Genomic DNA, 72,089 nt, shown 5'->3' on the forward strand with positions numbered 1-72,089 from the left:
AAAGCACCACGTATCAGATTTACCACCTGGTTAAAAAAATATTTTATATTACTACCACCATAATTCCCTAATTGTAGAAATAACTACCACTGACTAACCCTGTTACTGTTTCTTTTTGAGGGGCCCACAACAACGGCTAGTTGTCACCGTTCAACCACCTTGCAGCCCACCCGTCCCCTCAACTGCCACCCCCTCCCCCCTGCCGGCGCAACCCCACTCCCTCCCTTTCCCCCACCTACGCAGACAACCCCCCTCCCTTTTCCCGTTGTTGCTGCCCCGACCCCGACCCCCACCCCGTACCGGAAACCACTCCCTTTCCCTTTCCCCCACCAAAAATCGCCTCCCTCCCTATTCCCCACACCGAAATCGACCCTCTCCCCTTCCCTTACCTTTCGGCCATCCCCAATTCTAAACCACCAGCCCCAAACCACCCTAAACGAGGGTTTCGATTTCGGTGGTTTGGGGCGGGTGGTTTATGATTTCGAATTCGATTTCGATTTCGAATTTTAGGGTTTCAATTGGCCGATGGTTTGGGGCTGGTGGTCGGGGCAACAGGAAGGGGAAAGGGGTTCATTGGCTGCGTAGGGGTGGGGGAAAGGTCGGGGCACCGCCGATGAAGAATTTGGTGGAATTTCGCGGCGGAGGTGACAGTTTAGCAGCGGGTGGGTGGTGCACCGACCACGAGGTTAGGGGTGGTTGGCAGGAGGGGAAATGGAGGAGGTGGGGTTCGCCGGTTTCGGGGAAACAGTTGGCCGCCAGCAAGGGGAGGGGGGAGGGTGGCTGACGCTGGGAAGGGGAGGGGAGGTGTTTGAGAATTATTTTTTTTTTTTAAATTTTTTTTATATAATTTAAATTATTATTTAATGAAATATAGGGCCCACTTAACGGAACCTTAACGGATTCTGTTAAGTGGTAGCAATATATACAGTTAGGGAATTTGTGTGGTAATAATTTAAAATATTTTTTTAAACAGGTAGTAAATGTGACAGGGGTGTTTTCGCTGGTAGCAAATGTCAATTTTTCCTATAAAGAATTTGATTACCTTAGAAATTAAATACATCAATACATGCAGTATGTTTGCTAATTTTGTTTTTCGTGGTGTACAACCAATAAACACTACTTTACATACTCTCTATTTATTTAAATCATCAATACTTTTATCTTTTATTTTATTTCATTTTGTTCTATTTGACATGATAATTAGCATTGCAGCAGGACCTAAATTTTACTTGTATATATGTATCAAAATATAACTATATTGCTTGACATGTCTGATAATTGAGACGAACTACTATAAGATGGGTGATGAATTTTAGTGAGTTCCTAAAAGGACAATTTTCGTGGAATAAAACAGAAAAACATAAAGAACATTTAAAGGACACTTTGAGATTTATGAGGAAAACTTCCATGGCCCTACTAGAAATTAAACCTCAAACCCTCTACAGATCTTCCTTAACCAATCTCTTCGTTATAATAGGTCAAGTCACTCCCGGTTACAACCTATTACAATCGGACCTTAACCTATCCTAACCATTTTAAATCCCATATTAAAGTTGTTCCCAACAGTACTCCTAGAGTATTTCTCTCTCTTCTTCACACGGTCTTTCATTTAGGAAGCCATAGCTTTACTTTTTAAATAAGGCGGAATCCGACTTAAGGTTAGGGAGATGGGAAGACAACTAAAAGCTCTCTTATTGTTAGATAGATTCTCTTGAATTTTCCCTAAAGGCAATTACAAAACAATGATTTAAAAACTAATATAGATTTGTTAGAGATATGAATATCTCTAACAAGATTCAAAAGCATCACATATAATCCGAAACTAATATGATAAAGCTTTTACTTGACAAACTTATTACGCTTAAGTGCTTTTATGGTTTTCAAGCATTAAAGTCACACTTTTCCTTGAAATAAAAAGCTCGTATTTTTAATAAAAACTCATGACTTCAAAGTAGGGTTTAGAAACAAAATGATAGATACCAAAAACCATTTGTATAACTTATATTCATCATTTTGACCAAACCAAGCAAGTTAATCTTTTAAAAGATCGAAAATCCTATGTAAAATTGTTAAGAAAGATAAGTTTACAAAAGATGAATATAATAAAATCAGCTTGTCATGTGTGTAGCTGGCCACATATAAGAATTGGTGTAATAAAATAGATTTTATTCAACTAAATCCCTACTTAATCTTTTCCAAACAAAACAAATTTTATCTTATTTGATTCCACTTATATTATCGAATGTCCAGCTTTATCACGTTTTTAATAAGTTACATATTAAAGGAATCAATCTTATATATACATGAATGCATGCTAAAGTAATTACTACCTCCGTTTCAAGTTTTTTGCAACTTTGCAATATTTTATATCTCACAAATAATGCTCAAAGTTGCAAAAAACATGAAACGGAGGTAGTGCATAATATTAATCTCTATAAAGTCTTTCAAGGATAACTTCATTATTGAATTCTCAAACTCTGCATTGAGCATTGAATTCGATCTTGAGGCTTAGTTCCAATAATGAAACCACATACTAGACTTAAATGATAATTTGTTGTTACATCTTTCAGCTCCTTGCTGGAACCCGTGGTCCATGTTCTTCTAGAACTTGTTGTGATCTTCTAAGTTCGTTGACGAGATTACGCAATTTAAACCTATCTTATAAGCTTGTTGGCATGCTTCTGTTTGGGAGCTTTAGTGTGTTCCTGTTAGTATAGGGAGCACTTCTGAATTTCCTTTCAGCTTCTTGATCGAGATTTTCCTTCTGGAACTCTTCTTCTAATATACTTACAAGACAACGTTCCACTTTAGTAAGCTCTATTCCAAGCTACTCTTCAGCTCCCTGGATTTGCTTATACCTGCAAACAATCTAACACTAGAGAAACCATTAGTTGAAGTTTGCTTAGCTTGTCATTATCAAAGCCTTACAACGTCAACAATTTAAACATCAAAACTTAATGATTTGAAATGAATAATAAGGTAATAAAAGATAATATTTTGTTGCTAAATGGGTTGCAATGCATCAAACGAAGGGAGGGGATTGAGATGCCGAACGGACGTTCGAAAGGGTTTATACTCCTCCAAGAGACCTTTCAAAAGCTGCAAAGCCATTCGATTGTCAGAGACCTTATCTCCTACATTCTTCAAACTATCGGCAAGGGTTTTGAGACGAGTGCAATAAGGCTTGACACCGTCAAATTGTTCAAGCTTTGTGTTTGTGAATTGAGCATCCAATTGTAATGCTCTAGCCGACTTGTTGTTTCGGAAGAAATTTTCCAAATGTTTCCAAGGATCAATCGCTTTATCATCCGAATCGATAATGGAATTGAGTAATTAAGTCATTGGAGATCGTCCCATAAATCAATTGACAAAAAATATCAAGTCGTTGCCAGAAAGCTTGTTCGACTGCCGTAGGTTCGATTGGTTTGGTCTGTACCGCGAACCCTCGTAATCAAGCACAATAGGAATACACGCCTTGATGTTTGGGAGTATGGTAGCCGGATGAAGCTTTGAAAAATCGGCCATGGAAATTGATGGAGGCCAAAACTAAGGAAAGAAGAATAAGATAGAAGAGCAGAAGAGATTAGGGTTTAAGAAAGAAACCTAGACTTGTGATACCACGAGGGAATATGATAAATGTTTGCTGTCACTTCTCATTCATCAATAGATTATATATACACCAAAGGCTTTTAGAAAAGATATACACTAAATATATGCACGATAATTACACAAGATTACTTATATAATCTACAAATTTACAAGATTTATTTTGAAGAAGCTAGTAATATAAGATAATTTTGTGAGAGAAGTTTGTAATACTTGAGAGGAAATGACTTCTCGATCTATTTTAAAATTCACTATATTTTTGCAAACTAATACTCCCTCCATCTCATAATACTTGACATGTTACTATAAATAGAATTGAACCAATAATATTATATATATATATATATATATATATATATATATATATATATATATATATATATATATATATTCTCTTTCCTCACTTACCCCACTCTCACCCTACTTTATTGTTTTCTTACAATATAAAAATACAATAGAAAATCTTTTATACAATAAACAAATATATTAATTGAACCCACCTATAGTTTTCTTAAACTATGTATCTATCCCAACATCCCAAGTATTTTGGAAAGTAGCAATACGCACCACGTATTTTTATACCAAACAACTAATGGAATAAAAAAATATTTAACTTACAATATATCGTGAACAATATGAGGTGAAACAATAGGACATGCGTGCCTTGCAGATTGTTTATATTCGATTACAAAGAATGATATTTCTTGTGTATATTTCAGTTACATAAGTTACAATAGCCAAAATTCAAAAGAAAAAAAAAATCGAAAAAGAAAATACATTTCGTATACGTTGCTTAGAAAGGCAACAAATTAAAGAGACAATAATACATAAATTAATTATCAAAACAATAACAAATTGAAATTAATTAATTTAAAAGAAAAATAGGGAAATCTATTTATATCACACATTAATTTTGCCAATTTGGTTTAGTAGGTTATCTAATAATTGGGAACAAATGTGCCCACATAACCGAACCCAGCAATGAAAAACGCCATGGATTGCAAGAATAAGTAGATGAAGTAGTGGTTTCTCCCAAATGCAACATCATAGCATCCGCAGAAAAATAGGTAGGCTCCTACCATAAGCTCCAACATATTGATTCTGCAACCAAATTTTGTCAATGGGTTAACAAGTGTAAGTTTACAAAAATCCGAGTTTTTAGGCATTTTAGTATTTTTTTATTTTTTTGAATGCATTACTTGGATTTATATATTTCAATATGAAACTTTGACCACTAACATCATTAATTAGCTATTCGTATAAATAAAAAAATAATAAATAAAAAAAATTATATTTTTAAAGTAGACATTGTTATATGAGAACATCTATATATTTTATTAAGTAAAAAATTAAGTCAAATATGTAAAACTCTAAGTGATGTATTTAAATAAACGGAGGGAGTATTGTTCCATTTTAAATATTTTGGTTACAATAACATTGTTCATAATGTGTTGCCATTAATTGAGGAACTTTAAAGTTTTGTAAAAATGTGTCAAGTTTTTAAAATTAGCTCCAAAGTCATGTAAGTTTATCAATAACATTTAAGTTTTGTAATCAATTTATTTAATAATAATAAATAAATAAATAAGAGAACTTACTTTTCTCCAATTCTGCTGCGAGGTTTCTTGAATGATTTAGTACTATTTAATTTGTTTTTTAGTGCATCTCCTAATTTCTCTGTAACAACCCATTCGTTGACTCTCCCAGCTTCTAGTAGGCCGATAAATGTTGCTTTAGTTCGATGCAATGACATAACATTCTCAAATAGAATCCAAAACACTACAAGATGAAGAGATCTGCATAATAGTCAAAGAAAATGCATTACATTAACCATTCTTATGAAAAAGTGCTTCCACAGTTAAAATTTTTAAAAATATATAATTAGATTAACTCCCGTGCGATGCATGGATATAATAAAACAATTTATAATTATGTAAATTTTAAAGACATATCAATTATAATAGGTAAAATCTTTGTATTACATACGATATTATTAACATAAACCAAATTACAAAATTAAAATAATATAAACAAAAGAAAATTCACGTCTACAATTAAATTTAGCGAACTTTGTAATTATATGGAATAATCACACATATAAAAAGGTTGATATTTGTTTACCTCAAGATTTTTAAAAGATTTTTAAAAGAAAAGGTAATGAAAATTTGAAAACTATAAAGTTTATTGTACTGTATTAACCTACTTTGCAATCAATATTTAGATTTTTTTTTAAAAAAAAAATATGAAAGGAAAAAAAAAGTTTAGGCGGGAAAAAAATGAAAGAGAAGTTGACAAGTGTACAATTTGAAAAAAGTAATGATGTCAGCGGTTGTTACTTTAGTAATATTTATAGATTGTGTCTAACTAAAAGAAAAAATAACTCTAAAAAACATTAAAAAATTTCCCACTTTTTGTTTCGGGATATTTCTTAAATTTCTTTCCAGTTTATTCATTATTTTGTACTCCATAAATATTTATTTTCCTTTTTACACCTTCTGTTGCACAGTCGAATTAACTCATTCAGCACCCTCTCACAAGTCAGAACAACATTGTATTTCCTAATACAGTAATGCACCCTCTTTCTTCTCAATTCCCTGAGATAAGTGTTGTTACATCCATTGAGAGGAACTTTAGAGAAACAGGCAGTATTGAGTAATCTAGTAAAAGATCATGTACATGTTAAAATTGACAGGGCTTATTTATTTATTTATTTGGCCCAACATTCAATTATAATATTAACATTTAAATTATAATAAGATAAAGTAAAATACTTTCTCTGTTTTATTAATATTACATCACTTGCTTTTTAAAAAAAATTCACAAATAATGCACTATTTCCCTGTTTACAGTATAAATACCCTACATATCCATACTTTTTCACACTTAGACCCCGTTCTCTTCACCTTATTTTTGCTGAACTGAAATTATTTTTACTGAAACAAAATTATATTTGCTAAACTTAAATTATTTTTACTGAACTTAAATTAATTTTACTGAACTGAAATTATTTTTGCTGAACTTAAATTATTTTTACTGATTTTCTATTATAATTCTTCTTTAAAAAAATTGAATTTTACTGAACTGAACTTATTTTTACTGAACTGAAATTATTTTTACTTAATATTATTTTTTTAAGGTGAAGAGAACAGGGCCTTATTTTTTAGTTTATGTTTATATCACATGAACAATTTTGTATTTTTATCTTTCTCTCTTTCTTTTTCCCACTATCAAAATTATTGTGCTAAACCTATATGGTGCAATAATAAAAAAAATAATAAAATAAATAAACAGAGAAATTAAAGTACATGAAATGGATATTCAATAGGAAAATTAGAAGGGAAGTCAAACCTTGGGGTCCCAACAGCATTGAGGAGAGTAATAGTGGTAGGAATATAAACAGCTGCCCACTTTGGCACTTCAACTTCCGGGACCAAAACTGTTGCTGGTAATACAATGCAATAGAAAATGAAGGTAACAATGTGCGCTACTATTTTCCTAACAAAGAAGAAGCTGTATATCACATGAACCTTCTTCCATAGTGACACTTTCTGCAATAATGTCAAGATACATCTCAAAATCATCACTAAATTTGGAAATATTAAAGACATTGAACTTAATTTGGATGGAGTATTTAGAATGACTAACCTTATTTGTTATGATTTCTTGTACCATTTTTCTAAATAGATTAGCAGGGCCACACGACCATCTATGTTGTTGATACCGATATGCTTTGAAGGTACTTGGAAGTTCATTTTTCACCTGGACAGAGTAAATGAACCATGATTATAGATCTCCTCACTCGTCTTGAATACTTACAACAGTTGTGTTTGCATGTAATTTGACGATGTATAGAATGTGAATAGTACGTGAAATTGAAACAATGGAGAGCTAATTAATACCATCTCCCCCTTGGTACTTGCTAAGAAATTGTGGGGGTAATTTAGGACAAATATTTTGAAAAATTCCAAATCCTCTCAAACAAATAGGTAACATTTTGAAAAATTTTGGATTAATTCTCATCCTCACCTCCAAAGCTCCCACAAACTAAATGCTTTGTACTACCAATAATTAGAACACGAACATGAAACCTTTTCCCTAGCTATTATGACTAATTTCAACATCATCTTCTAAAATGTTCCTCACTAGGTGTCACTTGTCCATCCTTCATAATTATCACAAAACAATAATGAACATATTCCTTCATAATCACACTGATGATTACTTACTACAATAAACCTACAAACACTATTACTCTTTCATTCTCCACCACAATTACAATATAATACTTCATATTGGACAAATTCCATTAAGTTAGAATTGACTAGTATGATTACTTTGCATGATAAACTACAAACCAATGTAAGAGAGAGAAATTCAGTCTCTAATAGCTTGAGTTTTCTATAACTCTACTAATGATGGTTAACATTAAATTGTGATAAGATGATGTAATCTTGGTACCAAAATATTTTTTCATTAGCATCAACAAAATATTATTTATATCAATAGATTCCTGTGCATTATTAGAGTCACCAGTGACTCAAATTATTATAGGCTAACAGTTTAGGATAATGTTATACATGAAGTATCCCAGTTTCTCATAGTGAGAAACAAAATTTGTTTCTCACATGCCATTTTTATAAATAAATCAACAATTGATTCAACTTTATTCAATTGTGGAGCCCACAATAATGAAAAAGTTGTTGATTTATTTACGAAAATACTCCCATGAGAAACAAATTTCGTTTCTCAATATGAGAAACAGGAAATTTCCCGTTATACATAGTCCTTAGGGATACAAATGAGCATTTAATATCTTTTTTTTGGTATAAATTTAGGAATATATGACAAAATCATGCACAAATCAGTATAATTAATAAATATAATTCATTAATACTCTCCTCTTTTAACTTATTATACATAACCCATAAAGCTACATATAGAATTTTCTAATCATTTATATGCAAGACACACGTTAAAAAAATGGGTTAATGTAAAGTAACGAGAGGATAGAAATGAGTAATACCTTAAGGTCACCTACATAAACAAATTTCCAACCCTTAAGACTGGCCCGCACAGCCAAGTCCATATCCTCCACCGTTGTTCGATCTTTCCACCCACCAGCTTCATTGATTGCTGATATCCTCCATACCCCAGCTGTCCCTGCAACAATTACAACACTCATCATTATTTATTATTACCATTTAATTTTTTTTATTTTTCAACCTATTTTTTTCGCCGTCTCTACAATTTCTTCCCTTTTATGACTTCACTTTTTGATAATATATACAATATACCGCCATTTAAATTCATATAGGAAGAACTTTTAAAGACAGAGTACAATATTATTATAAAAAAAGTAGGAAAATAGACTGAAGTTGAATAAAGAAAAAAAAATTCAATATACCATTGAATCCGAAGAAAGCATGGGTGGAGGACCCAACTTCTTGCTCCACTGTAAAATGGTAGTCTAAGGACATTTCTTGCATCCTCGTCATCAAGCATTCATCCGCATTCACTACATTTCAATTTAATTAATTAAAAATAAAGCACAATCAACAAACACAATAAAATAAACGTTTGCATGCATGTTCATTTTAGCTACTAGTATATTTTTCAATCTTTCAACAACTTTTATACGTAGCCATTAGCAAGCCATTTTAAGGGGGTTAATTTGTTTGTGTTATAGGGCTTACTATGTCATTATTACAGGTGTAATTTCATTAATATTATAGGGGTTACTTGGTCAGTATTATAGAGGTTACTCGGTCACTATTAAAGGAGTTACTCGGTCATTATTATAGGGATTAGTTTGTTTATGTAATTACAAACAGTCACATGGTGTGACAATTCAAATCCAAAATGCGCTGTAATTTTTTAACTAGACAAATTAACAAAAATACTATAATGAATTTTATTATAAAGTTTTATTTCTTTATATTGTTATCTTAATAATGTATGTATTTTTATCCTTAAAATAGTCCTTATTGTTATAAATAAACAGTAGCTAGAGTTTTCATTGTTTATATTATTAGTATTGTACCATGCAACCATGTGTATTTCATTGAAGGCATGCTGCAAGACTTCTAGTAATCAATAATAACTACTCTAATAACTACTTGTCGCCAAAAGATATAAAAATATACGAAGTATATACAACAAAAAATTCACAAAATAAATCATACTTGAAGACGAATAATTCAGACCAACCAATAAATGAAAGTAGGAATGTTATTGGAGGAGTGTTTGGATAATGAATATTTTGAATACCACTATGTATACCTTTTGACATCTATTAGTTAGTATACTACGGAGTACCTTCTACTATTTGCATGGTTATGAGCTTACGAAGTTAAATTCAATTTTATAAAGGACTGTATTAAAAAAATATTATTTTAAGAACTCTTATTAACAATGTGGTACTTAGGAAATAATAGTGTATGATCATTAGAATCTTACATTTTTATATTCTGATCAATTTATTAACGTTTAATTTACAAAATAAATAAATAAATAAATAAATAAATAAAAATTGTAGGGATAAACTTTTGAACAATTCAATTTCTAATTTTTATAATTTGTAAAAGTTATAAAAACTTGATTAATGAAAGGCATATATATGTCATTATAGTAGAATATATTCTAACTTCATCATCTTCAATGGTTCAATTATAAGGACTTGCTTGCAATTTAAATAAAGTTCCTAGCTACATGCTTACCATTGGAGAATAAAAAATTGAGCAACATGCTAGCAATTGTAGCCCAACCAAGCTACATGCTTGATTGAAAAAGAGACAAATAATCTCCATTCATATTGGAACATATGTATAATTATCTATTTTTTTTTAAAATTTTATTTTTTTGCAAACTACAATATGTTGTGGCTTACCATTGAAACAAGTTGTTGCTTAAAAAGTGTTGTAGTCTAGAAATTTATGTGGAAAAGCAAGCTACAAAGCATTGTAGCTTGCCATTGGAGATGCTCCAAGGTACTCCACTACTCCCTTTGTTAGTTATTTTCTCTATTATAACTACTCAAGAAGTTCATGTAAAACTCACTTAGCTTTATTCTTTGAGCTCTAACATTTTATTGGTTATACGTATTACAATTTTCATTAAAATCTGAAAAATTTCAGCTAATTTTATTAAAACAGGATACGTGTCATACAGCAGTAACCCAAACTATTACTATGACATTCACCGACACAACAAAATGCAAATAGTATATTTTGACTATATAAAATATAGTTATAAAAGGAGTCATGCCCAGTTGAAGGGTATAAACGTCTTTTCATATGCTAGTTGAGTGATACATGCGTCTTTTTATGTATTAGTTGAGTAGTAAATGCGTAATTTGCTAAATGCAAGTTGCAAGCAATAATAGGACAACTGTACAAAAGTACTAAATAAATGACCACACTTTAAAAATATATTTAAAGAAATTACCACCAGATTAACAAAATTCGTTAATCTGACAGATAAACTTGTATTTGCCTTTATAAAAGTCGGTGAATTCTAGAGCAAACACATATGATACTTCGACTTGTCTTATTAAAGATTTTATAGTAACAAAAAGAGGAATTCTCTACCTCTAATAATAATTAGAGTCATGATAATAAGATTTGATCATGATAATACTATCTAAAGTGTAATTTAAATCAACGCGTTTAATCAGACTTTTATTCTCACTTTTTTCTTATTAATCTTTATTTATTCAATATGATAGAGTATAAAACATATTCCTAGGTCTCAACCATCAGTTTAACCTTTTCGTTGAGATGGTGCTTTAACATGATATCAAAAGCCAATGTGTGACACAAAGGTCACGAGTTCGAATCTCATCAATCCCTCCTTTCAAATTGAAATATTCCACATTTTAAGCCTAAAGTTGGTCCACTAACACAATATTTACTAGCAAGATACATGAAAATAGAGGAGTATGGTATAAGGAGATTCCAATCTGTATTATTATACAGTGAAATAATCGGACCAGTTTTCTATCAGAGTGCATGCCTTTTTTTTTCTCAACCACAAAGGAAGTTAGCAATGGAAGAAAAAGAGAAAAGTCATAAAGATCACCCACATTGCAACACATAATCTCTTCCAAATAAATAAAATCCCAAAAATAAAAACAAAATCTAAGCACCGACAGTCTTACAAAATTCTCAACTCATTGCACTGTCACATCTTATAAAGTATCATCATCAGCCCACCCTTAGTTGGTCACTAAAGTAGTTGGCTAGTCTGTATTAATCACCAAGATCATAAAAGTATACACTAATAAATCTTTATTAGATTATCATGTGATTAATTACGTGTACTAATTATATCATCATCATAACATTTTATTGTACGTATGACAATTAATTAAACACTTCATCATGTTTATTGAACAAACTAAGCTAGGTTTTGAAATACTGTAAGTAGTTTATTTATTTATAAATTAAGAAAAAGGATCATACTGAACCAGTTACGCAAGAAATCCTTACTCTAAACCATAAAAGAATTTGGCGCAAATGTATATAGCAATGTGGTTAATTAAAGTATTAATTAAAAATCCTAATAAAGTATGGGCATGCTAATAATGCGATAGTTCATAACAATCGAAAATAGCAAACTTCCAAACGGATTAAAAATCCTTAAATATAATAATGATTTAATTAAATTAAAGAATTGAATTAATTGATGATGAGATCATACCAAACTTCCAACGAGCTTGAACAAGACCAATTTCAGGGTTATGAACAAGAAAAGGGATAGTTCGCGGGTTGAAAATCAGCATCGAAAATAGCAACAAAGTCACACTCCTTAACATAATTATGTTTCATTCCTTCCTTAAGTGCTCCTGCTTTGTAACCTTTTCTGTTGTCTCTTATCTCATATTTTATGTTTATTCCTTTGCTTCCCCATCTTTGGCATTCCATTTCCACCATATTCTGTTTAACGTAATATTTTATATTAAAATATTGCAAATAATATAAAACAAATACAGGACAAACCTTATTACGTACATCATACAATATAATATATGCTAGCTAATTCTACACTTAAAAATTAATAATGTATGTTACACTACATATACAGTTAGTACTTAATGACCTTAGTGATTGGATCAGTTGAATCGTCTAGCACTTGGATTATGATACGATCTGATGGCCATGAAAGCCCACATGCTGCTCCAATTGATAACTGATATACCTATAATAGGAAAAAAAAAAATACGCATTATGCATTTCGACAATATTTGAATTTAAATTAGTCGGCTTCTAACAGACTATAGACACGGGTATAAAAAGATTAAGATTAACTAACCTCTTTCTCGTTATACATAGGAATTTGAACAAGAACCATAGGGTAATTAGAGTTGCCTAGCTCCAAATCATCCTTCAATGGTTCCCAATTATACCTTTTCTCGGGTTTTCGCCCGAAGATTTTGATCAGTACAATAACAAACCCCATATAAACTCGTTCCACGAACAACATCAGTGACATTCCTAAACAAACCGTTACTAATAACTTAAGTAACGGAATTAAGAGTGGATATTTAGCTTGATCCCAAATCAAACCAATTTGGCTAGTAATATCATCTACGTTTCCACGCTGATACGCCGAAATTCGATCCATTATTCAACCAAATTGGCTATCAATAAAGGATGAAAGCTAAACTAAGCTAACAATCTTCCAACTTATGGAAACTTATATTGTTAGTATGACATATATATGGCATATATACACTTTTGTAATGACTTTGCGAAAAGGGCACGTATTTTAGCTAAGCATAGTAAGTATATTTGTTTGGCTTGCGAGTTACGACTATCAAAATTGATGGGATTATGTCAGAGGAAGAAATAAAAGCAGAAAAATCGCTCGAGTGCTGCAGCATTCGAGCTGTAGATCATCAGTAATTGATGAGAAAAGGGTGAATTTTTGGAGCTGCTAATTGAAGCAAAGGCAAGAAAATGAGAAAGAATGAGTTTCTTTTTTTTTTTGAGAGGATGAAAAACAGAGACAAAGAGAGGTGTGTGTTGAGCAAAGGCAATGAATGGCCTGACCTTTGGTGCTCAAGTACACAAATAACCCCTACTTGTGTAGATTCAAGACTAACACAAATTTATTCATAGTAGTACAACCATGCATATATATACGAGGGAATTGAAATAATTTTTATTTTCTTTATATAAATAATAAAGTACTATGAATTAAGGAGATTATTAAAAATATAACGCTTAAGTGTACGGCTGAGCACATCACGTGGCCGCTTATAAATAAATAAAGTAACCCTTATAGTAATATTCTAGTATCCCTATAAAACTGACTGGGTAACCCCTATAACACACACGAAGTAACCCTTATAACACTGATTGAGTAAACTCTATAACACTCACGAAATAACTCTATAATGGTTTAACACACTGATACACGATGTGACCAGCCATATAAAATTTGGTGTTAAACTTATACAGTTGTGCAATATAGTAATGAAAATGACTTTAAATCTACTTCTGAGAAGGCAGCATTTTGGAAAGCAGATTTAGGTGGTTGTTGGGCAAGATTTTCCGGCTTGTTCTTTCAAAGTGTAGAATACCGACCATATTTAGTGTTTTTTTTTTTTTAGTTTAGTTAATTACTTTTTCCAGTATTTTTAATTTGTTTATTGCAATGTTTTTTTATGGTCAATTACAGTGGTGGATTCAGGATTTCCGAGATGATGAGTCACCATCAATTATTAATTGCTGGTTCTGCTTCCTTTCATTTTTTTTATTTAACCGAGTCGGTCCATTTTTTTATAATTTTGTCATCATCCAATTGTTTTCGACTAAGCCCATTACCATTCATGGGTGTAAAACATCACAAAGAATCAATTAAAGAAGATCCCCCAAACCAAAAACTTTCACAAATCTTGTTCATAATTAATTTCAATTCAAAAATTACATAAAATATTATATATATATATATATATATATATATATATATATATATATATATATATATATATATATTATACTGAATGTGCATTGTTTTTTAATTAAATGTGCAAATAAATTTATCACAAAATATATCGTGCATAAAGTTTGAATATAATGAGCATTATTATTTCATTTTTCCAGGATATCATATATATACCACGTCATTCTTACTCCAACACCTTAAAAGAAGTACCAATTTGGCAATGATATGTTCAGATTTTTTTTTTTTATAACCATGCATATATAGTTAAATATGCATAATGTTTACATAGAATATGCATAATATTTTAACAATATGTGCAAACATTCTTATTGACTAGAAAGCATGAAAAACAAAGAGAACATATTTTAATTTGAGTAGAACCTGCATATTCGATATACAAACAGGCATAATTTTATTAAATTCATCAAACATGTCTACAGCTAACCAATTTGCGCTCAAATCAACTCTTGAATCTCATATAACTGACTAAATTTGTGCAACCAAATGTTATAATCTTCAATTTTCAACCGATTAAGCTGAATTATATTGATAAAAAACAGAGACATCATAATTTTTAGAGAGAGAAAAGAAGAAGAATGTCAGATAAAAGTGCACAAGGAGTGAGAATTTGATAACGAAATTGATCAGGCTGAATTAAATAGAAGGCTATTGAATTAGTGGGAGCAAGGAAATTGGCAGGGATTGATTAATTAGAAAAGTGCAAAAATTTGAGAATGAATTCGGTAATTGTCAGTAGTTGTGTTGGCGAGGAAGATGGAGTAAAGTTACTTGTTTTTCTGTTTTTAATATCAGCAACTATATTGCTTTTTATGAATGGCTAAGATTCTCACCCTTCTCATTTTAAGATCCTTCTTATTGGATCCAAAACCCTATATATATATATATATATATATATATATATATATATATATATATATATATATATATATATATATATATATAAAGGTGAGGAAAATGGAGTAAAGTTACTTGATTTTAATATATATATTATTGAGATTATGTGAGAATTAAAATGAATAGTAGGAAGTAGGAACTAATCTCAGCAATTAATTGCACTCCATCTAATGGCTCACATTGCACCCGCTCTCACTAATGTCATTCTCGTAATTTCGCTGTTTTCAAACTTTTTCCAGTTTTTTTAATTTTTAAGGCAATTTCATTTACTTTTACTAAATTTCATTTACTTTTAAGAAATAAAACTGAAAACTATTTTATAAAGTTAAAATATTACAAAAATGTCATTAATGACACGGGAAGCATGTGAGCCGTCCGATTAACATGATCTAAGGGTCTAGATTAGTTCCTAGCTCTTATTTTAGCCTTGGTTCTCATTATAACTTGGTTATATATATATATATATATATATATATATATATATATATATATATATATATATATATATATATATATATATATATATATATATATATATATATATATTTCACCAAATTGATTTCAAGCTAAAAATAGGACACAAAAATCCATACTACAACCAAATAGTACTTAAAAATTCAATCTTACAAGTTGAAAGTATTACAAATAACATGTTATAAACAAATAGTACTATAAAACTATTACATTAACTTTATGATTTTTTACTTAATTGGTATGCTTTGTGGGGAAATATTAAAATTGGTTGCACAAATATAGGATATAAATAGAAGCAAGAATTATTATATATATATATAAAAAAAAAAGTGAGATAAATGCAATAGCACCATCAAAGAGACCTGTTATCTAATAACTGGTCTCTTTAAAATTTTTAAAATGAAAAAACATTGACGCAACACAAAGCTCTTATCTTGTAACAATAGCAGCATCAAATAGACCGCCTATCTATAATAAGCGGTCTCTTTGATTTTTTTTTTAATCAATTTTTTTTTTCTTTTTACTGTTGAGTCATGTGACTCAGTGTGCACCTAAATACATCCGCCAATGGTCAATTACATAAGCTTTAGCCTTAAACACTAGCTTCCGTGCGGAGTTTTAAGAGGTATATATACGATATAATAATGGTATATGTGAGTAGTGGATGACATGTTGAAAAATCAAAGTATGAAAATGTAAGATGTGAGAAATAATAAGGTATTGATTAGAGCATGCACATTGGTGGGAAAATAGGCTCCTCATTTGACAAAGAATGAAAATGGGGGCCTTCCCACCAATCACTAGTAGAAAATTGCAATTTTCCATCGATTCAAAACCCCCCTATGCCACCGATTTTGAACCGCTGGGCATTTGGGGGGTGGCAATACTCCCTTGAAAAGGTGACAAAAACAAGTTAACCGGTGGCAATAAACCTTCCCGCATTATTTTTTTTTTGGGTATTAAATATAAATGCCACCGATTAACCAGTGGCAATATACATGTAATTTTTTTTTTGTTTTGTTTTTTTTTCACTTGAAATATAATCGAACAAAATGTAAGAAACGCAACATCATAATCAACCGAAATATAATCAGAAATATAATTATCATTAAATTGTTATTGTAAAATACAAAAAAAAAAAAAAATTACACCATAAAAATTAAAAAAAAAAATTTACAACATCAAAATCCAAAAAAAAAAAAATTACAACATCTAAATCAATATTCCAAAATCAACATCTTGATTCTTCTATGTGGAGTCATAAACTAATACCTACATCAATTAAAACACCAAAATTAATAAAACTCACAAACTCAAAAATTAAAAAATGCATGCATGTACCCAGAAAACTCAAAATAATAATAATAATAATAAAATGAAAATAAACCCAGAAATCCCCGAAAAAAATAAAAAAAATAAAAAAACCAGAAAACTCAAAATAAAAAATAAAAAAAACCCAAAAAACGCATGCATATACCCAGAAAAATTGAGAAAAATCTATTAATTAAACCTAGAAAATTCGAGAAAAATTGAATTAAAATCCAAAATCGATTAATTAAACCCACAAAAATCGAGAAGAATCGAATTAAAATCCAAAAATCGATTAATTAAACCCAGAAAAATCGATTAAAATCGATTAAAACCCAAAATCGATTAATTAAACCCAAAATTACATCCAGAAAAATCAAATAAAATCGAATTAAACCCATAAATTAAACCCTAACCTCCAATATTTTTGGATTAAAATCGAATTAAACCCTAACCTCGATTAAAGTCGGTGTTGTTGGTGTCGGTCTTCATGGTGTTATTGTTGCGGTGGTGGTCTTGGTGGTCTTGGTGGTGGTAAATGAAAGAGAAGGAGGAGACAAGAAGGAGATTGAAGGAGAAGAGAGAGAAGGAGTAGAACGAAGGAGAAGAACAGGAGAGAGAATGAGACGAGAACAGAGAAGAGAGAGAAGGAGGAGAGTGGAGAGAGGAGAGCGGCTGAGGAGAGAGAGAGTTAGGGTAAGGGGTTTATAAGGGGGGGGGGGCGGTTTTGAACCGGTGGGATTAATATTTTCCCCACCGGTTCGGTTTGAACTGGTGGCAATACCCTTCCCTCATTTTTCCCCCCCTTTTTTCCCCACCGATTTTTAAAAATTGATGGGCATTACTCAGTGCCAATCTTCTTTTTTCACCTAGTGAATGTTACTCCTTTCTTCCCATTTACTAGATGTATTTGGGGAGGTTAATCTGATTGGAAGCCTCCTAAAATTACTGTGGTCCTAATTTTCCCTAAAAGAAGAGCTGACGCATGGGATAGAAATGTTCACAACGTCTTACAAAGAGACTTGGCTACTAGTAAAACTAAATGGGAAGCCCCAAATGGAAAGCGGTTATTAAAATCCTCTTCGAAATCCCTATAACAACCCGCCAAAAAAAAAAAAATCAGACATCAAATGGCAAGCGGTTTGGAGTTGAACCACTCCCAAAAATGTAATTGGAAGCGGTTCAAACAGTAAACCGCTTGCCATTTGCTAAAAAAACCCTAGCAATCCTCACAAGTCCATGTTTTTCACGCCTCCTTATCCTTCTCTCTCCTCCCTTACCTCATTTCTCACGCCCTCCTTCTCTCTCCTCTCTCCATTCTCACGCCCTCCTTCTCTCTCCATCTGATCTCCTTCCCTCTCTCCTCTCCTCTCCTCTCCATCTAATCTCCTTATCACCGACCACAGCTACACCGAGAGCGGCAACACCCACAGCAACACAGCGAGCACCCCCATCGAGCACCACCGAGCAACACCAACAATACCACCGAGCACCCACCAACGTTTTTAGATCTAATTTTAATTAATAAGGTAAGAATTTAGATCTAATTCATCCTAATTTCGCAACACCACCGAGCACTTTGTTGCTTTTAATTTAAGATATGAAATTAAGTTAATTGTTGTTGTTTATTTTTTCAATTTGTTGTTTGAATTAGTGCAACATAATCAAGCTAAGACCGTGACAGATCGCCATAATTCATCCTATTTATTTTTTTTCTTTCAAATTTAAGATTTTAATTATTGGTATTTTTTTCTTCTAAAGTTTGTGCGTGTTTGGCATAGATTTAAAATTTCAGATTTATATATTTTTTTAACTTAATTTCATATCTCATTTTAATTGTATGCGCAGGTGGTTTAGTTGGTGGTGCGCGTGGGTGGTGGCTGCTGGTGAACGAGAGCAGCAACAAGTTTAACTGATTTTTTTTTAGAACAGTGTAATGACCGAGAGGTGGATTCTAGGTCGTTGAAATTAAAATTCCTCCAATCAAACTAATTTATAACCAAACCTACACCTAGTAATAGGGCAAGTTCGGGTCGAACCACTAGGAATGGGGGGAAGTTAGCTATTGCCTAAGTCAAGCTATTTCGAAGCATAAAAGGTAGTGTAGGTTATCTAAGTTCAACTAAAAAACAAAGTAAATCAATATATCAAGACACTAGGGTTTTAGGATCCACATATTCTTGCAATGGACACACACTGATCGGGTTGGAGATTGATTAATTCAAGTATTGCGAGGGAAGATAGACAATGCAATCAAAAGAGCTCAACAAGCTATCTCCTATAGGTCTAACTAGCGCCAACTACGAGAGACTCTACTAGGAACGTCACAAACCAAGCTCGATCGGTACATGTGAGCTACAAATCAATGGTCCGTATCAATGTAGGCACACAATGGAATCTAGTATGACAATTAAAGTTAGCTACTCTTTAACTAATCACACACATGCACAAAATCAATCAACCAATTTAATAACAATGCTAAACAATCAAAAACTCCCAATTAGCTATGATCCATCACTCAAACATGCTTCACCACATCCCTAGCTAGTAAACTACTCACAATCCATGAAAGAAATCAAAATCAAAACTAAGCTAATCAACAAATTCATCATCATCATTTCAATCCAACAAATTCAATCAACTAATCAACAAACTTGAACAATCAACAAACAATTGAAATCAAAAGCTAAAGATTGCATTAAAGTAAAAGAAATCCTTACAAACTTTGGTGAAATCAAAGGAAAATGTGCTTAGAATCATCAATCATCAACCATGAATTTCTCTCTCTAAAAATCTCTACTCTAAAACTCTAATTAATTCTCTCTCTAAAAAAAATGAATTCTCTCATGAAAAATCTCTCTAAACTTCTCTCTCTAAAAATAGAAGAAAAATTATATATAGTAGAACTAACAAAGAGAAATTAGTTAGATCGTCCAAAAATAGACCCGTACAGGCGCAACCTTCTTCAAGGGGATGCGCGGCCGAGCAAAAATGGATACGGAACAGGGGGAGCAACAGGCGCGGCAGCGCCAAGGCCACCCGCGCCCGCGCCATCATCGCGCGCTCCTACGCCATCATCGCGCGCGCCCGCTCCTGGGAACAGGGCAGCTTCTTCCCCTTCATCTTGATGCTCCTCGTGCACTCCACTTGGTGTGCTTGATGAACACGAAGCATGGCAGAACCTAAAACACCTCGATGGTGGGTTCAACACCAGAATTGGTGCCCCCACGGCTTGAATGCACGGCCTAAGGTCAATTAGAACTTGCATATCTCCATACTTGGGCTTCAAATGGAAGACACTAGGCATCCTAATCAATGCAAACTCGGGAAGAAACCTTGGGAAACCTTGGACAACGATTTTAACCTGAAAATGGAAGAAAACAAACAAATAAAAGGGAAAAAGACAAGAAAAACCAAGAAATGCATGAAAATGGGAAATAAAATAAGGAAAGTGCAAAACTAAGGAAAAAGGAAATAAAAGAGCTATAAAAGCAATCTAAAATCACCCTAAAAGAGAACAAATGAGTGCCATAAATGACACTCATCATGTAACTGATTTTCTTATTAATTTTTTTTAATATTTTTTTTTGATGAAAATGTAATATTACAACAATTAATTAATGAAAATATTAATGCTTATACATATGTTTTGTTTGTGTATCAATTTAAGTGAAAAAGAAAACCAGTTTTTTTTTTTTTTTTTTTTTTAAACTTTATAGCCATAATGGGAAGCGATTTAAATTGGCAATAAATCGCATTACCTCTAAATGGGAAGCGGTTTGAACCGCTTGCCATTTAAATTGGCAATGGGAAGCCCCCCAAGCCCTTGCGGATCAAAACCGCTTCCCATTAGGGGTTTGAACCGCTTGTCATTTACTTTTTTCTAGTAGTGGGCTCAACATATTTGGTAACATTGAAGTCGGTCTACCGATGACATTTGAAAATCTACCGGCAATTTTTTTTTTAAAATAAGAGATTAATTATGCTGTTTCATGTTTAATTTCATCTATGTTTCATAAATGAATATATGTTTAGTTTTTTTAGTATTTTTTTTTAAAGTATTTAGTTGTTGTAATAACTAAGAAAATCATTAAGATTTACGTATGTAAAAATTATCACTGAAACAAGCATGACTTTTAACATTGTTGAGTAAATTAGTGTATTTATGCCAAAGAGATTAAACTAGTGTAATTAAACATAACGCCTTATAAAGATAATACAAATCATAAAACTAATATATAAAGCTAAACTTTTAGCCAGGGTGCGAGACAACGACACTTAACATTCTAATTTTTCGCCAAGTGTCGTGCCACATTAGATAGATTTAGATAGGCTTCATAGGATAAAATTATATTAAAATTTTATTTTCAATCAAGTTTGGATAGAATGTTACGATAAAATTGTTAGTTTAGAGATAATTTTCAATAAAATAACAATATTTTATATGTACAAATTGAATTATAATTTTATTCAAAAAAAAATATTAGATCATATTATATTTCTCAATAATTATCATATATATTTATTTTTTATATTATAATATTTTTTGGAGCAAAGGAAGTAGAACGTAAAACATCCATTTATAACATATTCTAATCAATTAAAATAATATACATCACAACCTAATATAATTTTATTACTATGTAGACCTTTCAATCAGGGTCGGGTCATGAGTCATTTGGGATCGGGTCACTTCAAGTTACGGGTCAAGAAATGTTTAACCTTGGCCAAAAGTTTTGGATTAGGGTCAATCCAATAGGCTTTGAACAACTTTTTATTTTATATAATTTTTCCTAATTTTTTTTAATTTTTTTTTTTATGTATTTAATCGAACATATTCACCTACATTATTATTAGTCATTATATGACTAGTAGATAGAAAATCGTCATAAAAATATATCAATTTCTAACTAATTTTTTTATCAATGATATACTTTAAAACTTGACATATAGATTAAAAAATTTATCTTAAAATTCAATAAACAACCCGAGCATCGCACGCGGCACAAAACTAGTAATGAATTAATCCAATTACTTAGAAGGTAATCATTTAATTTCAATTACCATATTTTGATTTAATTAATATTTTCTAAAATTAATGTGATAAACCAAAATATTTTATTAATATTAGTGGGGAGAGAGAAATTATGGAGAACCCCATGAATGTAAATGCTCTTAGAGTGAGAATTATATGGCTAATAATAGTATTAGTGTAACATCCGATCGTTTCGGTGCATCACTTTCTTATTGGCCATTTTCATTTTCTTAAGTACATCATATTTTTGTGCACATCTTTATTTAATTTCTAATTGTTTCTCTCCTCACAAACATAAATCTATTTTCTTAGGAATATCTGTGGACACGAAATTTTGTTAATTTTTAGATGTGTAATATATTTAAATTAGGAGATAATATAAAAAAAATATAAGATATTATCATCAGAATCTCGTAAATTATTTGATAGTTATCTTGTTTTCTACTTTACGATTCCCTATATAAAGAGATCATCGTTTCTAAGTTTAATTAGGCTCAGATAGAATAAGTCACAAAGACTCCATTTACTCCCTACTGCCAAACATTATAGGTAAAACAAGAATACGTCGATAAGACCCGATAAATCTAGCCCTTTGGAGAGAGGAATTAAGAGATCTACAAGAGTTTTCACCCACAAACTATCATTGAAATCATTGTTTCCGTATATTTTTCTACCTCTTTATTTGTATATTGCAGGTTTGAAATTTTATGGTTTTCATTGATAGTTTATAGGTGACAACTCTCGTAAATCTCTGGATTCCTTTCTAAAGGGCTTGATTTACCAAGATTTTATCGACTTATTCCAGTTTTACCTACAATGTTTGGTAGTAGGGAGGAGATGAGGTCTTTGTGACTTATTCCATCTGAGCCTCCTTAAACCCTGAAAACGACCCTCTTCATATAGAGAGTCATAGAAAAGGAAAAAAAATAGATAGCTAGCTATAAAATATTCTACGAGATATTGAAGATAATATCTTATATTTTTTTTTATATTATCTCCTAATTTACATATAACTAACACCTAATAATAAACAAAATTTCGGTGTCAACAATATCATTTATAATTTTTTACATCCCTTAGTTTTTACTCCGATCCAATATCTATTATTATTTTTATTTTTTTCGCAACAAATTCTACTTACACAATATTTTAATTCATTCAACTATTCTCCTAAAACTCAATGATGATCAAAGCGATGCACGTAAAAATAAATAAAGGGAGTAGAATGTTTCCTAAAAAGGAAAGTGTAAACTTAAAAAAAAAAAAAAGTGACACTGTGTCACTTTGAATCGATCCCAGGATCACCTGAAACCGGAAGAGGAAATCTAACCACTTGAACTATTTCTCAGAAAAGTGTGTCCCTTAAAAACAACAAAAGGTGTAAGTAGTAAAATTAAAAACTTTAATTTGACAATAATTACAACAAATTTTTAACCACTACAACATGTGTCAGTCACATCTCACATGTGTCATAAGTCACAAGTATGCACTTGAGTACTTGACCATTCGAGGTTGATGGTTTGATTTCAGGACGAGTTTATTGGGTAGTTGGGTAGTGGGTTAAAATTGATCAATCGTTCGAAACTAGAAGTTCGGTTTAAAAAAATTAGCGGGTTAAATAAGTTATTTTTTGTAGGACTTCAAATCAAGTTGGAATATAATCAGCCTCGTTTCTGGAAATTTATGGACCCTACACATAATGTAATAAAAGGGCTCTTTATGCATCAAATTTTTTTACACTCAATAACTTTAAATATAATACAATGAAAATAGCTTATATTATTTGAATAGTAAAGCCCTGTTCTCTTCACCTTAAAAAATAATATTCAGTAAAATTAATTTCAGTTCAGTAAAAATAATTGAAGTCCAGCAAAGATAATTTCAATTCAGTAAAAATAATTTCAGTTCAGTAAAAATCAGTAAACTAAAAGAAGAAATATAATATAAAATCAGTAAAAATAATTTCAATTCAGCAAAAATAATTTCAGTTCAGTAAAATTAATTTCAGTTCAGTAAAAATAATTTAAGTTCAGCAAAAATAATTTCAGTTCAGTAAAAATAATTTCAGTTCAGCAAAAATTAGGTGAAGAGAACGGGGCCTAAGTGAGTAATAACTTTGCATAATATTTCGGTAATTGAATACATATGCAACTATGTAATTGAAAAGATTAATATTTTGGAGCAAATACTCATAGAAACCAGGAGATTAGAAGAAGTGAAGTGGTTATATTGCATTGTTATCTCCACCTAATTGACATCTAAATAATTTAATGTTAATTGCTAACTAAATGCAGTAATTATCTTTTTAAAAAGTACTTAGTTTTTTTTTTTTTTTTTTTTTAACGAGTAAAATTTAAAGAGTAAAATTCTACAGCCGTGCAAACTAATTTTTTTTTTTTGAATTTTTGGACCCCTTTCTGGCGTGGGACCTAGGCGATCGCACTCGAGGCCTTCCCCTCCGGGTCGACCTTGATTAAAATAGGGACGAGTCATATCTATGTTGGATTGAAAAGTGTTAGTTGGAAAGAGGTTTATCCAGGTTAAAGCATTGGGTTTATATGGGGTTAAGTTGTAGTCGAATCATAAACAAATTAGGTTATTTTATGCATGTTCAGGATTATTATAATGAGTCAGGTCTCAAATTAAACGATTTGTACGAGGTGCCTATCTAGGTATTCAAATCGGGTTTGGTGAGATCGGGTCGTGTCGAGTCTATATTTAAACCGAGTCAAGGTCATTGGTAAGTTATTGTATCCACGTGAATCGAATCTAAATAGATTTTTTTTAGGTCGGTTTCGAATCAGATCGGGTGAGGTGTGATTTTGGCACCTCTAAATTTCACTAATTGAGTAGCAGATAGAAATGGTTTTGAGTTGAATCATGTTCATTTGGCCAACGGATCGATGATAAAGCGTAGTTTTTGTGGTAAAGCGTATAACTTCATTAAAATGGCTTTGATTGTGACTATCGAATTAAAACTACAAAACACCTGCCGACAATATTATTTTGATAAAAACTATCGCTCATACTTACAAATCAAAATCCTAAAGTGGCTGCTATCACTAAATTTATTATTTATGTTGTGGATAAAATAATGTAAATAACTTAAGTATATTAAAAGGAGAAACATAATGGAAGTATATATAATAGAGTCTTTACATTCTTTATTAATACGCATTAGAGGAAGACCAATTACCGACCAACTTTTGTCATCAAAAAACTCTTTAATATGAGTAGTAGTCAAAGTTGAACCTTTGATTAATCTATTTCATCATGTTCAGATATCAAAATCTAAAAAGGTAAGGATTACCTAAAAAAGCATGTTAATTATGATTGTCTATTATAAGGTGGGGATTAGTGTAGTCAAATTGATGTAATTAGTTTAGAAAGAGATAATAAGTATGACTACCTCTCCATGAATAATATTCCTTGCGTTTATATGGACTATAGAGTATCACATTAAACTAATTGTAAATATTCATTAGAGTGGACTATAGAGTAGATTATCACATTATACTAATTAACCAAACAAATTTGAGGGAGTTGGTTGGGAACTCACCTAGGAACACAAGTTCGAGCTCTATCAGCTACGTACATATACTTGGGAATTTGGGATAGTAAGGGAACTGTTTTGGGCAAATCTCATAAAGTAATCTCCTATAATTTGCTAAAGGTTTTAAGGGGTTTTAGCAATCAATACTGCAAAAACTTTTATGCGTGCTTGATTTTTAAAATGCATAATCATCATTAATAAATTCATATATTATTTTGTAAAACAAATATTCGAGTTGCGTAAATACCTCTTATAAGCTTCTATATATCACATTTGATTAGTTGAAAACTTTTAAAAAATGTTAAAAAGATCTATCTATAAATTCAATATATATTATGAAATTTATCGCCACTTAAAAGCTTTAACATTTTTTTTTTTTTGAGAATATTTTGTCATGGTAATTTTTTTTGACGCTGTGGCATAAAATGTAAATAAAAAAAGGAAAAAAAAATATATATGAGTATGAAGAATCAAATTATTTTGGTAATTTTATAGATGTTAGAGTATATTGTTAATAATTTTCCAAAAATTCTACAATAAGTCATGAATAATTTAATTTTGTGAATTGCTAATGTATAATTTAAAGGAAAAATTGCCCCCAATAATCCGACCTTTTGCCCGTCCGCTGAAAATAATCCCACCTATCGATTATTTTTTAATAATCCCACCTTTACCCCCCGATCTTTTTTATTGGTCCCTACAGGTTACCTTACCTGTTGTTGCCGGTTTTGGGATGACGTGGCTTCCAACGGTTACATTCCCTTTAATTTTTCCTTTTAAAGTTGCCAGGTCAACAATTTTGCTTTCTTCGTTCTCTGTTCTAAAAAAACATCTCCCCTCTGATTTTCTTCTGTTAATTAAGTTTCTTCTTTGTTAAATCTGTCGATAATGGCTAGTAGGAGGCATAATGGGTCAAGTAGTTCAAATTCGTCAAGGAATTACGGGTTGGTTTCGCCAAAATTGAAGTGCAGGTGTGGTTTGGAAGCAATTACTCGTACGGTAAAGAATGGTGAGAACGTGGGGTTGAAGTTCCATGGATGCCCTAGATGGCCTGTAAGTTGCTTGGGTATTGCGAATTTATATGTTTTTGATTAATTTAGGTTAATTAATCCAATTAAATTGGGGATTTCAATGTAGGGTTTAGTTTGCAATTGAATTGGGTTTTTTTTAATTTTTTTGCAGGATGGTGATTGTGGGTTTTTTGAGTGGGCTCATGTTAACCACAAAGTTGTTGATGACCTAAGATTACAAGTGTTTGAAAGAGATACTCACGTTGCTGAAAAGGAAATGGAGATTGATTTCCTGAAAGAGGAGTTGAAGAAGGTTGAGAAGAAAATGGGAAGTAAGGAGGATGAATTGGATGACACCAAAATGGAACTTTGCCACACTCGAATTGAATTGATGAAGGCTACAAGGAATGAAAAGAATTTTTCCATTGCTCTGTTGGTGTCTTGGATTTTCTTTGCTTTCATGATAGTGATTTTGAAGGCATGACTGTAATGCGCAAATGCGTGTAGGTAGTTAAACTAAGTGAAGTTAGTTTTGTTTGGTTAAGTTATGGGTTGTGGTCATTTGTGACATGTATTGAGCAAAGACCTCATACTTTTGTAATGAAAAATATGATGAGTTAATGAAAGTTATTTTGACAATTGTTTGCTCTTTACTCATTACTTGAAATTGAAACATAGAGCATAATCACATAGCTGCATAAGTTCAACAAAAGATGGTGACATTGTCTTGCCTAACATTCATACACAAAATACATCATGACTTGGGTGTAATTGGTCTAGGAATACACACACCCAACATGATCAAAAGACAGTATTGAAAAGCCTAACATAAACATAGATAAGTCTTATACACAAGTCCTAAAAAGTGACATGACACTATTGAGTTGGTCCTTACAAAGTGGAGGTCTGGCTTGTTTGACTACACTGAAACCAGTCCATGGCTGACCTTGTCCTTCTTTGATTACCAAGGGTCTGCAAACACAAACAGAAGACAGAGATACATTAGGTTTTTGGCTGATCACAGATACACACATATAGACATCAAAGAACAGCTGCTCACATTAGTGTGGGTTGATCCATCAGGTGCAATGTACATACCAACACCTTGTGGAATCTGCACAAAAACACAAAAAATTCAAGCACATAAGAACAAGCACACACTAAGACAATGTGTAGGGTCTAATTGAGGGAAGTATGAGAACAAAGTAGAACCTGGTTCCTTCCCCTGCCCCTTGACCCACCCCTTGCCCTTCCTCTGGTCCCACTTCCAGCACCCCTGCTCCCACTTGCACCACCTCTGCTGGAGCCTGCAGCACTTGAAACACCTCTCCCAACAGAGCCTCTCCCAGCAGCAGCACCACTCCCAGCAGTTGCCCCTCTACCACTTGCAGTTGCCCCTCTCCCACCAGCAACAGTACCTCTCCCAGCACCATCTCCTCTACCCCTTCCACCCCTAGAGCCCCTTCCCATATTTATCATTCTTCCACCTCTACCTAGTATGGTGGGTTGAGCTGTTTGGTTGTAGTGGGTTGTGTTAGGTTGTTGGGGTGCAGATGGCACAGCCTGGCTAGCTTGTGTAGTTGGCATAGCCTGACTACCTGTGGATGGCTGAGTTGATGGTTCAACATCCTTTCTAGGCCTTCCTCTAGCCCTTTTTGGAGCAGGTTCTGTTTGCTGGGGAACATTGTCCTTGTTGGGACACTTTCTTTTGTTATGTCCCTTGAGCTGGCACAGGGAGCAAGTCATCTCAATCCCTGTTCTGGTCATTGTACCAGATTTCTTAGGGTTCTCATGGGGGTCTTTGATTCTGTTTTTTCTTGGCCTTCCTGGGCCAATTTTGATTGGTGGTGGAGCAATTGCTTTGGACACTTTTGGCCAGTGTCTTTCACCTTGAATTGGGGGAATTGAGCCTGCCATACACAAGTCACATGTCACACATACACACACACTAACAGAGTTTTACACTAAGCAATGGTTAAGACATTATACCTGCATAAACTGACATGTAAGTTTCTTTCAAATAAGAGGAGTGCACATACAACTCAGGCTCCTTTCCCATAAAATAAATGCAGGCAACTGCATGACAGCATGGGATGCCAGTCATGTCCCACTTTCTACAAGTACAGCTCCTTTCTTCCAGCTTCACCACCAATTGATCCAATTTGTAGCTCACATTGAAATGATTTTCAGAGGAAGGGTACACTTCACATTCAGCAGCCTTAGTCTTCTCAAATTCCAACTTGGCTTGAATCCTTGGACAGAGCACACCACAATCTTTCATCATGGCCTGCCTTTTCACTACCAGCCTTTGCATCAATGAAGTTCTTATTTCTTCCAACATGTATAGCAAGTGTTTGGTCCTTGCTTGAATGATAAAACCATTAAATGTCTCTGCAATGTTGGAAGTTATTGCATTTGTTTTGATTTCAGGATTGAGGAAATCTCTGCAAAAGAACTGAGGCCTATGCAGCTTGAAGTCATTGGCAGCATCAACATTGATAGAAGTCAGCTTAGCCATGTTCTCTTCATAATCAGCTTCATTGTAGCTCTTTGCAATAGCCCAGAACAACAATTTCATCTCATCTCCTTTGTATTTTTTGTGCCAGTGAGCAAATACATGTCTGGCACAGTGTCTATGTTCTGCCCTAGGTAGGACAGTTGAGACACTACTCACAATACTCTACAAATGCACAAAAACACGTCAAAGTTTGCACACAACATAAACTTGCCTATGTAAAAGATTTAACATTAAATGAATGCAAAATAAATTCCTTACCACATGCTCATCTGAAATGATTGAGATGCCTTCCCCTTCTCCAAGACTCAAACACATTGCTATCTTCCTAAAGAACCACTCCCAAGATGAGTTATTCTTTCCTTCAACCACTGCCCAGCAGACAGGAAACATTTGGTCATTGCTGTCCCTTCCAACAGCAGCCAACAGCTGACCCCCTAAGAAAGTCTTCAAGAAACAGGCATCTACTGCCAACACTTTCCTGCACCCTTGTAGCCACCCATTTTTAAGCCCCTCAAAACATATGAACAACCTTTGAAATACAGGTTCAAGTCCTTGTTTTGATGGTTCAGTTACAAGCTCAAGCTCTGTCCCTGGGCTGCAGTTTTCAAGCTCTTTCAAGTACCCTGCAAGCTTGCTGTAGTGGTCATGCATTGATCCATGCAACAGCCTATGGGCATTGTACTTCACCTTGTAGGCAAAGTCTCTTGTCACCAACATCTTGTAAGCTTTCCTGATACACTCTTGTATCTCTTTTGCAGGCCAATGTGGCCTAGATTTGAAGACATCCAAGAACTGCTTTGCAACCCAACTAGATTTGAGCTGCCTGTTTCTCTTCATGTTTCTTTGACAGGTGTGTTCCCCTTTCACTCTCTTCACCACAATTGTTGCTCTTCTTGTATCCCAGGATGCATACACATAAAAAGGACAAGTCTCTATGCACCTTACACCCAATCTCTGAGATCTCTGCTTGTTGCTCACAACAAATGACACATCTCTACCTTGAAGTATACCATACTTAGCTACTGCATCTTTGAAGTCCTCTCTGTTGGCAAACTTTTGCCCAACCTTCCAAACAAATGTGCTAAAATCTGTATGCTTAGACACTAGAAGCCCTAACCTTCTTCTCCTCCCTGGAATCAACTCCTCTTCATCACCACTGTTTGGAAGGGTATGAATTTCTTCATCACTTTCTTCATATTCACTCTGAGCCCCTTCTGCTGCACTCTCCCCAGCTGCTGCACTTTCCCCAGCTTCTTCCCTGTTCCCAGCAGCTTCTTGTAAGCTCAAACCCCTAGCAGCCTCCAATTGTATCTTCCTTGCAATGTCAACTAACTGGACAGTTGTATCCCTAACCCTCTGCCTAGCTATATTGTACTCCTCATCTCCACTCTCAGACTGATATTGCAGATCTTCATCCAAGATCTCCTCATGTTCCTTCTCATACTCCTCCTCTAACTCCTCTAAAGCTCCAAGCTCTAAATCTAAATCATCACCATCAGCATCTGCTCCCTGCTCCCCATCTGACTCCACATCATCATCACTGTGATCTGAGTAAACTTCTCCAAAGAAAGGCTTTGAGCTCACTCCCTTGCCCTTGTCAACAAGTGGGTTGTAAGGAGGGTCTTCATGGTCACTCTCAGTACTATAATCTGGAATCAGGTCATTAATTGGGATGGGGCTATCTGGCCTAGAATCTTCCCACACTCATATGACTGTACTAGGTCAGTTTGGGTATTTGAGGCTGCTATGATAGAAGAGAGAGTGGGGAGAGCTGTTGCACTTGGTGAACTAGGGTTAATAACATATTTAACTCTAAAAGTGCTTTGGTTGGATAAGGTGTTGGTGGGTGGAGTGGAAACAGATGCAGTGGGGGCATCTTTTTTTAACTCAACAGTGGGAGCATCTTTTTTAAACTCATCAGTTTTTGGCTTTAGTGAGCTGTCAGGGGCTTTTTGGGAAGGTTCATTAATTGTCAAAGGCTGACTTTTCTTTCTTGGACTAGATCTAACTTGTGGTCCCCTTTTTATGGGTAGTTTTTTTGGCCTCACTGTTTTGGGTTGATTCTTTTTGGCTGAAGCCTGTAGCTCTGGGGGGAAGGCTATTGGGTCATTGTCATCATGCAAAACATATACCTCCACCCCCTGTTCTTCTCTGCTACTTGAGTCATATCCCTCATACTTTGATCATCTGTCACCTTCCTCAAACCATCCACCAAACTTAACCCAGGAACCAAGTACAAAAACCCCTTTATTCTCCCTTCATATCTAGCACACTTCTGGACCAACTCAACCAAATAAAATGAGCAAAGCTCATCTGGGTCTATGTTAAAAGTTCTCCCCTGCCCATTCCTATACCTCAACTGCCCATTATTACCAGTCTCAAACACACCTCCATGCCACATTTTTAAGGTAACCTTATCCATACCTAGATTAACATGCACTAAATTACAATCAAAATACAACAACCACCAAAATCACGCAATAAAAATCCACACTTTAACAATCTAACACCACTAACATCAACAAACACACAAAGCGCAAATTTTTAGCCAACAAAACAACAATTCACAACCATACTGAACAAATACAGTGCAATTACAAGCATAAATTCATCAACTTCCACTTCAATTGCTTAAGTTTCGAATTTTATACGCAATGCATCGCAAATTACAAGCATAAGTTAGGGTTTAATAACTTACCTAAAATCGCGAAATTTAGGGTTTAGCTGTCGCAATTCCGCCAAAAATGGAAGCTTGAGACTTTACTGAAAGGTACGAATGTTGTTGAAGCTTCAATTAAGGCTGTTCATCTACTTGGTGCGCAACTTTAATTGCTCTGTATAAGAAGTTATGGCGAGGGAGGGAGAAAGTTCAGAAATAACAGAGGGTGGGTGGGAGAGAGATGACGTTTTTTTTTTTTTTTTTTTTTTTTTTTTTTTTAAACCAACGTGTCATGTTTGAAGGAGGGAAAATTAAATACCCAAATCCACGTCACAATTGTTTACCTTGTTAGCCGGTTTCATGTAAAGTGGGACCAATAAAAAAGATCGGGGGGTAAAGGTGGGATTATTAAAAAATAATCGATAGGTGGGATTATTTTCAGCGGACGGGCAAAAGGTCGGATTATTGGGGGGAATTTTTCCTAATTTAAAAGGTGTTTAAAATAATTTTATGGATAAAAATGGTAGAATAATTATTACATTAGTGATAAATTTAACAATAACATATGACTATAAAAAATCAAAATGTGAGGCAAAAATGTTGATTTGTGAAAAGTTGAATGTTGATTGATTAACATATTTATGCAAATGATTTTTTTGCTTTAATTTTTAGGAGATAATTTAAAAATTTTCCTTTCTTTTTCTGTTTACTTTTTAGGGCAATTTGGTAGTTTAAAAATTAGACACCAACTTTTCACTCATTCTCCTCTCTTGGCTTAAATAATAGAGATATTAACATTCAAGGTTTATGATTCGAAGTTCATAAAGTACTTACGGAGCTTCGCCTTATAACCCTTTTCATAATCACAAGGCAAAGACTTACCAGAGTTGCCTCCTTACACGTTACTTAACCAGTCGCATTTTTCTTTTACCAAATCTAAAAAATAAAATAAAATAAAAGACACTTAGTCGTATTCAATATCTTAGTCAAATTTAAATTCTTCGGCTTATTGACATCTAATCTCAGCTGCTTTATATTGAATAAAAAATCCCCCTTTTTTCATGATCAACGTAATTGGTGGCAGACGAGAAGCTAGCTAATTAGAAGAACACAAACAAGGAAGAAGAGGTCATACAAGAACAATTAAATAGGTGCGAATTAAGCCTGCACAAATCATATTGATAGTATATTTTGAATTACTACGAAAGAGATGAAATTCTACAATACATATTTCAGTAAAGTGAACAAATTGACGAGTTATCAACCTCAAAACATTATAAAACTGTATTTTTGGATGAATGCGGATCTTATACAACTGTTAACTGATCTAATAATCTTTCAACATTCTCAATTTCTCACATCAATGACAGGGATAGATCAACTCCAATATCTACCAACAAAGCAAACTGACTTAAAGCCTGCGTGAACTACAAAACTTTTGGCACAACGACATGACTTCCAAAAATGAACAGAATACAAATAACAAATAGTAATTCAATGGAATTTTCATCGAACCTGTTTTAAAGCAGTCTAATTGAAAAATACATCAATTGTCCTCAAGGCTAAACGTTTTGATTAGGATAGTATAAAACCACAAGCTTCGCCACTACAACCAAGCACAACTTGATGGCTATGTTGCACAAATGTGTTCTCCAGCCCTTTTCCTTGTTTTCTAGGATGGTACCTTGTATTGGTTTTTGCAATATCCAATCCAAGATGCATTAAGTAATCTTAAATCCGACTTGAGAGTGTTGTTACTCAGACTACAAAAATTCAACAATCAGTTCAAATACCTTGGCTCTTCCTTGGTCCATCCAGAGATAAAGAATGATAGGGTTTCCTAAGAATACTCTGTACAGCTTTAGAAGAGGAACCATCAGAGTGACCCTGGAAAGCCATTATGCAGTGCTTTCCCATAATCGACTTTTTTATGCATTTTACCACATTAAGGCAATGAGAAACATAGTCCATTCCATCTACAACCTGTTCAATAGAAGGGGAAAAGTCAGTAAGGCATAGAAACACATGGAAACTTGGAGAAACTGGAACTCATCTACAAGATGATGGTAAAGAAAAAACAATGACAGCAAAATGACTTTCCCCAAAGAGTACAATTCCTTAAAAAAAAAAAAGGTCTACACAATGTAGTAATTTAATAAGATAAATAACATGGAATTCTAACCTATTTTAAACATTAGCAAGAGAAAATGTAAAAAACAGAATTTAAAATGCTGCTTCTAGGCAAATAGTCCATGATGCAAAATAGCAGCATGTTTTAAAGTAGAAATTCCTTTGGTCAACTTCTCCGGTTATCCCTGCCCGAAATATCGAAGTAAATTTTAACCTGACGAGATCACATGATAAAAGGCTAAATAGGCTCTCTTTTTGGCAAGAAATAAGAATTGCATTAATAATCACCAGAGGTGTCACTCATGTATGAGGGAGGGTTCAGGACAAAAAGGTTCATGCCTTAAAGGTATCATAGAGCTGTTCATCTACAATATTAAGTGAATTGACGCTCGGGCATTAAAACTTGGCTCCAGCTACACAAAAACTTAAAACCTTGATAAGTAGAAACTAAGTCCTCCAATGGCATTTATTTCCATTTTTCCAAGTGCACCAACACATTCATTCTCTCCCTCAAAAAATAAATAAATAAATAAATAAAATAAAAATATCTACACTTCGTCAAGCCAAGTTTGTTTCATACTTATTTTCCTTCATCAAGCCAATCTTGTATCATACTTATTTTCTGGGCAGCATGTATGTCTAGTTGGATCCAGCTTAATCCAAACAAGGTTAAAGACGAGTGCCAAAGAGAATGAGCCCTAAGGCAAAACAGCAAAAGAGGAGAACATAACAGAATATTCTTCTTTAAGCAAAAATTGCAACGACGAAGGTTCCTTTTCTAAGGACATCCCATAATGATTAGTGACTCTTACTAAGACACCAAACCATCTCATCCTCCTTCCCTGAGCTCTTGAACACAAAGTCATTTTAAAAGCCTTGAGACTAAATCTTCTTCCCAGTAATTAGTAAACCTCAAAAGGTAGGATTCCAATGTTTCTACTTAAAATTCCATACCAACAACTTGGAAACGTTGACCTCCTTAAATCTTAGCAAATCTTGAAATTGAGCTTTTAGTGGTTTAACTCCACACCAAATGCCAGGCCAAAACAAAATTGTTGAAATAATTTCAGGTTTAAAACCAACCAACGACATATTATATAATCCACCTGAAATGGATTTCTATTTTCCTACACCACAAGAAGAAGAACTATAAGGCCTCTTACACCATCCTAAGTTATCAACACCACAATGAGCTAAATGATCTTCCACAAAGCATTGTCTTCATTCCCAAACTCTAGAGCCATTTATTCTTAGAGCATCACTCGTAAAGTGGACTGAATTAGAATCATATATGGAAATAAACTATCAGAGGGTGAAAGTAAGATCATGGCGATTTATTCCTTGCACGCAGAAGCTTTTGTTGTATAAAATCTAAAACAGCAGAAAAGAATGACTGGGACACTGTCAATTTGTGGACTGGCTAGCTGAGGGCCCCTCGTCCCTTATAACTCCGCGAGAGAGAACTTTTTACATCAAAACTATTATTACCATGTTCTTTTTTAATAATAAAACATTCTCCTGAATTAAGATTACTAGATATCTAGTTGACCTGCCCATGAGATGACAATTACAGCCAGAATTAGTGAGAATATTGGTTCTTATATAATCTTTGCTACTACCTATTCTTCAAATCATACAAGGATACCTTCTGCTTATTAACTTACCGAACTACCTCACACTTTGGCAACAAATAAACTTATCAATAATCAGAAGTTTCAGAAGGGAGGAATTAAAAGCAAGATTAGATAATGCAGTAAGATGATTTATTCATGCATAATATGTTAGACCCAGAGTCATAATATTATAAACTACAATCTTTCAGATCTTGTCATTACACTGTCAATTCGTCATTATTTTGGTCAGCCTTAATGCTCAACCAGATAATTCCCAGTTTGAGAATTCAGATTCTAATCTTGTTCAATTTGATTCAAATGACTCCTCATACTGGCCAAATCATTTCTAGCAATATCTAGAATCATGAATGCAACCAAAAAAAATAAAAAATAAAAATAAATAAAAAATAAAAAATGAATAAAAAGATTTGCACTTGGACTTGAAGGAACATTTTGATCCCAACAGGGTAACAGGATATTTCACATTTTTTAAACTTAAACTTTCTTCAACCTATGCCTCTCTGTCCATCATAGCACAACAAAAACAACTCATATATCATCCTTCTGATTAGCGGGATAAGGAGAAGGATGCCATGACTTCTCTATTCTTATCACTTACTTCCTCCATTCATCTTTAGTTGAGAAGTTTCTTTTATCAGGTTTGCCAATGCAAAATTCTATCGTTGATATCTTTATGTATGATTATAAGACGTTGATATTTTGGAACTACATATTGAGATGAATCTAACAAAATCCCACATGACTATTTTTATCATCTATAAATCGAAATACTAGTCAAAGTAAAGTTTTTGAATAGTGGAAAAATCAAAATGTGTCACCCAAAAAAGAGCAGAGGTAGTATTACTTATCTTGTATAAAGCATACAAGACCATACAAAATTATAAAGATAACCAGTTAAACCAAACATCAATAATCAGAGAAATCCGGACTAGAAAGATTAAGAATAAACCAAAACTTGAATAGATCAGATAAGAACACCTTGAATAAGGTGAAAAGAACAAAAGCCTCACACCCACACCGTGTCCCGCTAAGAAGGATATGTATCCTTTTTTGCGGTGTGGGCAAATGGACACACACAAAGAATATTAGACTGAAAACTACATGCACAACTCTCACATTACTGTCCTTCCTTTTTAGTCTTCCATTTTTACCAATTTCCCCTCCCTACCTTCCTACCCCTATCTTCTCAAGCAAATTGCCTTTTAGGAAATTCTACTTCGAAAAGTAAGCTTTTGAGGGTTACAAATGCCAATAATAAAACAGAAAAACAACTTATGAAAGCAGCAATCAGCGGCACAACATATGCCTCGATAAATAAACTGAAAATTTAAAAAATTTACCAGCAAAGAAACCCCAGATATATCAACTGCCTTTAGCAAAACAAGCTCCCACAGGCGTTCAGGCGTTGCTATAAGAAATTCAGGTTCACAACTCCTTAGGCTGCAGAAGAAGGATAATTATCATGAGAAACCAAAGATCAATGAATTTATAAAGCTAGAATTGCAATACATGACACTCAATCCAGAATCCAAGCACCTAGGACTAGATTGGTTTTTCACATTGAGTCTCCTATTTCAAAAAAGTGTGATGATTGAGAGACCTCTTAAATTAAAAATAGTTTTATGTTAGTGGACGTTAGAGGTTGACATAAGATTACACAGCAACAATTTCTTGGTAATATAAACCTTGGGAGTTATATGGTCATTCAACTTCTCAAAAATGAGAAAATTTTCCTTACCTAGTCCCCCCCAAGATTATTTAAGCTTTCCACAAGAAGCACAGAAATCTGTAGTCAACAAAATAGCTTCTATATTTTCCAGGAAGTTACTTCCAGGTTATAGGATATAGATAAAATCCTGGCAAATATAACTGCCCACATCAAGCTGATCAAATGGCATAAAAGCACAAGCGCCTATTGACCGGATCCAGATGTTTACAGTTTTACACCAGTAACATCATATATCAAGAAAAAGTTTCAAATAAATTACATCAGCAACACCAGTTCTCAACAGTTATGCATCTACCAATGCATCAGTATATAACAAATGAAAAGTATACAGGTCATTTACCAACGCATCATTGACAACACAAGAGTATGAAATACAAAAAGAATGGAGATTTCAGACACACCCTTGAACTTGATGCTCCACTGAAGTACCAGGATGTAAACTCACTGTGTGTATGCCGAAAGCTTTTAAAGGCTTGCACACAGAACGCACCTGAAAGAACACAAAAGAAATCAAAGTAAAGCAAACTTACAAGACCTTAAAGAAGACAATCTGTGCATCAGGAGAGAAGACTAAATCGTCTTCTAGTAGCCTGCAAGAACATTAATTTATATCCCATATACAAATTTGCAGTAGTAACTGCTTAGAATCTTAAACCTTCCAAATTGGAATACAAGATAAGAGTAACCATAGATTCATGGTGTTTGGATGTATAATTTTGCCACAAACAAAAGAGAACCAGAAATTAAAGAAACCACACAAAAGGCAGGCAATGAAATAAGAGATTGAAACTAAATTGGAAAAAGTGATTCACAAACACACACACACACACACACACACACATAAAGTAGAAAATGATTGCAAGTACCCAAAAAATGAAAAATGAGTGACTTGAAGAGGGAAGGCGGAAAACTACGCTTGTGAACAAAAACCCTATTGTCTTGATTGCTTATAGAGGTGAAATCCTAGATCTGAAATGTGATAATTGAAGCATCTTCGAATAGATCAATAGTTCATATGAGACAATTACATTATCAACTGTATGTTAGATAGTCAATTTGATCAAGTAAATCGCATTTTCAGCTATTCGCACCCCAAACAGCCAGCAATTCTAGATGGCCAACCAACTCTGCAAGTGATGGGATTGGTTCGTGAGGAGCGGGTAACACTAAGCCTTACCATCAAAAAAATTAACCAAAAGACTAGATCAAGAGTGATTATATCAACTTTCCCAAGCTTGAGCATTGAAGTGTAATCCAGTGTGTGCTAAAACACGGCCATGATACTCAGATGTGTCATATACATGGGCTGCCTGTATTGGCTGGTGGTATATGCTGATGCACTGAAGTCTTAATTTAAAAATCACCTAACATGACCAAATAAATCTTAGTTTTCTTAAAAGCACGAGGCCTATAGAGGTGCAAAACTGCAAACGATCCTAAAATCTGAGGCATGAGGCACATGCACACACATTTGCAAACTCAAAGCACAACAAAATTGAGTATTTACATCATATTTCCTGCAAAAATATCATAATATCGGTTTTAAATTGAAATTTTAGAGTTTCTCCTACTTCAGTCGATAAGATAACAGGTCTAAATAAATACATATCATAGGGATGGATTTTAAAAAGTAACGTCATTACCTCCATCCAAAGAAACCTAGAGCTCTGGACACCCCTAAGGTACACTTTTAAAATTACAGTGCTAGCTTATGAGGCATATTTTGGTAGCTGCCACAAGACAGATCAACTTCAAATGGCCATATTACTATACATGCTTTATCAAAACATGAAGATGTGACTGCTAAGATTTGCATATAGGAACTTCATGAAAGGATGAGTAGAAATTGAGATATGCCCTTCAAAGTTGAGATCACTTATATTGAAAACTCTCTATTTAACCCAATTATAACTATGAGAAACTCATCCTCTTCAGTCATTGCTAACTGCCAAGCATCACTTTCACCTTATGACTCCTAGATTTCATCCTAAAGTATTCTGACTTAGAAGCTATTAATCCCATAAGAGTAGGAACATAGCTGATTAATCCATTCCTGACACCATTTTTTTTTTTTCTGTTTGGATCAATGCTCACCCATTTAAATGTTAAAAAGGGACTGCCTTCACCTTGTATCCACCCAGATCAAATACGAGGATGGAGTCTTATGAAAACCAACTAATCAAGTGTTGATGTGTCCCTTAGCATACATATATGCATGTGTTTCACCACGAAGATAATACCAATACTATAGCCGACAAAGACATCATCGCTATTTGGAAATATGAGTAAAAACAAAGCTGTAGATCACTAAAGACATGTTCCTTACAGAATGCATCCTTGAGAATTCAAATCTACATCCATATTAACACTTAAAGCATACTACAAAATTGCAAGGATGCATATTCATGATATGTTAATATGTTACAATCGCTGTAATAATTAAACATCGCTGTAATATTTAAACATTAGTCCTCAATCTCCTCATTCATGACAGGAATTATCACATCAATTTTTAACATTAGATGTTAGCATTATCGCATTGATTCATAGTAAAAGAATAATTTCAATGAAAAAATAAATAGATAAATAATAATAGAGAGCATGTTTGATGAGAAAACAAAAAAAATAAAAAACAAGACGTAACTAAGTGGTGCTATAGTATTGAACAAGGTACACTTAATAATAGGGAAAAAAAATCATAGATACATATGCAAAATTTATGAGAACATAAAAAAACAGTTAACTGCAAAATTCACATTTAAATTTAAAAATTTTATGCCAACTAACCTTATTCGCTTTCTCTTGTGATGGTACAAGATATAACAGGAACGGGTTGGAGAAGGATACCCCATCCTTCTCCTTCTGTGAAATGCTGTCAGCTGCAGTGGAGGCTATCCAGGCCATTTGCTGCACAGAAGGACTAGTTCCACTGTTTTCTAATATATCAGCACCTATGGAATAAGACTTCCAAAATTCAACTCCCCATGAATCAACAAACAAAGGTTTGTCCTGTTCCTTATTCAGCATGCCATCACCAAGCAAAGAATCCCGTATAGAGTTCAAGCAAGAGCAAAGAAACTTAGATGGACAGCCAGAATTTCCTAAAGTACAATCATTGAAGTCTCCATCTCCTAGCTTTGCTTTCTTTTCCTTTTGATTTTTTAAGTTCACTTGATCACCACAAAGCATTTCTTTCTGTTGTTTTTTGCCTTCTTTCTTTAAGGTTTCCTTGTTTTTTATTTCTGGAAGCAGCCGTTTGTTTTTTCTGGTGCTAATATTTTCTTTTCCATGTCTCTCGTTGAAAGGGTCCTCAGGTGAGGGAAGACTATAGCACATGCCCTATAAAGTAGAAGATTAAAAATCAACGATAAAGATGTAAAATGAGCAGGCTATCCAAACATTACATACATTCATCAAAAGAATGGCGTAGAGAGAATCAATAACACTTTGGTATAATAATTACTAAATCCCAAATATAAAGCACAAAGCTAAAATAAAAACAACAGTAAAAAAATTACAAGAAAAATTAAAAGGTCAGACACTCCTCTTAAGTGGGGAGCAATGACTAAGAAGTAAACATTTGAAAAGAATAAAAAGAGGGAGAAGATAAACAAACTTATGATTTAAGAACTAAATTCAAATTACGAACAATAATTCATAGCCTCATAGGTAATTTCTTTTATATTACGAACGATAGAAATTAAATTTAAGAAGGCACAGTTGTTTATGGCAGCCTAAAATAGACAAACTTATAATTTTCTATTATGGAGAAGAGCACAGCAACATGGAGGGCAAAGTTGTTTATGGTGAAGTGTGTCAAAGATAAGAACCAAATGGTCCTAGTGCAAGAGGAGGGCATCAAGGACAGGTGGAAGGGGTACTTCGATGAATTATTTAATGGAAGTAATGGAGTTGTGATAGGAGATACCTCTATGAGTGATGAAGAAATCAACATGGAGTATGTGCGAAGGATTAGGAGAGTAGAGGTAGAGATTGCACTGAGGAAGATGAAACCTAAGAAGGCGGTTGGCCCTGATGGGGTACCGATAGAGGTGTGGAGGTGTTTGGGTAAGATTGGTATTGATTGGTTAACAAACCTTTTCAACAAGATATGGACGGCTACAAGGATCCCACAAGATTGGAGGAAGAGCACCTTGGTCCCGGTTTATAAAAACAAAGGAGACGCTCAAGATTGTTCTAACTATCGAGGAATTAAGCTTATGAGCCATACTATGAAGTTGTGGGAAAGGGTGATTGAACAAAGGTTGAGGGCATGCACAAGCATTTCAGATAACCAATTTGGTTTTATGCCTGGGAGATCTACTATGGAGGCAATCCATTTGATAAGACAAATGATGGAGTTTTATAGGGTAAAGAAGAAAGATCTTCATATGGTCTTTATTGATTTAGAGAAGGCATATGACAAGGTGCCAAGAGAGATACTTTGGTGGGCAATGTTGAAGAAAGGTATCCCACGAAGGTATGTAGACCTAGTTAAGGATATGTATCGGGATGTGTCAACAAATGTGAGGACATGCGGAGGGTTGACAAAAGATTTCCCTATTACAATCGGATTGCATCAAGGGTCTGCATTAAGCCCTTTTCTTTTTGCAACGGTTCTAGACGAATTAACTAGACCAATTCAAGATGAGGTTCCATGGTGTATGCTGTTCGCAGATGATATCGTTTTGGTGGATGAGACTAAGGATGGGGTTAATGTCAAGTTGGAGCAATGGAGGCAAAGGTTGGAATCTAGAGGGTTTAAGCTAAGTCGGAGTAAGACTGAATATTTGGTATGTCGTTTTGGCACTCAGAGGGGGACAAGCAATGAAGTGGTGAGTTTGGATGGAAAGGATTTGACCATGAGTGAATGTTTTAAGTACCTAGGGTCGATCATCCAGAAGAATGGTGACATTGATCAAGACGTGACCCACAGGATTAAGTCAGGGTGGCTTAAATGGAGAGCGGCCACGGGAGTGCTATGCGACCGCAGCATTCCCTTAAAGTTGAAGGGAAAATTCTACAGGACTGCCATAAGACCAGTGTTGCTCTATGGTACAGAATGTTGGGCTTCTAAGAAAGAGCATATTAAAAAGATGGAGGTTACGGAAATGCGCATGTTAAGGTGGATGTGTGGAAACACTTTAAGAGATAGAATCAGAAATGAGGTTATTCGCAAGAAAGTAGGTGTGGCGGGCATTGTAGATAAATTAAGGGAAAATCGTCTGCGTTGGTTTGGACATGTAAGACGGAGACCCGAGGGTGCACCGGTGCGAAGAGTGGAAGAGTGGGACCATGGAGGGATTAAACGAGGAAGAGGGAGACCAAAGATGACTTGGTTGGAAGGAGTGAGGAAGGATATGAAGTGCATGGATTTACGTGAGGATGAAGTTTTGGATCGTAAGGGATGGAGGAGAAAGATTTATGTTGATGACTACACGGAATAATCAAATTTGGTTCATGTTAGCCGACCCCACTTTTGGGATTAAGGCTTTGATTGATTGATTGATTGATTGATTGAGAAGAGCACAGCAACGTAAACAGCAAATTTTATTGTTATACAGCAAATTGGTCTCTTTAGTATTTATATAATTCATCAACATTTTTCCAAATTGGATGCAATTGACAATCTGCTTATACGAAGAACTTCCTTCAAGCCAAAACTTTACAATGTAGCCATGTCATTAAGATGTCTACTATCAATGATATCTACTTTCCCAGCCTACTTTGTTTATTCTACCTAATCTACTTTACAATGTAGATTATAAGTGTTTTTATGAATTAGATAAGCAAAATTATACCAACAATGATGACTCAAGTGCTCACACAAAAACATTCCTACCATAAAGTTATTCAATAGCTTCAAGCTACCAGGACTTGGAATAGTGATTTAGATTAATGTCTTCTTCAGTCTAATGTCTACGATGTCAAGTTCTTGGAAGCAAATATCCATGTACATCACATTAGTTGGAAAGGATTGCAAGTGAAACAAAGAAAAACGTAACTTGTCTAAGACTTGAGTATATATTGGGTAGCTCTTTCATTTGCAGATTGATATAAAAATGATGAATTAATATCTGAACAATGATCGTCAACTTTTTTGCATTTTCTCTGTCTTTGAAGTGTCATTGACTTGGCCCTATTCCAACTCCAAGAAACAAGACAAGATCCAACGTGGGATATGAAGATGGACAAATTTCAAGCTTAACTAAATTCATAGAGTTTCACCATTTCTTTCTTGTAAGCCATCCCACCAAAATATGTCATTTTTCCATTCAACTAGTCCTCAACTCCTCATAAACCCAAAAATTGAAACTAAGAATTCACTCTTTCCTATGATTTTCTTCCTTCATGCTATCTACACAAAAAAAGTGAAACCGGAATTTTTCCAAACCCCAACAGGTTTTAATTGTTCCTTTATAATTATTAGCAAAAACCATATAATCTACGGAATCAAAAGCATGATGATTTTCTCATTCACAAACGTTTCAAAATAACAAATGACATTTGATTTTGACCATTAATTTGTTAAAACTTGTGGTAAAAGATGCAAATTCACAACTTTACAAAATTAAACTATAAACACAACATTACAAAATTAAACTATAAACACAAAATTACAAAATTAATCAAATTTTGTTTTTGAGGGAAAAATAAATCAAAATAACAATTCCAGACTTATGCTAAAAGATGTAAATTCACAATATAACAAAATTAAACTATAAACACCCAATAAAAAGAACTTCTTAAGAACAGCAAATAAATGAAAAATAAAAGAAATAGAAAAAAAGGGAAAGCAGTAAACCTGGCAGTTGCGGCGTTTGCCGGATTGGCGACGCTTCTTGGCGGCAATAAGAGCAGCAACGCGAGAAGAGACGGCAGAAGGATCTTTAGCAAGTTTCTTACGATTGGCTTTATTCTTCTTCTTGATTCTTGCGTCGTCGCCTTTCGCCATTGTTGATAACTCACTGAAGAAACAGGAAATGAAGAGAGAGAGGCAGCCAAAGCAAGAAGCAAGGAGGGGTTTTCGAACTAGGCAAGGTGAGGTTTAGGCCTATACAAAGTACTGTACATTTTTTGACCAAAAAAAAAAAAAGAAAGTTTATTATGTGTTGGAGGTGTAAAAAAGGGACCCAACCACATGACCTGAAGCTAACAGAAACAAGAGGTAATTTAAATTTCAACTTATGTAGACAAAATAATTTAGCACGACTCAATTTGATATAGATCTGATCCGACAAACTTGACCTGACTTGACGTGACCTCATGAGTTGTATGATACTCGAAAAGTGTATCACACCATTTATGAAGGGAGGTACTAAATGCAGGTATAATTTTACCTAAATGCAGGACAATTTAATTTTAGTCAAATTTGATTTTTCCAAATTTACCCTTGTTTTAAAGCTACCCCCAATAACTATTTAATTACCCTTAAAATTTTATTTGTACACATACAGTATCTCTTAGTCTTAAGACTCAACAGTTCAGCCATTCATCTTCATTCCTCAACTCACAAATCTCAGAAACTTAAATCTGGTTATTTCTCAAATTGTCAATACCAAAGCCATATTATAATTAAAACTTTTCAATACCCAAATTCAATCTTGGTCGTAAAATATTTTTAGGGCCTTCATCTTATGATTGGCTATGATTTCCGGGCCTCTTCACTGTCTACCGGAATAAAATTCCGAGGCCCTTCAGTATCTACCGGAGTTAATTTCCGGGGCCATAAACCACCTATCGGCGTTAGATTCTGGGGCCGTAGACCACCTATCGGCCTTAAATTCCGGGACTCTTTACTGCCTATTACTGTTGAATTTGAGGCCTTTATCTAGGGAGGCCTTTACCCAGCCTTCTTGGGTTGCCAGATTTGGGTACCGGTAGTCCAAGCCTACTACCAACTAGACAACTACTGAATTGCAGATGATAAACCAATATCTTTGACTTTTTTTTTTTCCAATCATTAAGAATCAACAATTTCAATAGCCAACTACAATGGAAGCAAAAGGAAGAAGAATCATATTAAAGACCCAAAATTCGATCAACTTCCAAATGATGATGGAGAAGAGGGCAACAAGCTGCTTATTGATTTGTTGTATTCATCATCTCTAGATCTATCGTAGTTTGTGAAGAAGACGAATATGGGATAGTAGGAGGTAGATTAGTCATTAGTGGTTATAATTATTATACGGGTAGTTTGGTCTTTTGTGTTTATACATGTCATTTATTTATCCTGCATTTAGGTTATTTTCTACTGCATTTAGTACTTGTGTTTATGAAAGACAATTTTTTTTTTTTTTTTTGGTGTTCCACCCGCTTCACCCATTGGGCTAATCCGGATTCGGGGATCAGTTTTGAGTGGTAAGGTTCCAGTCCCCTCCCGATTGTTGTTGCGGGGGATCGAACAAGGGTTCTCCCTACCAAGTGTAGTCCCAATCATCGATTATGAAAGACAAAATGAGTATATAGAGTCGTGCAATAAGTTTCAGATTTATATCAACGATAGGAGAAAAGGACAAATCTATTTAAGAAATAATGGACAAATAGTTATCTAGTTACTCCATTTGTTTTGTAATAGTTGCAATAGTAGGCATCGCACAAAATTTTAGAAAGTTTATTGGGTAGGATCATAGGGCAAATTTTACTCTCTCCGTCCCCAAAAGTTCGACCCTTTTGCCTAATTTTAGTCCCAAAATGATCGACCCATTTGCATTAAATTACCCACCAATTTACAACAATATTTGTGCAAAATTAGTTTCCCCATATAAAATTTTGTTTTTTCATGTATTTTTAATATTTTCTCTCTCTACTTTTTTACAAACCCCGTGTAAATTTATCTTTCCAATATACTTTTACTTCTTTTTATTTAACTTTCTTAATACCCGCGAAATCAACCTAAAAGGGTCGTTCTTTCGGGGACGGAGGAAGTATATAATGTAAAGTATAATTAGTGTGGAAGAGAAACAAGCAAAAAATACTATAACTAAGGTTAGTAGGAGAGAGAAATAATAAATGCATCGTGTTTTGGGTAAAAACAATGTGGACTAAAGAAAGTCCTAAGTCAAATGGGCTGAAGAGAGTTCGGTCCGAAAAGATGCTAGGCTGAGGATTCCTGCACAACAAAGCACGTTAACTAACCTCAAGGATTTTGGCAAGGAAAGCCCCTCTAATGATTAAATTAAGTCAGTACGTGTTAAATGAGAGAGATTAAAGAGTATTAAATGCTATGCAAGATATTTAATGCTATATTAGCTTAGATACATGTTGAATCACATTAAGATAGGATTAATAGGCATGTTTATGTTACTTTTATAGTTGCTTTTTAGGTTTTTAGTAGCTTTTTAGATTATTTTATCATAAGTTGTCCATTTTGTCCTCTATTACGCTTTGTTTGTGTTTTCTTAATGTTTCAGGTGATTTCATTATCATTTGGATGTTTTTTGTTTCGAGGTTTTTTGGAATCCCTTGGCATACAAATCTTCAATGCCTCTCGCCAAGTCTTAGACACCTGCAAAACAATGAATATTCCGTAACCGGAATATTTGCCTCCGACGATTAAGTTAGTGATCAGAAACGGAGGGTTTTTTTGAGAGAAAGTTAGAGAGATGTTAGAGCAAATAACATTTATAAATGCCTTAAATGCTTATGTCTCAATCCACCCACCCCAATCACCAATGATTGAGGTATTTATAGAAGAAAGGTGTGCATTGATTGGCTGCGCAATAGTTGTAGGACACGTGTCCTTGGATGCGCCATTATAGCGCGCTTTTCGGGAATTGGGCCCTTAATGTAATATTAGCCTTTTCCCCTCTCTCATGTGTTCTATGCTACCACATGTCCTCTTCCTATCGGGACACGTGTTGTAACACCCTAGAAATTCCTTTCTTTTAAAATACTTATTTGTACTTTTTAAATACGAAGTAGGAAATTGTAAGACATTACCGCCATCGTGAAAACGGCTAAGGCAATAATCAAAGACACACAACGGAAGACTATCTTTAAAACCATTCAAAACAAGTCTACTTAAAAGTCAAACCAAAAGAAAGTAAAGTTAAACCAAAGTCAAAAGAAGTCAACCTACAACTTGGAACCATTGTAGGCCCTTATTGAAACTGGAATAAAACTCAAAACCTTTGCGTTAGTCTCACAAGAAAAATATAATAATATAGTTAAATCAATAAACCCCATCATATCCCTATGTAAACTAAGCATGATTCGCTCTTCACTTATGCCCATCATGAATATGCTTCTCTTTACTTTGTCCCCACTACTCGCCATTAGAAAAGGGTCGTCGTAGGGCCTAGATAAAGACAAGGACAAACAAACATACAAACACACAATCAACAATGTCGAGTACATAAGCGTAACAAAACACACTAGCATGCTTTTATCCTATCATCACACAACTTACCTTGTTGCACCTGTTATAAGAATACAACATACAACATGACCAATCAATAAATAATTATTTAATTATCTTGATTAGGCATCGAACGGGATTCCAACCACATCCATGCCCCAAATAAATTGAGGTAAACTACACCGGGAGATAACCAGGTAGGAAAATGTCACATGTAGTGAAGGACGTCCTACGCATAATAATAGTAATAATAAAAGGAAAATACAGCGTCATGTACTCCCATTAGAAGTTATGGTCACTAGTAGAAAAACGTACATTTGCGTCGCCCTATTTGCATCACTCATACAAACGAGCGAAGCAAATGTTTTTTTAAGCATCCTTAAAAGTCATTTGCGTCGGACATTATCTAAGAAGTGATGCAAAAGTTAGATATATTTCAGCTTTCTACTATTTGCGTCGCGTTTAATTATTGGAACGACGCATACAATAATGTTATTTGCGTCACTGATTTACTGACAAGTGACGCAAATGAGTGAGTAAATACATTGCGTCACTCCTTTAATTTATGAGCGACTCATATAAATAATGTGCAACACTATATTTTCATTTATTTACGTCATATGTTATTAGTTAAGTGACGCAAATAACTCTTTTGCATTAAGGTTATTTCTGATTTTCGATCCTTGCTACCTCCCTTTCACTAAAAAAAAAAAAGAAAAAGAAAATAGTTGCTACTCCTACCTTCCAAGAAAGCGAATTTCTACAGCAAGACACCCAAAATTCGACCCTAATGTCCAACAAATTCGACCAAAAAACCCCCATTTCCTACCAAATTCAACAACCAAAATCGCAATCAAATCAACACCCATAATCAGCAGCAAATCCGAGCTATAATTCTCCAATTTTGAGCAAAACACCAAAAAAAAACCCTAAGAAATTCGAACCCATAAAACCCCAGAAAAATTGAGCAAATCCAAGCATAAAACCTCCATTTCGAACAAAAAATCGACTCAAAACCCCAGAAAATTCAAACACTAGAAACCCCAAAAAATTCAATCAAAATTCCTAGCCTCATATTCGAGTAATGACTGGAATTTTCGTCAGAAAACTTGATTAATTTCACCCCCCAAAAACCCTAAGAAATTCGAGCAAATTACGGCTACAATAATTGTAGTTCGACCCGTGTTCGCCCCCCAAATTACTGCATTTAGGCTCGACATTGGTGAATTTGTGAAGTTGATTTCACCCAAGGTAAAATTGCTTCTTGTTTTAATTTTCAAATTTTTCATGGTAGATAGAATGTAGCCTCTGACTTGAACAAGGACTTAGTTTAATTTAAGGTTTAGTGTTAGTTCATTAGAAAATAATTTTTATTTTGATTGAATTTTGTTGGTTAATATATGTAATTTTATATGGCAGATTTCTCAATTATGCGGAAGTGAATTCCTCAAGTTGCACGAGTTTTTGATTGTGGACAAACGATTGAGGCGGTAGTACACATACGACATTGTCTTCACATGTGGTGTATATATTTTAACCATTCTTTGTAATATTAACTTAGTTTTTTTGGTTAGTATAATGATTGTGAATTGTATGAGATTTGTAATTATGATATTATTGATTGGAATTGCAATAATATTTGCATCATTGGCTTAGATTCCAGTTCAGGGCTTACTTATTAGGAGTAAGGCCTTGTTAGTTCACCTTATTTTTACTTATTTCAGAAAAAATAAGTTCAGATCAGATCAGATTAAAAAATAAGTTCAGATCAAATCATCGTTTCATGTGCAGTTTTTTATCGCTACATATCTTTAATTTCGTAATTTAAAAAATTGTGAAAATTACATATTAATAAAATACACATTATTACGAACCTAACAAGATCCTATCTGATACATTTTTTTTCTTATAGATTATCATACATTTATGGTCAAAGTTTAGTCAAATTAAACAATCAGATCAGACCAGATTAGATCAGATCAGACCAAATCAGATTAGATTAGATCAGACCAGATCAGATCAGATCAGACCAAATCAGATAAGCAAAAATAAGGTGAACCAAACAAGTAAGTGTTAAATAGTCCCTGGTTTGGGATTGTTCTTGAATGTTCTATCTCATTTAGGTCGTAACTACTTGAATTGTTTTTGGGTCTAAGAAGATCATGGCTCACTATTTCCTGATCGTTCTCTGGGTACATATGTAGATAGCTGATTATCTACATCGTGTGCTTGGAGAACCATAGGGAAATGCTGCCGAATTTTCTTTAGAACCAAACTTTACAAGTAGTATTGGTGAGATAGGACATTCAAGAATGGGTTAGGTTGGAGTGATAAGGACCTGGTAGGACATTCAAGAATGAGTTCAAAAATGTTTTGTGCCTTATAATCTTTTTTATGGTTAAGGAACTTTATATGTTAGAAAATACGAGTATACACATTATCTTAAAATTAATTTTTGTTATTCAGTGGTTGACAATGGATCGAAGTTGGATGTATGGTAAACGTTTTACAAGGAACTGAAGAGTTTAGTAATGTTGCCTTAAAGTACCAAACAGAGAATAAATCGAAGATTATTATTTGTCCTTGCTGTGACTGTAATAATTCGAGGGGGAATCGTGATATAGATGATATTAAAGATCATCTAATTCGTTGTGGGTTTAAAGAGAACTACACAAGGTGGACATGGCATGGTAAGAGCATGTATAATGAGGCAAGTTCTAGTTATTTCCCAAGGGAAGATAAGAATCATTGTGATGATGATAATGAACATCAAGGTGAGGATATCGATATTGCTGATATTGGTGTTGAAAGTGAGAGTGAAGTGGAGAAGGACGGGATTGATGTGATGATGCATGATGTGGAAGACCATTTCACAGAGTGTTCCCATATATATGATAGTATTTTGAGAGCTGCAGAGACGCTGTTGTATCCTGGTTGTACAAAATTCACTAAACTTGGTGCCAAGTTGAAGTTATTTAACTTAAAGGCGAGCAATTGTTGGACCGACAAGGGTTTTACGCAATTGTTGGATGCCTTTGTAGAAATGTCCCCTAAAGGAAATGAACTTCCATACTCCCCTTATTAGGCCAAGAAACTTATGTACCCTATGGAGTATGTGAAGATACATGCTTGTCCCAATGATTGCGTGTTGTATCGAAACGAGTATGTTGGTTTGCATGAGTGTCCAAGGTGTGCAGTTTCTTGTTACAAGATGAATGATAATGGTGAGTTGTGTAAGAAAGGGTCTCCGGCTAAGGTATTGTGGTATTTTCCAATTATACCGAGATTTAGGCGACTTTTCTTAGATGAAAAAAATGCAAAATTATTGAGTGGCATGCCGATGGGAGGAAGAAAGATGGGTTAATTAGGCATCCGGCTGATTCCCCGTAATGGAGGAACATTGATCGAAAGTTCGAGGTCTTTGGTCAAGAAGATCGAAATCTTAGGCCTGGTCTTTGTACAGATGGAATGAACCCATTAGGGACACTTAGTACCCAATATAGCACTTGGCTGGTTCTTCTAAGTATCTACAATTTGCCTCCTTAGTTATGTATGAAGTCTAGATACATTATGTTGTCCCTTCTAATATCTGGGCCTAAACAATTTGGAAATGACATTGATGTGTATCTAGCGCTTTTCATTGAAGATTTGAGATTATTGTGGAATGAAGGTGTCCCAATGTTTGATGCATATAGTAAAACCAATTTCACTTTACGTGCCATGATTTTTGTACGATAAATGACTTCCCAGCTTATGGGAATTTGTTAGGGTACACCATGAAGGGAACAAATCCTTGCCCCATTTGTGAAGATGATTTGGAGGCATTGCACTTAGACAATTGTGGCAAGCATGTATACATGGATAATTGCAAACATCTTCCCGAAGACCACCGTTTTCGAAAGTAGAATAAGGACGCTTTTAATGAAAAAGTGGAGATGAGAGAAGCCCGTGGCCCTTTACGTGCAAGTGAGGTTTATCAGCGGGTCAAAGACATTGAGAATGAGTTTGGTAAGCCTTACAAAAGTAAATCAAATTGGGGTTATAAGAAGAAGTCTAAGATATGGCTATCCCATATTGGATACATTTGGAAGTTAGACATTGTCTAGATGTAATGCATATTGAGAAAAATGTATGTGATGCCATTATGGGAACTTTATTGAATATGCCAGGAAAGACAAAGGATGGATTTAAAGTAAGAAAAGACATGGCTGCTACGGGTCGTTTAGAGTTAGCACCTGAATCTCGTGGTAAACAATGGTATCTTCCCCCAACTTGCTTTTCTTTGTCTAAAAAGGAAAAAACTAGCTTCTGCGAGTCATTGCATGGTTTTAAGGTCCCGGCTGGATATTCTTCTAATTTTCGTAGACTTGTGTCGATGACTGACTTGAAATTGGGTGGCATGAAATCTCATGGTTATCATGTGTTGATGCAACAATTATTACCAGTTGTAATTCGAGGAGTTTTGCCGCCTCGTAAGGTATATGATTACAAGATTATGTGTCTTTTTTAACACTATCTGTAGCAAGGTCATAACTTCAAGTATTTTAGATGACTTGCAAGCAGATATAATTGAGACAATGTGTCAATTTGAAATGTATTTTCCCCCATCTTTCTTTGACGTGATGCCCCATTTTGTTATTCAACTTGTACGTGAAATTAAACTTTGTGGACCCGTGTGTATGAGATACATGTATCCTTTTGAATGAGAAATGCGTGACTTAAAGGGAAAACTCATGAATCCGGCCAAACCTGAAGCTAGTATTGTCCAACGAACGGTTGCTGAGGAAATGGCAGCATGGGTTGCTCAGTATCTTGCATGTGCATAGAAGATTGGGTTGACGATGGGAGGCTCGGAGGTCAAGGTACTATTGGTAGGAAAAGGTTATCCATAGGCTTGGATATGAAAAATAAGGTTGAGCTTTTTGTGTTGTAAAATCTTAGTGAAGTTCATCCTTACTTGGATGAGCACATGCTTTTTCTTAAAAATAGATATCCTTCCAAAAGTGATCTTCAGCTAATAAAGGAGCATAACTGTTCATTCATTACATGGTTTAAGAAACGAGTGATGTCCTAATTGTCTACCACACCTAACGATATATTTGACACATTGAGATGGTTAGCATATGGTGCTAAATATCAATTCAATTCATATGCGGGATACGACATCAATGGGTATTGTTTTTACAGTAGCCGACAAGATTACAAGTCAACAATGCAAAATAGTGGCGTTAAAGTAATAGGTTTGACATCTGAATATGTTAGTGGACATGATAAAACACTTGTGGATAAGATGAACTTTTATTATGGAGTCATTGAAGAAATAATAAAGCTGGACTATGTTGATTTCAAGATTCCTCTATTCCGATGTAAGTGGGCTGATAGTCACCGTGGTGTAAAAAAATATGAGCAAGGGAACTTCACCTTTGTAAATCTTGGTCGACTAGGGCATCTAGTTGATCCATCATATTAGCATCACAAGCAAAGAAGGTTTTTTACATGGCTGACCTAGCTATGTGTAAATGGTCAATTGTTTTATAAGGCAAAAGAAGGATACTTGGCATTGAAGATGTGGTGGACGAGGAAGAATATGATGAGTAATTTAATGAGTCACCACCTTTCGTTTGGAGCATCCCTCTAATAGTCAATAATTTTGTCACAATGTTGAAACATATTGATCATAATGAAGGATTTTATGTTGCAAAAGAGAAGAATGAAGTATGTATGAATTTTGTGGTTTTTTTTTTACAATATGTGTTACCAATTGCACAAATTGCATATTATTATTACATGTACAAGTTTATAATTTATAAATGATACAAATCGATGTCTTAATTGATATATGTCTTTCCTTTTTAATGTTTTTTACATTATAGGTAAGTAATAATGGAGGATGAGGATATGCATAATCGTTCCATGTCTTCGCAAGGTGAGGAAAGACTTGAAGATGAGCTACACAATCAATCACAATCAGAGCTACAAACAACAGACTCTCAAAAGGAGAAAAAGAAGCCAAGAGGTTCTTCAAAGGCCTAAAATCCATGCCTGGGGTTCCTAGAGTTCATAAATGGGATGAATTGTGTCGTCCCATTGGAACTTAGGCAAAAGCCTACAAAACTCATCTTGGTGAAATAAGCCTAGAAAAAGTGTCTATATTGTTTAAAGATTGGAATCAAGTTCCACAAGGAATAATACACTTTGTGGGAAGATGCTAAGGTAATATTCACTATTTAATGTTAGATGTTATACTATTGTATGTATAGACACCTACTTTTGGCCTCCTGTATCGACAGGAAGTGTAATGACGATAAATAAAACCATCTTCGTGTTGGATCGAAGTGAAGAATGCTTTTGGATAACTGGTTAAACCACAAAACACAAAAGACTAGCCCAAACCAAGAAACAAAGCCAAATAAAGTCCAATTAATAAAATCCGATCATAATTAGGCTTAAGCCCGTACTTAAAACCCAATAATGACGGATTTAGGAGCGCCTAGGTCAAAATAAGCGTTGCCGCAGAAAATAACGCGCGCATCTCAAGGAGTCGCGTTGGGTTGGTGCGCGCAACTAATTTAGTTGCGCGTGACACTCAGCGCAACTAATTTAGTTGCGCGTGACACTCAGCGCAACTTCCAGACTTGCGCTCGTGAAAGATTCAGAATTTTAGAAAATTGGAAAATCGAATCTTGCCATAAAGCTGCGCGCAAGACAAGTAGTTGCGCTGCCTATAGCAGCGCAGCTCAATCACTTGCGCTGGGTGGTCGCGCATAACTGATCTAGTTGCGCGCGATATCTGCTGCGGCGGAATGTTCAAAACCCTAAAACTACTCATTCCCTATAAATAGAGGCTTAATCCGAGGCTTAAACAGACAAAAATTAACCCTAAACTCTGGCGAAAAACTTGTGAACTTGTGCTACCTAACCCCTCTTGTCCTAAACACTCACCCCTTTGATATTTTGTTACTACGGTGGAGGTTCCTCAACAAGAAGGATTCCATAAGTGTTCTAAACGGAGATCTAGCAAAGAGAAGTGGTAAATTCCCGAGCACTTAGATAAATCATTTTTATTTTCTTGTTTAAAAGAACTTTAATTAATTAATTAGTGTTGCTTGATCACTTTAAAAGGTTTAATTAATCAATTCCACATAGTATCTTGCGTTAAATAAGATTAGAATTGAATAATTAATTGTTGGTTGATCACTTAAGCCAAGGCGAATATTGTTTATTTCTTGTCATATTCACGAATTTGATTAAATAAAGAATAACGACGTTGCAATGTAATTCCTGCGTGAATTAATATGTGTAAATAAAATCAACTAACTTAGTTTTAGGTATCGCGTTGCATATATTGTTTGGTGATGAAGTTGTAAAAAAGGAAGAGCTAGTAGAGACTGTACTAGGGCTAGAATAGCGATTCCCCTCTAAAGGGAACGTTATTTTAGTACCCTTGCTCCCTAACTCATTTCTGGTTTATGTAGACCAATTTGGGCATGGGTAAACTTACGATTCGTGCTAATTATTCCATGAACTCCACATGGAAGAAAGGCATGAACGAGGTTTATGAGTTTTCCATAAACTCGTTGGCGACTCCTACTTGTTTCTTATAAAAAAGCGTAATGATAGAATCAATTCTAATTCAAGGTCCCCCAAACAGTCAGGAATTCAAATTCTACTATACCTTAACAAGTGTAAAGTCCTAGGCTTTTAAATGGCCATGGGCATCTAAGGAAGGACCCCCTTATGATGGGATCACCCTCCTTACAGTATGATCATTTTGAAATTATTTGAATTTGAAATCATTTTGTTTTATTTAGAGAGAGTTTCACATTGAAGAAGATGAAAGAAAATAAAGATCCTACGCACTTGTGATAAGCGATGGAGAAATTTTAAAACGAAATTGGTTAGTGTGGGATCTCATCACTAGTAGAAAATTGTATTTGGGCACTGGTTCAAAACAGGCTTATCCCACCGGTTTTTAACCGATGCCTATCTAAGGGATGCCAAATCCAGGTATTTTTGCCACCGATTCAAAACCGATGGGAAAAGTGGTTATTAGCACCGATTAACGGTGACCATATTTTGTTATTAGCACCGGTTAAACGGTGCCATTAATATCCCAAAATATTAATTTTTATTTTATTTTATTTTTTCTTTTTAGACTTGAATTTATGTCGAAACAACATCACCATCCCACACCACCACCCCCCACCACCAGCCCACACCAACACCCCCCACCACCTTAAAAAAGTCGCACCACCTTAACCCACCTTCACCCAAATCCACACACCTTAACCTACCAGACCCACCAACTTAACCTACCTACCAGACCCACCACCTTAACCCACCTAACCTGAACCCACCCACTAGACCCACCACCTTAACCAAACCCTAACCCACCCAACTACCTCATACCTATCATCTAAACCCACCTAATCCGAACCCACCCACCTTAAACCATCCAACTAACCCAGATCTATCACCTAAACCCACCCAAATAAAACCCAGAACTACCACCCTACCCACCAAAAACTACCCACCACAACCGCCCAAAACCACAACCACAACCACCACCCAACACCACAACCACTAACTCTAGAATTCCATCAAAACCACGACCACCACCACAACCCCCGAATTCCACCAAAAATCTCAAAAAACAAAATAAAAGTAAGAAAAAAGAGAACTTACCTAAAATTCCACCAAAAAAAACCCCAAAATTTGCTTGAATTTGGGTTATAAAGATCAAATTCAATCATGAAAACTTTAGGTCTAGAGTTTTCATGGTCGAATTCGACCTGAAAACCTTTGGTTTCATCACGAGGAGAAAGAAAGTGCGAAAAAAGGCGGTTAGTGGCGGTCTTGGTGGTATTGTTGTTGCGACGATGGTTAGTGGTGGTGGTGGGCTTTGAGGGGAAAGAAGAGGAGGGATTTGAGGAGAGAGCAGAGAAGGAGAAGAACGAAGAGAGAGAAGGAGAGGAACGAAGGAGAGAGAAGGAGGGAGAGGAATGAGGGAGAGGAATGAAGGAGAGTGAAGGACGGAGTGGGATGAGAGGGGTAAGAGGAGAGAGGAGAAGCTAGGGTTAAGGGGTTTATAAATGGGGTGTTTTTTTTAAAAAAAAAATTTTGGCACCGGTTCAAACCGGTGGGATTATTATTTTTCCCATGCCCATTTTTTCCCCACCGGTTTTTAAAAATCGGTGGGTATTACTCGGTGCTAAAATACAATTTTCTACTAGTGCATGTACAAGGAAAATGCCTAAGGACAAAAGAATGCCGTATAAAATCTCTGATTTCATAACTGAAGATATGTGGAAAAAAATTGTGGAGGAGTATAGTACAGATGATTTTAAGGTGTGTGTATATTATAATCAATAAGCATGCATGTTATTTGTTTACGGATTCTTATGCTAACTATTCTCCATTTATTCTTGTAAAAAAAGGAAATTAGTGAGAAGGCAAGACAACGTCAGTCTTTCAACGAATACCCTCACCATTTAGGAGTCAAATCAGATGGTGAAATGAATATCGTATGGCGTAGAAAAGGGTATTCCCTCATCATCTTCATCATCCACTACTTCATCTTGTTCTTTGGTTGTGTCTAGTTCGCCGGATAGGACATATGCTTGGCTTCTAGCAAGATCAATAGAAGTTGATAAGGGAAATCCTTATTTGCCGGATGAGAAAATAAGAGAGGTGAAAGAATCCATTGTAAGTATATAAAAATAAGTCTTCATTCTAATTTTGAATTAATTTTGTTAAGTTTATGTATTACAACTCTAGTTTACTAACTTTAAGTCTTTGTGTAGGATTATTGGAGAAAGCAACAAGCTGATGGGAAATTTGTTCCTAATAGGCATGATGATATCTTATCTCGTGCCCTTGGGAAAAAGATCGTAATGGTTGGGCGATAGCATTTGGCAATGAAATTGGCATTAAAGATGTATGGGGATCCGAAGAGTGGCGTAGTGGTCTATGGGGTAAGGAAATCGGAGATGTTGAGCTAGAAGAATCAGAGGCAAGAGTAACCCAAAGGGTACAAGAAGAGACTATGTAGGAGATGGACTCTAAGATGGATTCCATGTTTCAAGAGAAGTTTATGTTATTTGCTTAACAGATTGGTATTTAGATTCCAACTGAATTGATGGAATTGAATAACATAGATCGGACCACTCTGCAAAATCCCGGTAGTTGCCAATCAGTGAGTGATAATCTATTTCCAATACAGGTTTCCTAAACATAATTTCTTTTTTAATTTTGTAATGGTTTTTGTCTACTATATTATTTAACTTTGATGTCATTTTTTTTTGTCTAACTTTGTAAGGAACCGGTTCCATGCAAGCTATTGTTGTTGATAAATGACTCTAAGAAAGTCATTGTTGCTGAAGGTCCATTTTATTCGAAGTTAATCCTTGATCATCATAGTGATCTCATTCCAGATCACATGAGGGTAAGTGTTGATGATTTTTATGAAGAGTTTAAAAACTCCCTGTTCCAGTTCCTTCTTCATTCATCAAGAAACTTAAGAATGCTCATGGTACCTTTACGCAATGGCCGAAACACTTGGTTTCACTCCTACATGACAAGGTGTGGTACCTAGTTTTTAGTGGACAAATTAGTCTATAGAGGTTCCACTTTAGTGTCTGATAAGACTTTCAATTAAAAACTTAGAGTCGCCACCTTACTTTACTCGAATAAGGACGGATTGTAAAACAGTCAATTTTGAGAAATAACACTAAAAACTAACTTCTAGCCCCATAAAAAGAAAATTTAAGGCACAGTCTTGCGTTCAGGATTTAGGTTAAGAGAATCGAACGTCTAAAACTCGTCTTGTCTTCCGTTCTAAAGAACGGGCTCTTACTAATGCATTGCTTAAAGTTAAGTTTTAAGGCATGTTGGTCACATAAAATGATATAATAATTAATATAAGGTAGGTTTGAGCGCCAAAGTTGCACTACATACCGATCATAGCGGGATTTGAATCCACTCACGGATCAAAACCTTCGTAGTTCGGACTGATGTCGTGTTTTAAATAACCAATTCCATAAGGTTTTTAATTTGGGTAGTTGACATAAACGTCATTTTTGTAAGTGGGATTTCAGTGATATTTGACGGATTCACTCATAAAAGTAAAATGAACCACCTAAGTTGAGGAAAATTACCCCGATTAGTGATTACCAAAAATGTCTTTTGAATAAGACAATTCAACGAATGCATCCCAATTGACGACTTTTTAGTGGGTCAAGGTATTTTTTGGAGTGAAATTGTAAGGGTTCATTATGTAATCTCACTTTGGGTTAAAAATCACTCAAGGGTAATTTTTATAAGGTTTAAAAGGGTTATGTGTTTAGGGTTAATGGAATTGGCCAAATAAAACACGACACCTGTCAAGGCCTTACTTCCAAATAAAAGGAAACAATAAACTATTTAATCATATCCGATTGTCAATTAATCCATCGGTAATTATAATGGGATATGAACTTATTTTTTTGGAGATGGATAATTGTTACAACCTTATACAACTAAATAATTAATCTTAACCTCATGTTTGGAAATGAGGCCATAACCTTATATTAACTATCATAAATTATTAAAAATAAGTATGCAAAGTTGTGATTCATTCTTGTGTTATACAAAGGGTTTGAAATTAAAAAAGTTCATAAAATTATAAAAGTTTTTATTGCTAAAATCGTCTTAAAATAAAGTTAAAGTTTCTTAAAATGTCATTTATTTGTAAAGTCATTTTAATATAAGATTAAGTTTCAAAAACAATCATTTCAGATTAAAAATTAAAGTTTATTAAAACTCTTATTTCTAAAGTCATCTTCAGATAAAATTAAAGTTCCTTAAAACTTTTTATTTCGAAAGTCATCTTTAGATAAAATTAAGACATCCTAATAATTAAAGTTCCATAAGTTAAAATTGCACATAGGTTTCATACCATTAGTTTCTTAAAAATAAATTAATTCAATTTTTTAAAAGAAGGTAATTAAGAAAAACATGTCTTTTTCTCATTTTAGATATCTTGAATGAAAAAAATCATTAAAATTCATAGAAAAATCGAAAAATTATTGTGAGATATAGTTGGAAAGCTTTTGAAAAATTCTATCACTTGAGATAAAGAAATGGAACTGTTTCTGAGCATAAGGGCTGTTGCACAGACCATCTTTAGGACGAGGACGTGGTAAGTTACACTTTAACCTTGCACACTCTTTACATAATCTCTTACTTCCTTAGGTCTTAGATTCACTGAAGAAGGAAATTATTCTTAATATATATCTTAGACAAACATATAAATGCATTAACACTTTATATTTTTAATGCATTAAAAAAAATGAAATGCAAAATGCAATTAACCCCCTTTTTTTTTATAACCTATCACCTCACCAGTAGGCTTGGCTTTCTAATATTGAGTAATGAAAGATTTAGGGCTAATTTAGCACCTAATATCGTCATTACTCTTGTTGGTAACATCACATGGGAACAAACATATTAGAGTTAGCATAATAATAATTAAGGAAATTGAGAAAAGTAGAAAAATAATACCTTGAGCTAGATGTAGCTATTTTTAGATGACCCCTTTTGCTTACCAAGGATTAAAAAGATGAGTCTTCCTTAATTAAAAATGAAATAAGAGAGGCTAAGTGATATTTTTTGGAATTTTTGAGATATTAAGAGAAGCTAGTCAAAATAAAGCTAATGAACCTTTTCTTAAAGAAAATAAACTTGAATTAATAAAAATAGATCTTGAGAATAAACTTTTTTTTTTTTTTGGTTTGAATATAGACTAGGAATACTTAAGCAATTAAACTATTTTCTTAAAACAAAGATAAGAAATAACAACAATATTTGAACTTAAAATAATTTTTTTTTTTATGTTTTATTTTATAAGAATTAGAGATAATAACAATACATAATAAAGGTAAAAACAACAACTTTACTAGATGATAGTCTTTATAAGATAATAACTTAAAAATAAGCTAAATTAGAGAGATTTTAAATAAAACAAAAGATTAGAGGAGAATTTTTTAGAGAGAAATTTTAGAGAGAGAATTAGTAGATTTTTCTGGTGTCTTAAAATGAGAAAATTAGGGGGGTATTTATAGGAAAATAAAGGAGTTAATTTGTAAAAAAAAAAATTAAATAAAATATAATTCAAGGATTTAAATAGTAAATATCAAGATTTTGGTAATAATGAAGATCTTGATATTAAATTCTTTTATTTTGTTATGTAACAAACTAATTAATTAGTTTTACAACACTTAAACTGATAAAATAAAGAAAACTGTAACTAAATCAGGCTCTTATAATAATTAAAAAAAGGTTCTAAAATGCCAAGGCATTACAAAAAGAAAAATGTATATAACTAAGTCATGTCAAAACTCAAAAGATACTCATGTGGTATACATATGAAAGAGTACCTAAATCTATTAAGTGATTAATCATGAATCTCTCAATTCATTATAACCAGGATACTAAAACAACACTTATAAAAAAATATCTCCCTAAGATGTCAGCTCTGAAAGTCAGTCAAAGCCATAAGGTTACAATACTTGTAGGGTCAGGCAAAATATTCTCAGAGCTTATATATAAATATAAAAATTAATCTTTGCCCTCATTAGACAGTATATATAAATTTACGAAAGAACATTTAACTATACGACAAAATCTTATACGCATGGGCATACAAACAATGACCCTTACAAAAAAAAGTATAAAGTAAGGTAAATTATATAAAGTCATAAAATTGACGTGGTTAAAGTAAAAAAAACACTATGTGAAATCATACAACATAAAGTTGACATGGTTAACAGTAAAAATTATTCCCTAAACCGGGCAACCTTAAAAAGTATAAAAGTATAAACTTTTAAACTATCTTACCCTATGAAAACACAAATTCATTTTTATCACGGTTATATTATTTCACTATTGGTGATTATATACCCAAAATTGACAAAAACGTACTAAAATTAGACCGAAACAAGTAAAATATCAAAAAAAAAAAAGGAAACAAGATCCTATCTTTACGCTGCATCTTCATGTTGCTTTACACCAACATACCCTGCAAAGACTATTTCACTTACTATTCAACATAATAATGGGCAATTATTCAAAACAATCATACATTCTTTTTTACGAAACAATTATACATTCCTATCCTAACGTAAACCATAAGTATCCCACCTTTTACTCTCGTCCATACAACACTTAGATAAATATCGATGCGTTTGGTCCGAACTTATATTTATCGGATCAAGTACTAACTGTGGGACAAAAAGGCAATATTATTTTGGTCTGTGGTAAAAAAAATGTATATCAAGGGAGGTCCCTATGACGTGTAGTAGTTTTCAGGTGTGACAAACTTTATTTCAGGAAAAGGAATATTTGTCATTTCCCTACCTTTGTTGGGCATGAATCTTTGGAGTAGTGGACTTTATAGGTAAGCCGACCAAATAATTGAGTATTGTACAAATCGTAAAAATCATAGGGACTATTAACCCTTTAAAGTATAGTAAGTATATTTTATCATATACTTACCACAAAAAATGAAAAAAAAGGCAAAATAATGATAATTTTTGCAAAAATAACAATTACAATGATAAAAATAAAATATTAATGGTATTACTAATAATGATGATAATAATAATAATAACAATAACAATAACAAAAAAAAAATAATAATAATAATAACAAAATAATAATAATAATAATAATAATAATAATAATAATAATAATAATAATAATAATAATAATAATAATAATAATAATAATTAATCATAACAATAAGATCAAAATTTGGTGTCTACACAAGGTAAATTATTTTTGTAAATTTACATAGTTTGTGAAACAAAAATATAGCCAGTTGTTGGTTGAATAGATTTGCTTTACTATTAATTAGGAATTCATATCAAACAAGGACGATGATAACTGTAAAGCGGCTAAAGAAAACGTACAATCCAAAACAAAAGTCTTTCTTATGGATTATGCTTTGGAAAACTTGACTCAAAAGTGTGGGTGTTTGAATAGTTTGTTATCTTCATCACACGAAGGTGAAACTATTAAGGTAAAGGTTGATGCATGGACCTTTAGTTATGAAGACCCGAAGGACATCATTATCAAACGTGAAGATGTCAATCAACTTCTCATGGGAGCGTGGCTTAATATTTTAGTTTTGCAAGTTTTTATGATGTAAGATATTCAAATTTCACTCTTCCCATATTTACTTTATTACCATTTTATAATATTATTACATGATATATATGCAGGACCTTGAGTGATTGTCTCGATATGGTGGGTGTGACTTCCATTGGATTTGTGTGTCCAGAAATGATTTCGGAAACCTATTTGCATACTAATGTAGATCGTATCCTACTATACATGGCACATGCGATGGAAAAACAAAAATCCAAGCACTTCATCTTATGTCCATACCATGAAAAGTATAAACTTTGAACTTGTTTTATATATGAATTTTGCAAATTGTTGGTATTATTTACTCATTTACAAATTTGTGTCTAATTTATTATGTAGGAATCATTGGGTTCTTTTGGTTTTATGTGTTGATAAACAGCAAACTTGAAGAACATGAAGCTTTAGAGAGAGAAAAGAGAGAGATAGTATTGATCTTAAAGAGAGAAAATAATATTCTGATTATTACAAAAGTGTGAGCTCAGCTTAAGGACTTATATACTAGTTATTACAATTAGCAGCCTATATCAAGAAGTTGTTACAGAGGAAGTTCCCGGAATCAGTCAGTTATAACTAACTGCTGACTTGGCAAGCTTCTTCCATCAAGGTGGAAATAGCTGGTCATACTCAGATGCTTCAATACCCCCCCTCAAGCTAGGGGTGGTAGAATCAACCAAGCCTAGCTTGGAACTCAAATAATTGTGCTGGCAGATAGGCAGAGTCTTAGTAAATAAATCAGCCAGTTGCTCTTGTGAAGGAAGATAAGATAGCTCAAGCAGACCCTCCAAAACCTTCTCTCTTGTAAAGTGGCAGTCCAGCTCAATGTGTTTAGTGTGTTCATGCATTACAGGTTTCTTTCCAATCTGAATAGCTGACTGATTGTCACAAGACAGCTTTACAAGCTTCAGACCATCAATCCCCAATTCTGTAAGAAGTCTAAAAAGCCAAGTTACCTTAGTTGCTGCTGTTGCCATTGCCTTGTACTTAGCCTCAGCAGATGACATAGAAACAGTTCCTTGTTTCTTTGATTTCCATGAGATAGGAGAATTCCTAAGTAACATAATATAACCTATTACAAAATTTCTGCTGTCAGGACAAGACCCCCAATCTGAGTTAGTGTATGCCTTTAGAGTAAGCTGAGCAGTAGCTTGGAGAAGAATTCCCTGTCCTAGAGTATGAGTAACAATCTCAGGACATGATGCAAAGCTTGCATATGCTGAACCCTTGGCTGATGCATAAATTGGCTTAAGGATTGAACAACAAAAGATAAGTCTGGCCTTGTATGAGTTAGAAAATTCAATTTACCCACAAGTTGCCTATAAAGAGCAGGATCAGGACAGAAATCACCTTGATCAACTACAAGCTTCAAGGTTTGTGGGATAGGTGTCTTAGCAACCTTTGATACATCAAAACCAGATTCACTTATCAACTCCTTGGAAAACTTTCTCTGAGTGAGTATTATGCCATGAGATAAGTAAGAACCTCAATGCCAAAAAATTGTGCAACCTGCCCAAATCTTTTATGCTGAAGACAGAATGTAAGTGAGCCTTTAAAGTCAAAATAGCATCATCATTTGTACCAGTCACAACAATATCATCAACATAGACTGCAATTATGATAATATTAGAACCATCTTGCTTGAGGAACAAAGAGTAATCATTTAGAGACTTCTTAAAGCCTGTAGTTTCTAACTCAAGAGTCAGCCTAGCCAACCACTACCTTGAGGCCTGTTTGAGTCCATAGAGAGACTTTTTAAGCTTGCAGACAAAATTGTGAGGGTTGGAATCCCTTCTGGCATCTTCATTTAAATCTCTTCATGCAAATCCCCATGTAGGAATGCATTGTTGATGTCCAACTGATGCAAACTCCATCCTCTACTAGTAACAAGAGCTAAGAGGCATCTGACAGTAGCCATTTTGACTACTGGTGAAAAAGTTTCATCAAAGTCTATGCCATAGACTTGTGTATATCCCTTAGCAACTAGTCTAGCTTTCAGCCTTTCAATAGTGCCATCAGCTTTGAGTTTAACCTTGTAAACCCACTTACATCCAATAGCTTTCTTTTCCTTAGGAAGAGAACAAAGTTCCCAAGTTCTATTCCTTTCGATTGCTTGTATTTCAGTCTAGATAGCTTCTACCCAACCTTGGTTTTTTGAAGCTTCAAGATAACTATAAGGCTCAGAAATAGCAGTAGTGGTTTGGGCAATAAGAGTTTGTAAAGAAGCTGGAATATTTGTGTATTTGACAACATTACACTAATGAGAACTGGTAGAAGCTACAGTAATTTAATCTTTGTGCCAATGGGGAGGTTTGTGAGGTCTGGTTGATTGTCTTAGAGGTTGGGGTGGAGAAGGAGTAGATGTAGATTGAGAAGAATCTTCAGGAGATGGTGGAGGTGAGGAAAGATCTGCGTTTGAGGAATTTGTGGGAGGAGCAGAAACTGAAGGGAAGAGAAATGGATCAAGAATAATATAATCTGAGAAGAATCAGGTGTGTACTTAGGGTGGCTATGGGCAGAAAAATGGGTTGAGGTTTGTGTTTAACAGAAGAATGATAGGGCAAATGCTTCTCATGAAAGTAAACATCTCTAGAAATGATGAACTTCTTTGTTTCCAAAGCCATAACTTTATAAGCTTTCTGGTTAGGTGGATAACCAAGAAAAATATAGGGTTTTGCCTTGGGATCAAACTTGGTTCCGTGAGTTTTAAGTGTTGAAACATAGCATAGACACCTAAAAACTCTAAGGTGCCCCAAATCAGGTTTGCTTCCATGTACCCTTTCATATGGTGTATAAAAATTAATAGAACTCAAAGGCATTCTATTAATAAGATGTGTTTCACAAAGTAAGCATTCTCCCCAAAGATACACAGGAAAATTGTATTGAAAATATAAGGCCCTTGTAGTCTCCAAAAGGTGCCTATGTTTTCTTTTAACCACCCTATTCTGGTGGGGTGTATCAGAACAACTTCTCTGATGCAGAATCCCATACTTATTATAAGTCTACAGAATAGGTCCTTCACAAAGTTCCTTTGCATTATTTGATCTTATGTAGTTAATAGAAGTATGAAACTGATTATAAATCATTGAAACAAAGTTTTCAAGTACAATGACACCATTACAGTTAGATTTCAAAAGAAAGTCCATGTATGCCTTGAATAATCATCTACAATGGTTAAGAACAAACTACAACCATCATGTGTAGGAACTTTATATGGACCCAAGTATCTATATGCAACAACTCAAAGCATTTAGTAGTCTTAATACTACTATTAGGAAAAGGGATTCTAATTTGTTTAGCCTTAGGGCAGATCTGATAAATGGTGTCACGATCAGAACAACTAGAAATATCATGAACTACATGATGAATCCTGTTAAAAGAAAGATGTCTTAAACAAAGATGCCATAACTTTGCCTCTTCAGAATTATTAAATTGAGCAGCATCAGCAACTGCAACTTCATGTTTACTCTCATGAGCACTATTCTGTTCACCAACTGCATAGAAACCAGACTCCAACTTACCAAGAACAAGTGTATTGTTTTGGGAAAGACCTTGAATCAAGCAAGTATCATGAGTGAACTTGATTTCATAATCAAGATCCTTACACTATTTGTGTGTACTGATCAAATTGAATGTGAAATTTGGAACATGTAAGACATTCTTCAACTCTAGTCCATTTTGAAATCTGATTATGCCAATATTCTCTACTTTCACACTCTTTCCATTAGCAATTGTAATAGTATTTGGTGTTTTAGTGAATTTCTCATAAGAATGAAACAGGTCAATGTTGCAGCAAATATGGTTTGTAGCTCCTGAATCAATAATCCACTTAGAGTTTGAATAAGAGAGAAGACAAGTACCTGCCATGTGAGCTGAGCTGTAGTTTGAATGCACAAGATTCTGTGTATTCACAAATTCAGTAGATGAAGGAGGCTGATCTTGTTGCTGATCATTAATCACTTTAATAAACTTGCTGTATTGTTGGGCAGAAATATTGTTGTTTCAACAACCTGATTAGAATTATCATCTACATCAACATTGTAAACAATTGCAGCAATCTTCTTTCCTTTCCCTTTGAAACCAGAATTAGCATTTGGATAGCCATGGATTTTGAAACATTTCTTAACAGTATGACCTGATATCTTGCAAAAGTCACAGAAAAGAGATGAAAACCTCTTCGCATTAACTGTTCCCCTGTTAAAACCAGAATTATAACCTTGTTGTTGCTGTCTAGAATTATAGCTTTGATGCTGTTGCTGAGAACCTCTATTCCAAGTGTTAAGAAACCAAGGCTTGAAATTAGTATTTTTGTTGCCTTGGAACTGATCTGGTCTTCTGCTGTATGCTACAAAAGCCATAGTGTTAGCACTAGCAGTGCCCTCAGCCAACAAACTAACATTCCTTTGCTTCTCTTCCTGAATAAGAAGCTTGTAGGCCAAAGAGACATTAGATAGGGGCTGCATCATCAGAATATTAGTTCCGACATCAGTGTATTTTCCATCTAGCTTCATCAGCAGCTGAATCAACCTCTCTTCTTGCTGTTGCTTGAAAAACTTTTGAGTCAAATTACATGTGTAATTGCCACATGAACAAGTAGGAATAGGATTGATGCCATAAATTTGATCCCAAATAGCTTTAATCTCAGTGAAAAACTCAACAACACTGCTATATCCTTGTGACATATCACTTAGATTCTGTTGTAAAGAATATAGTTGAGCACCAGAAGTCTGAGAGTAACAATCCTCAAGATCCTTCCACATTTCTCTAGCTGTATTATTATACAGAACACTTTTAGCAATGCTAGGATCAAGTGAATTGAGAATATAGGTTGTAATCATAGCATTACACCTATCCTAAGCTTGACTCTCAAGCAGATTTGAATCTGAAGGTCTAGAAAGAGTTCCATCTATGAATCCTAATTTAATTTTAGCAGCAAATGCAATTATCATACTACGCTGCCATTCATTGTAACAATCACCATTAAACTTCACAGAAACTAAAGGATTAGCAGGATTTTTAGAAGGATGAAGAAAATACACACTAGCAGGATTCGAATTAAGAGCTAGATTATTAGTTTAATTGAGTGGACTTCCCATTGATGCAGAAATTAAGCAACAATTTGAGGTGAATAATCAAGAATAACAAAGCAAGAGAAATGTAGAAAAATTTGATCACAGGAAAAATCAAACAAAGAATCCATTGAAATCAAACAAAAAAGAAGAAGAAATGCCTGAAGAAACCGTAGAAATCACAAGAGAAATCCAGATTGAAGCTCTGATACCATGTTGATAAATAACAAACTTAAAGAACACGAAGCTTTAGGGAGAGAAAAGAGAAAGATAGTATTGGTCTTAGAGAGAGAAAATAATATTCTGATCATTACAAAAGTGTGAGCTCAGATTAAGGACTTATATACTAGTTATTACAATAAGCAGCCTATATTAAGAAGTTTGTTACAGAAGAAGTTTCCGGAATTAGTTAGTTATAACTAACTGCTGACGTGGCAAGCTTCTTCCATCAAGGTGGAAATAGCTGGTCATACTCAGATGCTTCAATATTATGCAAGGCTTAGCTTGAAGTCTACATCTTTGATTCTTTGAGGCAAAAGCAAAATTTAGCAATTAACTTTGTTATGATAAAGTAAGCCTACACTAGGTGAAAAAAGTAGAATGGCACCGCCTTAATGCCACCGGTTCTTCAAAACCGGTGGCGAAAACATGGGTTAATTTAGGCAGGTTTTTTAGAAGAGGTGGTGGTTCAAACCGGTGAGAAAAACCATTATTCCCACCGGTTTGAACCGAACCGGTGGCAAAAACCTTTAAAAAAAACCCCCCCTTATATTCCCCTAAACCTTACCCTCATACTCGGCTTCCCTCCTCCTTTCTCTCTCCTGATCTCCTCTCCTCTCTCTCTTCTCTCTCCTCTCCCTGAAAAAAACCCCCTTGTATTCCCCTAAACACCACCGAAGACGACCACCAACACCACCACCAAGTCCAACACCTAAGACCACCATCAAGACCACGAACAACACCGAATTTAATCAAGATGGGTTTGATGTTTTTGGGTTTGATTTTGGGTTTAATTAATCGATTTTTCTGGGTTCTTGCATGTGTTTCTTGGGTGTTTTTTTAGGTTTGATTTTGGATTTTAATTCGATTTTTTTGAGTTTCATTAATCAATTTAAATTGATTTTCAAATTTGAATTTGATTTTTCTAGGTTAAATTTCGGTTAAAATAATCGATTATTTTGGGTTAATGCATGCGTTTTTAATTTGGGGTTTTTTTTATTTTTATTTTTATTTTTTACTTTTGTGATTTCTAGGTTTTTTTCTGGGTTTTTTTTCCATTTCAATTCGATTTAAATTGGGTTTTTTTTTCGATTTCTGGGTTTATTTTTTTCGATTTTGATTTCTGGGTTTATTATTTTTATGGGTTTATTTTTTTTGGGTTTATTTTTTTTTTCGATTTCTAGGTTTATTTTTTTTCTAGGTTAAATTTTTTTTCAATTTCGATCAGGGTTGATTTTTTTTCTGGGTTGATTTTTTTTTCTGGGTTTCATTTTGATTTTTTTTTTCTGGATTTCATTTTGATTTTTTTTCCCGATTTCTGGTTTTTTTTTTCTGGGTTTCAATTCGATTTTAATATTGAATTTCTAGTTTTTTTTTTTTTTTTTTTTTTTTTTTTCTTTTTTTTTTTTGGGTTTGAATTCCTGCTTTTTTTTTTTCTGGGTTTGAATTTTTTGGATTGAATTTCTGGTTTTTTTTTTTGTTTTTCGAAGCTTATTTATATTAATCATTTTTTTTGTTTTAATTGGTGCAGGTACATTGATTTAGATCTTAAATTGAAGAATCAAGATTCAAGAATATTGATTTAGATGTGTATGGGTTTTTTTTTATTTATATTGTAATTTTTTTTTGATTTACGAGTATATTGTAATTTTTTTTGATTTATATTGTAGATTTTTTTTATTTATTTATATGTTGTAATTGATTGTAATTTTTTTTGATTATATATTGTAAAATTTGGATTATATTGATTGAAATTCGTCGATTTATATTGTGATGTTCTTTTTTATTTTGGTTGATTTAATTGTTAAGTGAACAAAGACAAATTTTTTTTTTAATATTTTGGGCATTTTTGGCACCGGTTAACCGGTGCCAAAAACAAAGAAAAAAAATTTTGGGCCATTTTTAGCACCGGTTAACCGGTGCCAATAACCATTTTTGCCACCGGTTTGAACCGGTGGCTTTTCATGCTAGTAATTGGCACCCCCCACATTGGCACCGATTCAAAACCGGTGGCATTGAGGGGTTTTGAACCGGTGCCAATTTCGTTTTTTCACGTAGTGCTAGTTTGTTATGAATGTCATATGATTTTATGTGTGTGTAAGGATAATAAATGGTTTTAATTATTATGAACAAATATGTTATATGTTTCAAATTTGTAGTGCTTTTCGAAGTTACAAGGAATTTAGTGGTGCCAATTTCGTTTTTTCACGTAGTGCTAGTTTGTTATGAATGTCATATGATTTTATGTGTGTGTAAGGATAATAAATGGTTTTAATTATTATGAACAAATATGTTATATGTTTCAAATTTGTAGTGCTTTTCGAAGTTACAAGGAATTTAGTGGACAATCTAGGGCAAGTAAATTGACATGGCATTTAGGACAGGTTAACTTAATTCCTTGCCCAAACTTCTAGTTTCATAATAATTATAAGCATAGCAATTTAATTCAACTTATAAATATAATGCATGTAGTGTCCTCGACAATTGGGTGGACGTGTGGTTGGCTACTACGTCATGCGTTATATGTACGAAATATTTGAACATCATCATAGCAGTGAGGATCTTATTATGATATGAGTTGTCAAATATTTCATTTTTACTTCCAACCACAATTTGATGTTAGCTACACTTTGGAATTAAACCTTTACTCTTGTATTTGTGTTGTGTTAATAGGATTTTTCAAGAACTACACCGTATACCGAGGAGGAGATAAATGAGGTTTGAGATATTTGGGCATAGAATTTTGTATGTAATGTTGAACTTTAGATTTAAACTTAGCGAATTCCACTTATTTGTTGGAATCTTGTTTTATATCTTAGGCTTGACATGAATGTATTTGGTTTACCAACAATTTGGGTTGGTGTTGGTGATTGTGTTGGGTGATGACTACAATGTCAATGATATTGAGTTTTAAACTTACTGGACAAGTCGTTAATATGACGCCGTCATTCCCAATTTTATGGATAGGCCAAAATACAAAGGAAATTCTGCCGAAATTTACATTTGAAATCATTAATATTGCATTATAATTTCTTTTTTTAGTGTCAACATATTATCTTATACCACTACCAAGGGAAACAGGTACTATATACGTATAGATTTAATGTGAATCAATTAATAGGAAAAAAAATATCATTTGTGTCACTCATTGAACAACCAAGCGATGCAAATAACTCGCTTTCGAATTGCCTATCAAGCTATTTGCGTCATTGTAAACACCTGATTTAGTCTCCCCAAAAAGCAAACCCAATGATGAGTACTTTTCACGTCATTGAATATCAAACAAGGTGAAATGTTGAAGAGTCTCGTGCTTTCTTCTGTTTTCATTTCTGTTTTAAAAAAAAAATCATTCATTTCGTATCCTATTTATGAAAAACGACTAATCCAATTTAATTTGGTCCATGATATGGGTCCAATAATTGTGTAGTTAGATGGGGTTTGAAAAGAGCTTTCCAATGATATATTATAAGCCAATTCTGAGTTATAACAAGGAAGTTATGACAAAAAAATACTAAACTGGGTCCTAAATGAGTTTTATGGGCGACCCGATGATCATGTGGAGGGTCCATTAATTTAAGTTATATTCCTAAAGTTATTAGGATTTATTCTAGTCTTCTAGAACCTTCTAGAAGGTTATTTTGAGTTCTAATGGGATTAGGATTATTTATTATAATTAAATTTGATTTTGAAAAGATAAAGAATTCTTATTGGATTAAAACAAGTGTTTTAGAAAGATTAAATCC

At 33.9% G+C, this 72,089-nt stretch overlaps 1 protein-coding gene and 1 pseudogene across 2 annotated transcripts; both read right to left on the reverse strand.

The window, feature by feature from the left end:
• Window positions 1-4,256: 4,256 nt before the first annotated feature.
• Window positions 4,257-13,713, reverse strand: LOC145576488 (glucomannan 4-beta-mannosyltransferase 9-like; annotated as a pseudogene). The gene is made up of 9 exons (XR_014098404.1): window positions 12,916-13,713; window positions 12,703-12,801; window positions 12,304-12,539; window positions 9,011-9,121; window positions 8,630-8,766; window positions 7,252-7,365; window positions 6,955-7,154; window positions 5,205-5,402; window positions 4,257-4,707 (listed from the first exon to the last, which is right to left on the reverse strand). The product of XR_014098404.1 is annotated as a glucomannan 4-beta-mannosyltransferase 9-like (transcript).
• A 19,602-nt stretch (window positions 13,714-33,315) lies between these two features.
• LOC145576489 (uncharacterized) lies at window positions 33,316-44,575 on the reverse strand. The gene is made up of 6 exons (XM_081634246.1): window positions 44,324-44,575; window positions 40,306-40,857; window positions 37,920-38,008; window positions 37,130-37,229; window positions 33,819-34,008; window positions 33,316-33,709 (listed from the first exon to the last, which is right to left on the reverse strand). The coding sequence occupies exons 1-6, from the start codon at window positions 44,471-44,473 to the stop codon at window positions 33,588-33,590; spliced, it is 1,203 nt and encodes a 400-aa protein (XP_081490372.1). The 5' UTR covers window positions 44,474-44,575; the 3' UTR covers window positions 33,316-33,587.
• Window positions 44,576-72,089: the final 27,514 nt, after the last annotated feature.

Source organism: Chenopodium album, chromosome 13 (genome assembly GCF_948465745.1).
Source record: "Chenopodium album chromosome 13, dcCheAlbu1.1, whole genome shotgun sequence".
Taxonomy (NCBI): Eukaryota; Viridiplantae; Streptophyta; class Magnoliopsida; order Caryophyllales; family Amaranthaceae; genus Chenopodium; species Chenopodium album.

Coding starts and splice junctions, on each gene's coding strand:
- LOC145576489 (XM_081634246.1), bottom strand. CDS start 44,473: ATGGCGAAAGGCGACGACGCAAGAATCAAGAAGAAGAATAAAGCCAAT. Junction 37,230..37,919: donor GTGGAGCATCAAGTTCAAGG/GTGTGTCTGAAA, acceptor CTTCTTCTGCAG/CCTAAGGAGTTGTGAACCTG. Junction 34,009..37,129: donor TATCTGGGGTTTCTTTGCTG/GTAAATTTTTTA, acceptor TCTATTGAACAG/GTTGTAGATGGAATGGACTA.